The 71,798-nt window shown below is 43.0% G+C and overlaps 1 protein-coding gene across 2 annotated transcripts; it reads left to right on the forward strand.

Annotated features, from left to right (window-relative positions):
• Positions 1-18,144: 18,144 nt before the first annotated feature.
• Positions 18,145-54,084, forward strand: GCLC (glutamate-cysteine ligase catalytic subunit). 2 transcript variants are annotated; one of them, XM_050893405.1, is made up of 16 exons: positions 18,145-18,336; positions 32,416-32,528; positions 33,904-34,086; positions 36,911-37,024; positions 37,804-37,862; positions 37,953-38,089; positions 41,454-41,528; positions 42,423-42,539; positions 43,413-43,551; positions 44,092-44,204; positions 44,885-44,977; positions 45,711-45,815; positions 47,973-48,054; positions 48,151-48,254; positions 48,357-48,477; positions 52,294-54,084. In XM_050893405.1, exons 1-16 carry the CDS (start codon positions 18,187-18,189, stop codon positions 52,497-52,499), a joined length of 1,911 nt encoding a protein of 636 aa, XP_050749362.1. In that variant the 5' UTR covers positions 18,145-18,186; the 3' UTR covers positions 52,500-54,084. The 2 variants fall into 2 exon arrangements, with proteins under 2 accessions (XP_050749362.1, XP_050749363.1); XM_050893406.1 differs by lacking the exon at positions 36,911-37,024.
• Positions 54,085-71,798: the final 17,714 nt, after the last annotated feature.

Raw genomic sequence — 71,798 nt, forward strand, 5'->3', positions numbered from 1 at the left:
CCAAGTGACCTGCCACATTCCCAGGGGACCCCTCTGGTTTGAAGCATTGGTGAAAACTGGTGTGGGCCTATGAAATGTTGTTTCCAATGAATCTTCAGTTCCCTGTGAAAGATCAATCTTTCAGCAAATTCCCCTGGCTGGATCCGCAGGCACCCATTCCCCTGAGCCCCGGCCCGGTGGCCAGGGTTTCTGTTCGTGGAGGGATGAATGGGAGAGGGAAACCTTCAGTGATTCTCCAGCATCAGAGGGCCACAATGCTGAAGGAGCATCTTCTCAGTCGCAGGGAATTGGCCCACAGAAATCCAATTCAAGTTTCTGGGTCCACTGAGAGTTGCAGAAAACTGCTATTTTGTGGCTGTTAAGATTGGAGTATTAAGAATTTCAAGAAGTTTAAACAGAAAAAAATAGAAAAAATGAGTGCATTTCTTATATTGTGTTAGAAAGACATACAGTTCAATAAAATGAAGACTTTCTCCAATGTCTTTGGTATTGTTTCTTATTAGCCTCGTGAAGGTGTCAGCTTTCTTCTGCTGACACCATAGCAGAGTTGTGCAACGAGTCTGTCCCAGCGCCACGTGGCTGTAGGTGTTTCATGCTCAGTATATCGTGCAAATACAAAGTTATTGGTTTTCTAGCAAGTTTGCTCATGTGAAACGGGGCCAACAGAGGATGACTGGACAGAAATTATAGGGACCTTTCACATTATAGAAGGGCACATGGCACATGAGACACACCACAGCCTGAGACCAGGGACATTCAGCAAATGTAGAATCATGTTACAAACAAATTATGTTTTCAAATTTAATTACCCTGAATTTTTATTTTTTGGAGAGGACTGTTATTACATGGATAACAGTATACAGAGCTTTTTGCTCCATTATTTTAATTATGCTTCAAGTTGGTAGAGACTAAGCAACTTGACAAATTCTCATTCGCCCCTCTGCAAAATGAATTAGTAGATTTGGATTGTATCAGACCATGGCATGTGTAAGAGGCACCTCTGTGTGTGCTGCTCCTTGACATGGGCAGGAGAGACCCGGACAAGCCGCTCTCCCCCCGAGAGGGCTCCTGGGCCAGCCTGGCCTTGTGCTGGTGAACTCATGGGAAATGATGCTGCTCCACTCTGGCCTCCCCATGAATACTTTGAAGGCTGCTGCCTCCTCTGGCTATACAACCCCTTCTCCCCACAAACAGAAATGCACTTTGAAAAGAAAGTCGCCTGAGTTTAATTCCTGAAACTGTTTTTTCTCCTGAAACTATTGTGCAAGCTGTGCTACCTGGAAGTACCAAAATTCTGTTTACATCTGCATTTTCCACCTGAAGCTTTTGGAAATAATTTACAGTGCAGAGGATTAAAATAAACCAACTTGCTTGCCAGAAGAGAAAATATCAGTTGTCACAATTATCCCTTTTTCTGTTTTAGATTGTTTCCTACCACACTTGGTAGGAAAGTGGCAAAGTCAGTGGCAAATTTGATCTATCAATTCAAATGAAGAATGAAATTCATTTAGGAAGAACAGGTGCCATCTGGAAAACAAGCAGAGAGCGTAAAAAATAATTAAGGCTAAAGGTATTCATTTATTTGTATTCCAGAAGGCTGCCCTTTGGACTCTCCTGAAGATAATACATTAACATTAGGATGAAATGTTGGCATGCTGTCCAAACTTTTCACCTGATATTGAATTACAGATGCTGAATCACTGATCTTCTTTTTTATTAGCTCAGAGAAATAACGTGACATTGCTCAATGATAGAGACCAGCCTAAGTTTCACAAAGATATGAAATGGATGAATTTCCTCCCAAAAGAAGTCCATATCTTTCTGGCTTCATTTGGTGATATGTCAGCAGAAAACCAAAATGAAGTGATAAAAACGATCTGCTCATTTGTTTTCTTAAAGAAGATTTGATCCTTTTAGATGATTCCAAATAGCATCATATTGGGTCTCTGACTACCAAGGAATTGGAGACCTGATTTTCATAGCATTGCTGCCACATAGTGATATAGCTTACCATGATAAACATGCCATATTGGTTATATATAACCATAGTATGGCCAAACAACAACTACAAAGAAACGCATCCACAAATTTTAATTGTTTTCAACTCCAAGCGGTCTGAGACGGAAGCAGAAAGCTGAGATTTTAGGGGAGCACAAGAACAGCTATTTGGTTCAGATAGAATTAGTCAGGTTGCCAGAAGTAACCGGGAACATGGTCAGTATTCGCTAAAAGACAGCAGCCTATGGGATTGCTATGAAATTGTGGTGGTAAACTTTCAGAAGCAAAGATCCTACTGATGGGTCAGTAATTAAAGCACAGCCTGATCCAGGAGAGCTCCTCTATTTGGTCAGCACTTGCCAGAAAACAACTAAATATTTCTGTGGAATTTTGGCAATTACAATTACTTTTGGTACCATCCCTATAAATAATGAAGTTCCATTTCAAAGTTGCAGTTTCTACTTGTAGATCTCTTAGTATTTCAAAAGGATGAGAATATTTAAAATAGACTACGTCCTTAGTGCAGTCAAGCAAACATTTCCCCATCAACTAGGACAGTTTCTGTCTTCTGTTTCCTCTCTCAGGTTTAATTCTATTTTGGATTCTGCTACTGATCGGCTCTGTCTTGGAGAAGTCGGTGTGCAAGTGGGACAAGTTATCAAATGCAGAAATCTGAGATGCAGAAACTTGCTTCCTTCACAAATACAAGTGTAATATGCTATTGAATAGCAGCTATTATCTTTATTTTACAGTGGGGAAAACGAAGTGATATGCCTTAAGGAAAAAGAACATTTCAATGATAAAATCAGGACAGAAATCAACAATTTCTGACTGAGTTCTGTTTAGTGTTTTCTGACTGGTACCATACACAGAACTGGCAACAGCATTTACAGGAAAGAGTGTCCAGCAGTTCACATCAGAAGATCCTCATTTGACTTTGTGTCGTGGTTTAACCCCAGCCAGCAACTAAGCACCGAGCAGCCGCTCACTCACTCCTCCCCCCACTCCCAGTGGGATAGGGAGGAGAATCAAAAACAAGTAAAACTCGTGGGTTAAGAACAGTTTAATAATTGAAATAAAAAATAAAATATAATAATAATAACAATAATAATAGTAATGAAAAGGAAGATAACAAAAAGAGAGTGAAATATAACCCAAGAAAAGACAAGTGATGCACAATGTAATTGCCCACCACCTGCTGACTGATGCCCAGTCAGTCCCCGAGCAGTGATCCACTCCTCCCGGCCAACTCCTCCCAGTTTATATACTGGGCATGATGTCATATGGTATGGAATATTCCTTTGGCCAGTTTGGGTCAGCTGTCCTGGCTATGTCCCCTCCCAACTTCTTGTGCCCCTCCAGCCTTCTTGCTGGCTGGGCATGAGAAGCTAAAAAGTCCTTGACTTAGTATAAACACTACTTAGCAACAACTAAAAACATCAGTGTGTTATCAACATTATTGTCACACTAAATCCAAAACACTGCACTATACCAACTACTAGGAAGAAAATTAGCTCTATCTCAGCTGAAACCAGGACACTTTGCAAAACTTTCATACAGCTGAAAGTTTTCACCTTTGGTATTACTAAGAGTGCCCATTATTAGAAAATGTTGACAAAAATGGTTGTCATTGCTGCGAATAAGACAAGACATGAAATACACCTTCATTTTTTTGGATTCAGTCACTGTTGAGAACGTGACCAGGTGGGAAACATGCCATGTTTCCTAGGTTAACAAAACTACAGTTGATCCTTCGGGAAGCTCTTCAGTAGCTATGAATTTGATGGGGAATTTCCCATTTGGAGAGGTGGGGGTTGCGCTATATGAGAAACTCCTCAAATTCCAAGCACGCAACAAATGTAGGTTGGAAGTGCTCAGGAAACCCTGCTGCTCCAGTCTGTGGAGAAGGTTTCTGAACTCAGCAGGGTCTGACGGATGTGCCACCCCCACGCAGCACTGCTGCAGCTGCTCCGCCTGGGCCAGCTCTTGTGAAGGCTCCGAGGCAAGGATCAGCACAAGGAGCCAACGGACTGGCACAAGATACACACAGTTATCACAAAGAAATGATGGAATGCAAATAGCCAGACAGTTCTGTGGTCACTTCATCTCAGCTTCTTCTGGAGCTGGGAATAAACAGGTTTCTTTTATTAGCATATAATCTGTGAAAGGCAGTGGGAACACACGTGGCTTAGCATCCTTTTGGGACTGACTCCCTGGGGAGGACAGCCTATCTCTTAGTGCACAAGTTCAAAGGGCAGAGGTCAGTGCTGTGAACCAAAAACCTCTTAACTTGCTGATGAATGCATCAGCGTCAACATGCATGGTGTATACATAGAAGGTCTGCATTTTCACCTTCCCTTTTGTAAACCTAGGTTATTCACACACACACCCCCAGCAAAAATGGGCCTGCACTGAAAGAAAATTGTTATGGCAAAGTCAGTCCCTCTAATGCCACGAAATGCCAGAATTAAGCTTGCCTTTAATGTGGCATCCTGTTGTGTATATATTATGATACGCTTTTTTAATGATACAACTACATCATGCTCCTTTCAAGAGATCCCCGCTTCGTTCAGTACACAGGAACAGCTGAGATTTCTTAATGAGAATCTAGGCAGGATTTTTATTAGCACTGTCTTTCTGCACCCTCTTTTGTTTACTGAACTCATTCCCAGTACAGCTCTGAATAGAAAATTAAAAATGTAATATTTTATGTCATTATTCTGAAAGTTCAACTCAGCTGCAGCTGAGTGCTAAGACTCAGTAGTCCAAGAAAGGAAACTAAAAAATGCAGACTAAGTAAGCTGTGAAAACCTAGTTTTCAGGTCTTGTGTCCCCCAGGTTGTGTGACACAGCCATATCCAGCTGCATTCACTGGAGCGCTACTCCTACTCTCCTTGAAAGTTCCCCACTCAACCCTAAAAGCCAGCCACAGATTGCAGCAAAACTAGCAGAGACCTTTCAGAGAGCAGCGTGTTTTGGCCTAACCCCAGAAAATATACATCTTTTACTCTCGCTGGACACAGTTACACCAATGTCCTCAGGCTGACTGACTGACCGTAGGATGTTTGCACAGTACAGAATCCTACAGAATACAGAATACCTGAAGGTATCATAGGGAAATGTGAAGTTGAAAACCTGAAATTCCCTCTGATCTATCCCAGAATTGACGACTATATCCAATGCCTACATGCACGCACACAGAAGAATGGACTCCTCTCTTCAAAGGATCCTGAAGGTGGACAGATTGACCAAAAGTCACAGAATAAGGCAAAGCATCCATTCCTCCTGTTTCCCAGGAGGCAACATCAGTGATGCATTTGTGGCACCAGGAGCACTGGGCTGAGAGCTGCCTGTAAGGCAGTGGCAACTGCAACATGGGAGCCTCCACCTTCAGACTGCCAAGAGGTCCAATACACTACGCCAAAGAAAAAAAGCAACACAAATAGCTTGAAAAGAAGCTAAAGTGGAAACCCGTACTCCATTTAAAGGTTTCAGAGGAGAATCTGTTCAGGAAAACCAGCAAGTATGCTCTCTGTGTGGGTTAGCTCTTTCGCCCATGAATTCTCAACATACCAGCTCTAGGGGATCTTCAACAAAGATGCAGGTTTTCCTATGTAGATGCCCTCTTGAGTACTCTAGGATATCCCGCCCAGCCTCCAGCACCAATGCAGAGGGCATGGGAGGTCCAACAGTTCTTATGTTTTATCTGCAGCACTGTGTGGATGTCTTGGCTACCCTCGGTAGCTTATGTCCAGGCATCTGCCTTGCTCCCCAACAACTAGGGTTGTCAGTGTTTTGGCATGCATCGCCCATTTGCTGCCATACACCCAGTGCTCCCACATACCTGCCAGCTGCACCTGCCTGGCCAAAGCAGGGTGCCAAAGGCAACAGTGAGTCATTGCGATGTTCACCCCGAGACGCTGTTGCATGAGGAACACAAGTTGTTCTTGCTGTGGTTTGTTTTTAATGGGGCTGAAGCTGTACTTCCCACAGAGCTTAAGAAGTGGAAAAGAAAGCCTTAGATGACCTTTCAAGGGAGGATAGCTTGGGAGGTTCCTTTTGTTTTAAACTAACCTCAGCAGAAGAATGAGGAAACAGTCAGGTATGTGTTAAAATGAATGATGAATCCACACATCAGATAAGTGACCCAGTTTTGAAATAATATCGTACTTTATTATTTTAGATTGAAAAACAGGACTGTACAAAATTTAAGAGATTAAAACTGCTCCAACTGCAGCCAATGGAAATATTGTCTTTGACTTCAGTAGAAACAGAAAATGTCTTGAGTTAATCTGCAAAAACTTTGAAACACTGGAGTGATTACTAGTTGCTGCCAATCATTGGCTTTTCTCCTTTTCCTCTAACTGAATGATGTTAAATCTTTCACGGGCAGTACATTTCATTACCATTTACTTATTTGCTGTCTAGCCTCATAGTTTCTCTATAGATTTTTGGGAGGAAGATGAAAAGCTGATCTGTTTCCAGAACCTATGATAGGAAAAAACCCAGCTAAACACACAAACAAACAAAAAACGGAGAAAGAAAGCCTACCTAGGTCCTATGGAGATGACAAGAGAGATTGCTGTTATTTCGTGGAGGGAGCTGAGAGACGAGCTTACAAAATATGCAGATTTTATTGATCATCTTCCCTTAGAGCAAAGCCTCGTTGCTGCTGTCTCACTGGCTAATCTGTCATATTGCAGTCCCAGCTTTATCCACTTATATCCACCCTGTGAAAGACAAATCCATGAGACAAATAAAAATAACATGTATATGCAGCATGATGCTGAAGGTGGACTGTGCATGAACAGAACTTGGTCATTTGTTATTCAGGGGTAGTGGCACTTTACCACAAAGCAGATTAACCAGCTTGCCACTGCTATAAAGATCTTGATTCCTTTTCCTCCTCTTCCTTTCCCTAGACCTAGACCCAGTCACACAATCCTATCCCGTCCTTTGCATTAGCTTTGGTGCTCTTCGGTACATTCACGCTTCGAGTCAACTCCATATGCCATCACAAACGATTCACCTTTTTTCCAGTTTAATATTCTTCTCAATTCCAGTAAATTGAATTGGCTTGGTGCAGGGTCAGAAAACACAAGCCAGTGCATGTGAGGGGAGGAGGAGAGCAGGAAGAAGGGCACAGAGCCTCTTCCTTTATGTGGAAATGAGCTGTTAGACCATCTCAAGCCCAAACATGTAACTTCACCTGTGGCAGCTTCGCTGCAGACACTTTAATTCTTTGTTATGTGCCCCGTAGACTTGTCTTAATAGCCATCTGCAGCCTGTCAGTAATTATATAGCCTGGCTCAGAGGATTGAGCAATCACGTGATATATGGTGAACATCAAGAACTCCAAGAGAAAACTATCTTGGAGACCAGATATTAAATGTGTTTAGAGTAGCATCTACTGAGGTGTTTCCAAGGCACTTAACTATCCCTTGAGAGCTGTGCATGTCTTTCTAGTTGTAGCATCTTTGTCTTCGAGAACCTGGCCCTCACCTCCACACAACCCCCTTGGTCATTTAGGACCGTGTCTTGCTTTCTACAACACAGTCTGAGAAACAAGTGTGGTAACACCACCAAAGACCCTGCAGCCCATGGTCCATGGCTACTTCTTCCAACAGTGGTGTTTACGCAGTGTGTGGGAGCCATGGTGAGGCAGCAGCCGGCAAAGCTGTTCCCTCACAGAACATGGTTTCTGACAGGGAGAAAGCAGAGCTATCGAGCTCATATTCCACCCGTTCTTCAGGACCTGAAGCTCTATTCAGGAATACAAGCTGCCAAAGAATGATACAAGTGGGACGTAAAATTATTTGAATACCTGAACTACTCAATGGAAGGCCAACGTTTCCTTTTTTGACATAGTTGGTCTACTTGCAAACTGGCATTTCAGCTTCATTAGTATTTGCTGAGCTAGCTAACAGCGTGTTTTACTCTTGAGATGCCTGGAACATGCTTAGGCTTATTAATAAATTTAATCTTCTGTTACATATAGTAATAAACAGGTTCCTACTTGGGATTTTGAACAACTATTTAATTATTAAGTTAAAGCCTTTTCCTTGGTGGAGTGCCACAGAATTATACAGCGCTTATGAAAAGGAAGATTAGAGCAGACTGATGGAACTGGAGTCATGAGAAATTTGAGAAGAACAAAGGTTTCTCATGGGATAATCCGTATGACCAAAAACTGCACACATGCATACACTAAAAGGGAGGTTATAAGGTACTGTAATTCCCGTATCAAAGCCCCAGAAGAAAATAACTAGCATTAGACTGAATTATTTTGAGCATGGAGTCTTTTGGCTGTATCTGCTGCTCTTCCTTCTAGCTCTGCTGCTATACGACTAGAACAGCCTGCACTGAGCGAACCTTGCAGCCTTCTCTGCCCCTTTGCACCGTGCATGGATCCGTGTGGGGCACAAACCCCGCCAGCAACACTGCCTTGGCACTGCTACTCTACGACCCTAGTTTTGGAAAGAACCAGCTGGCAGCAGCTAATCCCACCGGCAAAACCTGGGAATCCTGGTGTCAGCGCCACGGAGCGTGGGAGCGCTGCGGGTTTGGCAGGCGGACGGTTGCTTTTTTACACAACTGTGCAAAGTACAGTTCTTGTGATAAACATTACAGTACCTTACAGGTTATTTGGGACAAGGGTTACATTTCCCCTAGTCTTATCTTGGTGCCTGATGCATTCTTTGGCAGAAATGGGGATTTGGACAAAGATTAAAGAAGATATAGATGTGAACAACTGGGTTACCACATGGAGGCTGTATTACTGTTACTGGCAGTATTAGCAAGGGTTAGAAATGTGAGGCATATAATCATTTACAGGCATAGGAGAGAAACCAGGCAGTTATTTTCTATAAACCTCAAGTACTAGAACAATGGAGCCTTGGGGGATTTAGTAATGCGAAACATGGTTTGGGTTCCAACTCTTACCTCACCTGCTCAGCTTTAACTATTTCTTCATACTTTAAGTAAAAATCTTCCTGAATGCCACACAAAAGGCATTTATATACTACAGAGCCTGAGCTGAAACAGGGAATATGAACAACTGAAGCGTGTATCTTTCACAAAGCAAGGTTATAAACACAGACTCGATTATATAGAGGTGTGGCACTATTTTAAAAGCTTTTTGCATATCTTTATTATTTTATGATCATGGCCTTAGTATCAGCTGTTGAATGGCCAGGAGAATATGGCTTGTCAACCCTCCCAAAGGAACCAGTCTGAGAAGGGGTGAGGACACAGTACACACTTCATCTACCTGCTCCTCCGACCTTCTGCACAAGGAGATCAGTAGGTCACCAGCGCTCTCCCGAGTCCCACGTCAGGGGTTTGCCAGGGAATATACAGCTTTGAGCAACGGGTCCCTCAGTAGTCCTGACCTTTTCAACAGTCCTCTTTGACCCAGTGCTCTCCCCTGCACTTCCCAGTCACTGGTGCTTCTGTCTTAAACTCCTTTCTGAGTTGCAGCACACCAAGGACGCAGTTTCATGAGCGCTTAAAGGCTGGCATAGGGCAGAGATGCCACTAACCCGTTCCTGGCTCCTGTTAGCTATGCAGATGCAAGCAGAGGGGACGGGAGAGAGCAGGACGAGAAACTCTGCCTGCCGAACCACTGCCCCATTCACTGCCTGGGGCTCCCTGCTGAAAGGGGGGCACGGCGGCAGGGCACAGCATGGAGGGAAGCTGTGTGCCCTGCCTCCGAGCACTCTGCATCCCGCAGGCTGCCTCTCCTCGCAGGCAGGCTTGTCACCCTCCACTGCTGGCATCCATGGTGGGCTGTCACTACTCTTTCTTACCCAGTAATTTTGTGGCAGACTTTATGGGAAACTGAGGCTCTTACTCTAAGATAACTGGATCAACCCCTGGAGCTGGGGTCCTACAGGTAAAGTAAGCAATAATCATTCTAGGTACTTAAATTAAGCGTCCTGGATCCCGCCCAAAGCAGCTTGATGTCTCTGCTCCTCAGTTTGTCTACCTGTACACTAGACCACTTGGCAGTTCCTCAGAGGTGCTATAAATAACATCAACGTATTCAAAAGTGCTATAACTCTAAGTACTAGGCCAACTTTTAAAATTGTATCAATTAGTTCACTTAGAGAAATTTCACGAGAGGCATTTTCAGTATCTTCTGTTTGACTTCTCTTTGAAATGGAGTCTCCAAAACATTTCTAACTTCCCTCTGGAAGAGACCCTGGGAGGTACTTGTCTGGTGGAAACACCTGGGAGGTATGAATGGTGGTAACAGTTACCTACAAAGAATATGTTATAGCAAATACTGAGTTTCTCTCTCAATGTTCTCCTTTTTCAAGGTTTCTTCTTACTATTTTGATTCGGCACTTATCTCTGTCTAAATCCTTTAGAAAATGACCAAACAAGCAATTTCATCAGAGACAAGGAGAATGCATTTTCAATAATCTTCAAGTTTTCAGTAGAATTTTATACTCCACATAAAGTAGATTATATACAATATACAGTATGAAGTAGATTAGATGAAAATACTTTGTAATTAAAGATTTGGAGATAAACTTGCAACTGAGGAAGGCAGAATTGATCTCTGAAGACTATTCAGCGTGTGATTACTAGTGGGCTCTTTTCTCCACTGCTGCTACTTAATGTGTCCTGTTCTTTCACTATATTCCTGAAAAAAAATACTTTGGTGTAATATTATGTCTGCAAATAGATTAGTCTCCACTAGCTATCAAAAGCCAGAGGAACTAAGGTATGGCACTCAATAGAAGTTTGAGATTGCTTTTCAATAGTTTTATAATGGCCATTGCTAAGTAGTACTATTATATAAAAGCCTGTAAGTTATTATTTTTCTTGCCATGTGAAGAGTGGGTTAGTCTTTAAGGAAAATGATGTCCTGGTTATTAGAAAAATACCAAAGGGTATTTGCTGACTGCCTCTGTCTTTCTAACTAGATGCAGTTCTTGAGACTAAGCTACTGTCTGGGACTTAGTACTTTGGAGAAAAATCAATAGAAGAAAATTTATGTGTAATCTTTTTGTGACCATCCCTGCTTCGAATTGACAAAAAGATTAAGTGTTCAAATCAGATCATTTTTGAGACTCTGGACTTACTTAGAGGCTTGGAAAGCTTTCACTATAGTTTTTGAAAAGCTCTTATCAAATCCTACTCTGCTATCTCATTTTCTTCCTGAAGGTTAGGTTGTTTCCTGCTGCTGTTTTATCTAACGTATAAACACCTGTAAGTACGGCCATTTAAAACCCAAGAGGATTATTCCCATTTGGTTCATTGTTACATGACCAAAAGCCTACAGAATGAGCCATCTTGTAAATATTGACTACTCCCACCAGGAATCAATCCACCATAACTTACACCGCAGTAACAATATTGAATGATGAAAGGAGACAGAACTGCAACACACAAAAAGCTGCCAGGCAATGAACAAATACAGAAAGGGGGGAAAAAACAGATCCTGTGTTGGGAAATTTGTGTTATTTCCAGCTTTGCAGATGTAATACTGTGGCAGTTTAGTATCTTGAGCTGGACCTGACCTGAATGCATGTGGGTATGGAAGAATCAGAGATTCATATTAGGTACCTACACACCTCTCAAGACGTCTGCTTTCTCTGGCAGGGAGACTACACTACATAAGGACACATCAAACTGCTCCCAGGATGGGAAAAGCTTGTGCCTCTAGGTTGCTGCCCGGCAGAGGAACATGCTTCCAAGTGGGACCATTGAGCCCAGGCCACGTGCCATGGCCCACCCCAAGGCAGGAGCACAGCACGGTGCTACGGCCCCTCTGCCCCTCGGTGGCCTGGGGTGTACCTGGCACAGCAGCTCACTGGCTCTGCTTTTATTTCCCAGTCTGGAGAACGCTTGGGGCTGAAAATTGGTGTTAAAACCAAGGTAAGAGCTGCTACTAATGCATCTTACTTAGGAGTTCTGCTTTTTTTCACTATGGATGAGTACTTTATTCTTAGCTGCTAAACTTCTTCAAATAAAAAAATATGCTACAGTTTGTGTATGGCAAGAAAGATGAATCAGTTGCTAAAGAGAAAAAAATTATTTATTTATTCTGCTTTTCAACTAACTTTTGAATGCTCCAACTAATATTCAACTAATATTTGGGGGTTTGTGGGTTGTTTTCAGGAGAAGTTGATGATAGAGTTAGGACTTTTTGGTGTACCCTGTTTCAGTGCAAGAAAAGTGCACAGACCTATACTCCTGCCTGTGGTGGGAATCCAAGTAACCAAGGAATTCAGTCGCTTTGTTAAGCTGCACACATGTCCAAATTCAGTCCTTACAATCCTTTGTAAAGCTTAGCTGTCAACAAAGTCCTTGGAAGGACTTTGCACACAGCCTGTTTCAGGTCGTGCTTCTATTGTTTCTCCTATCTTATGCCTAAAAAGGAATTTTACTGCTGATACTCATGATGAATGAAATGACGTGTTAAAGAAAACAACTTGGCATGCAGAGAGGATGAGAAGGTAGTCGGTCTTCTGCTTTGTTACTGAGCACCTGGCATTCTTTTATTTTATATTACGCAGTTGTCATTTACTAAGAAAAAAACAATTAGGTCAGCCTGTGGAAAAGAATATAAAGATAATCCTATAATATAGACTCTCTAGCTTAGAAGATGCTGGAAAGAAGATAAACTGGGAATTAATTTGCAAGTTCTTACTTTCTTTGGAAGTACTTTGTATCTTGTGGGCATCACCGAAGAAGAGCCTCTTTAGGAGAGATTAGGACACAGTGACAGGTAAATTGGTAGGAGAGGACATCTCCAAGGGAAGAGGTAGTGGCAGGAGAAAAAAGATGAACAGGATGCAACGGGCATTAGTCACCACGCTAGAATACTCTGAGAGGTAGCAGCTCAGCAATTTGCACACAGAATAACTTACACACTACAACCTCTGCTATTATTACCACCAGCAGCATTCACAACATGATTAGATATCCCAGAGTCAATCAAGGCACCATAATCATGTATTGTGCGCAGTCACAGCAAAAGAATATGTGGGCTACTAAGAAACTAGAAATTCAAGTTCTTTGCAGAAGGAACATGCTGATGCAGACCAAAGTGATGAAAAAATGTGATGCTTTTCACTTTTTACACAAATGCATGGAACTTTATAGACTGAAATGTGCAATTCATCCTTACTCAAGTAAGTAAAAAACTCCAACCCTCAAAACCAATTGTATGAATGAGAAATCCCACAAAAAACTCTAGAAATGCACCACTCAGACTCACGACAGAACTTAATCCTACTACAGTCATTTCCACACATCAGGTGACAGCAAGAAAAAGAAGTTTTAAAGCAACACTGAGAAGTCACAACAGTGACTTTCATACACTAATTAAGAAGTTAGCTTGGAGAGGAATCAGCATTATAACTTTGACTGGAATAAGTCTCTTAGTCTCTTCCTCACTGCAGAGCAGGAAGACCTTCACGTGAAGATCCTTCAGAAGATTCTTCACTTTAATCTTTTCAGTGTCGTGACTCCCCTCTCCCCCCAAACAGATTATTTAATCCAAGTTGCTAGTCAGCAAGACTTTGTGCATCAAGAAATAATTGCCTGAGCACAGATCTCTCCAGTGCCTCAGGAAATGCCTGGAGGCCTCCTCGCTCAAAAGGAAGCAGTTATTGCATCTGCTGCTCACCTGAGTCAATTATACTGGACACAGGTACACATCATAAATTATAGACTTGGAAGCATAAAAGTTTGATCAAAAAAAAGACAATGATCTTCTTTTCTACCAAACATACCATTCCAAAACTTTGAAAGTGGATTGTTCCATCTGAAGGCTTTTCCTTTTATTCAGAAAATAACACAATATTCAGCAATGTCAGCTCGACAATCACCTCAAACAACGCTGCTTTAAAAATTTTTGCAGATGATTCATGAAGAAAAACAAACCTTTCTTTCTTCCCTGTAATAACAGCCTCATCACAAGACATCTACTTTTTACTTATTACTTCTAATGACAGCCAGTAAAAGAAAGGATTCTGTAGGAGTGGTCTCACTCATGAGTGTACACATCTTTCATCTCTCCCAGCGGGTATATTCTCAAAGTGCCAAGCTACTCTATTTAGATTTAGTGGCAGCTGATTTGAATAGCTTTGCAGATACACAAAAGACGAAGTGAGTTATCCTCTGTGGAGGAAGGCAGGAACACGTGAACCTTAAGGGCAGCTCCCCACTGTTGCAGGTGCCATGTCATTTATTCTCCTCCCACCAACTTACTGTCTCCAACTTAAAAGTACATGGGCCTTTTTCCTCCACTATTCCAACTGTAAAGCATTTCCAGATCCCTACTGATCTTCATGTAAATTCTAACAGCTGATGGCTTTCTAATGGTTTTCAAGGCAAGGATCATGATTTTATAACTTCAGTACATCTTTATTTCTTAAAATATTTCTGTTTCCTAGCACAGACATTTCTGGGTGTTGTCATGCTGCATCAACACTATCGTAAACAAATAGCTGAATCTCGCCTGGAAACAATTTTTCCATCTCTGTAAAAAATAAATAATGTTTCCTCTTTACAACTTGATGCAGACAATTTGTGTTCCTTTTCATACAAGGCAAGGCTTCTCCATTAAGTTTCTGTTCTAAAATAGAGCAGGGAGAAGAACAAAAAAGAAAAGCTGGTATTTGGTTAACTGGACATACAATTTAATTAGAGCAATTATTCTAATTGCTTCAACTGAACACAAAGTTAAAAAAAACCCAAACAAACAAACAAAAAAAACCCCAACAGATTGGAAATGTACTGAAGCCACACTCCCCCGTCACATTTCCCAAATAAATGCTCATTTGCTCTGTGATCGGTGGATACTGCTTCAGAAATGGGGAATAGTCCCTACCTGGGACTGAAAAGCAGCTATTCAAGAGATAAGGAAATAATAAAGTGGCCTAGTTAGTTATAAAACAGATTTTGTTGGAGCAAAGGGAGGGTTTAAGGGGAATTTGCACTGAGTCTACCCTTACAAAAGTTCCGTGTTGCTAAGTTTAGGCAAAGGATGTTTTTCAGGAGGAGATATTTCTTCTCCACAAAATGCTTTCCTAGCAAACATATTTTTTTTCCCAAGTTGAATCCAGAATATTTTCCTTTGGACTGTCCAGAGAAACTAGTCAAGTCTTGGGGCTGAGGATATTGGTATGGAGCTAAACTAATAACATCGTCCAAAGTACTGCCTGTATGTTTAGAGAAGCTTTTTTTTCATATTAAGTGTACTGGAAGTAATTATACATGATACTAAGTGTACTGGAAATAATTATACAACATTATGCATGTAGGCAGATATTATACAAGGGTGGTTTGTCTTGAAGTCATATTTTATGTGATGCGCAAATGAACGCTTCTGCATGTGATGCTGTCAGCCTTAGAATGGCTTATACTCCTCCTCCATGCCACAGGCCCCTGCAAAGGAAAGAGACTATAGATAGCCTCGCACTGCCAGAACACATACATGACAACTGAAGGGAAAAAGGCTGCAGCTGAAGATGGTAAACACCTCATAAACAGAGCTGACTTGTCACGCTGTTATGCTAAAGATTACAATGTGAGAAAACAGAGTTTACATTTTTATCCATTTTACTGGTGCAGAAGGAAACTATCTTGGATTTCTGTTACAAACAACGTACAAGCTCTATAGCTGATAAGACTAAGCACACAGGACTGGAAACAGAGCAGATAATGGCAGTGAAATAACACAAAAATGAGCTGAGTTTAAATGTAGAGAAAGACAGACACTGAAAATGTGCTCTTGAATTTCAGGTCAAAGAGTAGCATTAGTGGTCAGCTGAAGAGTACGGACTGCATAATAGCAGCCTGCGTTATAATAAAGCTGATCTTAGTTTGGAAATGTTGTGCATGTTGCTGGAAATGTTTACAGTCAATTATACACAGCAGCACACTCAAAGCAGCTGGGATCGTACCAAATATCCAATTCTTTCAAAAACGTCTCTCAGCAACACAGTGCGCTCACTATCAGCCAAGTGAACTGGGAGCACAGATCCTAAATAACCCGGACAGGTTTGCCCAGATTCATAGTTAAGTTTGCTCTGATATAACGTTTGCTCCAAAACCAGGCTCAACTGCCCCAAGAGAAGGAAAGGAGCTAACACAGCTGGCAGAAAAGCCATTAGGTGCTACTTGGCCACATTTGTCACTGCTGGGGCTCCTCAGGTGCTCCAGCTTGAACTCAAAGCTGTAGAAAACCTAAGGCTGGGTGGCAGCGTGGTGGCACCAACATTGAATCTTGATCTTCTGGTGCAACTGTCCTCAAATATGCAAGGCGGTGCACGAAGTCTCTTTGTCCTCTCAGATCTGAAATAAAGTACAACTCGGCTTTCGCGTGAGGGATACGCCTCATCAGACTCCTGTTGCCAAGCGTGAGATTTTTTGACCTTCTGATTCTTCAACAATGAAGAAGGCTATGGGATTTTTTTAACTAAAAAAAAGATCGTTTTCTTCTCCCTCAAACTAACCGAACAGGCCTTCTCCAGATCTACAACAGTACCAACAACAGCATTGCTTTCAATTAGATCAGCCATTACAATTTCAGCTAAAACCATGAGTTTTAAAAAAGTCATGAGCCCCTAAAAACAGCACATTATAAATTAAATGTTTGTAATTTTAATTATAATGGTCACTGCTTGTTCTTGTTCTGTCAATGCTGCCCTTTGTGTACAAACTTAGGTCATTAAAAAAATAACTAAGATATAAAATATTTTACTTTTGACTGGTTTTACTTTAATATTTGTTATTTTCCACTAATGCATTTTAGATTTATTATTCTAATGTGTTGGGAGCTTGTCCTATCCTTGAGGCACCTCATACCCTAGAAGACAATTAGGCAGTTCTTGTTAGTGTAGTCATTCAGTTAATGAAATATCTAATAATACAGTTCATCCATTAGTGGGCTATACCACAATTTAAATATTCTGCTAATTGTCAAACCCTTAGCTATGCAATCCTACTGCATACCAGCCGTGGCTGTCCCCGAGGCCTACAAAGAAAGAGCTCTCTGAATGTAACGAAAACGAGGGTCCAGGCATAATGAATTTCAGCTTCTCAGAAGTGAGAGCCTTTCTCTTCATGTTAATGTTCAGTTCCTTCTTTTTGTCTCTTCATTTAGAAAACACTTTAAGTAGCACCGGCAGGCCTTCCTTCTATTTTGCATCAAACGTAAAATACACACCGTGACACGCCCCTGCTTCCTCTTTCCCGAAATGAATGCTGTGCCGATTCCCTCCAGGACAATTCACAGGTAACGAACTCATTTTTAACATCTTCATTAGCTGGGCCTTTTCTTGGCAGAGCAGGATGTGGGCTCTCCAGCCTGAGCAGACATGTCTCGGGGAGATGAGGTGTATCTCTCTGGCGTCTCACTCCACCCACTCGAAGCATCTCTAGGCACCTAATTTTTCTGAGATGTGTGCTCCGCTCTATAACAAATACACAACAGCTTTCAGTCCACCCTCCACGTTTTAGGACCTTTCAGTCAGGACCTTTATTTAGGCACTTTTAGTCACACCTGTGTCACACAAGGGTCCCTTTCCACCAGGAACACCAGCCCGGCCAGACCAACAAGCGTGACGCCAGCGGACGCCCCCTCCCGCCCCGGCCCACCCCTCCGCTCCCACATCCAGGGGCGCGGCGAGGGATGGCCCCGGGGCCCAGGAGGACATTTTCCCACCGCCATTTCAGCAGGCCTTCCGCAGGAAAGGGACGCCTCCGCCCCCGTGTTTGGGGCGTGCGCCGGTACGGTAACGGGGCACCGGCGCTCACACACTCTCACACTCTCACACACTCACACACACACACACACGGGCGCGCGCTAGCGGAGCCGCGGCTTCCCCGGCGCTTGCTTTTCCAGAGGCGCTTCCTTCCCCGCCAGCTCCCGGGCACGCCGTGAGCGCGGAAGGGAAGCCGCCGCCGGCGGCTGCCGCCGGGGCCGCCCCGCCGCCAGGCAGCGCCTCAGCCCGCCCGCAGCGAGCGCCCGCCGGGGGGCGGGGCCTGCCGGCGGAAAGTGCTGAGTCACGGCCTGACGCGCCGCCGCCGTCACGTGTGGCGCCGGGCTCGGCTGCCGCCGCTGCCGGGGCGCAGAGCGCAGCCCGCGCCGCGCAGGCTCCGCTCTCCTCCCCTTCCCTTCCGTTCCTTTCCCTTCCCGGCGCCGGCGCTCCGCTGCGGACCGGCATGGGGCTGCTGTCGCAGGGCTCGCCGCTGAGCTGGGAGGAGACGCGGCGGCACGCGGAGCACGTGCGGAAGCACGGCATCCTCCAGTTCCTCCACATCTACCGCGCCCTGCGCGACCGCCACAAGGACGTCCTCAAATGGGGCGACGAGGTGAGACCCCGGCGCGGCGCGGACAGGCACGGCCTGCCGCGGCCTCCACCACCCGGGCGCAGGTGCCGCGGCGGCGGGGTGGGCGCCGCGGCGGGCGCCGCTCCGGTGCGGCCCGGGCCCTGCCCGCCGCGGTGCCCGGCAGCGGGTTCGCCCGCGGTTGCTCGGCGAGAGGGGAAAGTTCAGGCTGCCCGGCGGGGCTTTGTTTCCCCCACGCACGCTGTCGGTCGCTCGCCGCCCGCGGTTGCGCAGCACGGTTGCCCCGCTGTTACCTTGTGATTTTCAAACGCTAGAACAACTTTCAGTGCTTCTGTCAGGCATCCGTAAATCCGCCTGAGCAGCCCCTCGGGAGGTGTATTCCCGGGAGCGGTGATGCCTGGCAGCACTTGCTCATTCCCGTGAGTTTATTTATTTTCTCTGGAGTGAGGTCTGGTTAAAGCATGTGTATGTCTAAACTCTAAGGTAGCGCCAGCTCAGCCTCAGGATCTGTTTTTGGGAGGGGAGCGAGGGAAGCAGGGACTGGAGGTGAGCAGGTGGGCTCAGCAGTGGAAACCTCGCCACGCACCAGGTCCCTCTGTGGTCCTGGCTTGCCCTTGTGGAAAGGGCCCACCAAGCCTTGCTTTACCCCAGAGTCTTCCAGGTGTCCGGCGCGAGTCAGCCTCCCTTTTGAACAAAGATGAGTAAGATCACTTGGGTCGTGAGTTGAACTTTGTTACAGGTGCTTTGTGCCCGAGGAGCGTAACTTTAACTGCAGGTCTTACGTGTGTTGCCATGCAAACCTGCACTGAATTGTGTCCTAGCCTGACAGGACTCTGCGAGGAGCAGAGTCTCCCTTCTGTATTGATCAGTAGGATTTCCCGAGAGTCCTGGCTTTCCCTGGAGACAGGGAGCAGCTTTGCATGTGCTGTGCTAGAAGCCATCCTTGATTGTGGTGTTGATGTGGTCCAGCGTTTTTTACTTGGCGATGTCTGTGATGTGACTGCAGGGAAGTTGGAAGAGCAGAGTAGGAAGCGAGCAATGTGGGGGCTTGGCCATTGCATCTCCGTCTCATGCTCCGTTTCCTTTCTGAACAGCAAAGGCATTTGTGAGAAAACTTTATCTAGGTGGTAACAGTAGTTGTTCACAGATGCTCTTTGCCAGAGGAAAATGCTGTTCCCCTTGTGCACCTTGAGAAACCTTGTCTCTTAAAGTCTGTTCTTTTAAGGAATTGCTGTCATACTTCACATAACTGAGCAAGGCAAGCATCGGGGCACAGGAGCTGCTTTCAAGAGGAGCGAGTGGGGCCTTGGCTGCTAAAATCAGTCCAGTGAAGGGAATGATGCTGCCAGCATGTATAGTCTACACCGCAGGGTTTTTGCAGCCAGAGTGGTGTGGACTCAGGAAATTTAAATATGTCTATACCTGTCTGACATCTCTGTGTTCTACATCTCTTATATGACTGAAGTTACGCTGACAGAAGAGCCTCACAAACAGTCTTAAGTTCAGGAATATAGACAGAGCAGAGTCTCCCTGTTGCTCTGAGACTTAGCTTGAGGGTCTTCTCATTAATCTTTAAGATGGGGTACTCGTTCTTCAATGAGTATTACATTTTAGTTGTCCTTGGTTTCTCAGGGTGAGATTTCACAAGATAGCTAAGGTTGATCCGCTAGCAAGGTGGTTCAGCTTCCCTCCCCTTGCTCCAGGCTCATGTTTCTCCTGCCTTCCTTGTGTTGTTACTGGCTACACGAGTTCAAGAAGTTAACCCAGCAGAAAACTCTTCTCCCATTCAGTTTTCTAGGGTGATTCGTCTCCTCAGCTGAGCTTCCACTGTTTCGCAAGTTCTGCATAATGTGAGGAAAGTAGCAGGAGTGCGTGGAGGAAAGGGGCAGGCAGAACCGGCCCCTGCAGCACCTGCAGCTAGTCACTTGGTAAGCTTGGCTGTATGGTGAGGCTGCGCCCCAGGAGCCTCGTTCTTCCTTTGGCCTGGGGACTGTACTGAAGAAAGTATTTATGCTTGGTAAATGATGGTGCGTTATGTTTGAGGAGATTCACAGTTTTCTTCTGTCATGCCCAGTGTGGCAAGAGGCAGAATTTTAAGAGTAGTATGATTACAGCCATGATTATGATAAGGAGGTGAGAGCCATATTTGAAATGCCTGTGAACATTCAGATAAGGTCAGGTAACCCGGTTCATGATCTCTCTCTGATTTTAGCAAATGATAGTAAACTCAGGTGTGGCAACTTATCTTTATTCTACTGTATTATGCAATTATTATTTTTTTTTTTACATAACACAGCATTTAGGAGTGTGTTAATGTACCAGATACTTGTTGCCAGTCTGCTCTTGTGCAAACACAAAAACATACCTGTCTCCATAACTTATTTCAGCTGTGCTGTAGATAGACTAGTGGGGAAAGCAGTAAATTTGTTTTCCGTTTTTTCCTCTCAAATACCTAGTTATTAGAAAGTGGCGCCACATTTATGTGCAGCTTAGATGAATCAACTAATTGGACAATTTTCATAAAAAGCCTTTTGTGCACTTTGACCTTCATGTATAAAGTCATAGCCTGAGGGTGTTTTATTGTTTTAAAAACCTCTTGAAGATGGAAATCAAGAATGAAGATGACAGCCCTCACATAATGTTAGAGATGAAATTGGAATAAACAAAATTATTTTTGTGTTTGAGAGATGTTTCTGAGACTGGCGAAAGATGTATTTTTTTACTTCATTTTTAAGGAATACTTCTGAGTTAAAAACAATTTTCTTAGCACATACTGAGTTTGTCTTTCAGGGCAGACGTGAATACTTTGAAGATTGTCCCCATCTAGGTGATGCCATTGTGAAAAAGAAATCCTGTGTTTGCTCGTGAGTATAGAACCAGCCTTTGCTTTGGATCTGTTTTCAACAGGACTCTGCTTCGCAGTGTGTGTTGTAAGACTCGTTATAGAGCTGTGGTGGTCCTTTGGGGTGCTTGTAATCTCCTAGGGACTCCATTCCCTGTTGTCCCAGGTAATGAAACTGTGGGGAATCGTCATATGCTTTCTGTTTCTTGGGTGCCAGACAAAAGTGTTGAGGCTAAGTGCTAATGGAGCAGGATGGTGGCATTTGTTTTGAAGGAAGCGAGGCAGCATCACAACTTGCATTGCAGGGTAGCAGTCCCTAGTGCTCCCATCCTCCCGAGTAAAAAGCTGGAAAGGTCAAAATGCTGGTTCTGCTACCTCTTGAAAAGTCAGCTGTCTTCTTGCTTGCAGGGTTAGTAGAACCAAGGGATTTACCAAACAGCTGTTGTCTCTTTTGGGGGCAGTTCTTTTTTACTCTGTTTTCCACAACTATGAAGTCTTTGCAATGGTTAAAAAAAAAAAAAAGGCCTACAAATGTGAGTGTAACAGAGAATAAGGCTTGCTTTAAAAAAAAAAATAAAAATCTTTCTACAGGTCTCTCTGAACCTGCATTTGCAGGTAAAGGTCCTTTGCATCTTAATCATCCTTCTGCCTCATTTAAAAGTGACGGTTGGCCTCCCTGTTTATGTTTGGCTTCTCCTGACTGTGGAAAATACAAAACACTAAACTGTCTCATTATCCCTCATCAAACCCCTCCTTATTATCCTTGCCTTAATGCCCACAAAAGTTGGGCAAAAATTAGATCTGCTGACGAGACCTCATCACGCTAACCAGTATGGTCTCACGATCTCCTTGTGTTTTCATCTTCCTCTCCCATCCAACAATGTATGCTTACCTTTGGGTTTGCAGAGTAGTGTTCATTAAGTTTATTTATTTTTTGTGCAGCAGATACAAAAACCTGCAACTTTCCACTACTGTTTTAAAACTCCAGTAGGGTTAATAGGTACTACATGAAACAGTTAGTTTGTGCAGCTTGGCAGGTATTAGTGGTACCAAAAGAATTTAAAGGGTTTGAGAGTAAGGCAAAGCCTATTCTGCTGCTTCCTAGCTTTTGTCCCAAAAAGCTCTCTTCTGTGCCAGTGCATTACCAGTCTCTTGTGCTGTTCAGTGCCTCTCATCTGCTGATTACATTCCTCTAGCTGATGGATGTTGCTTAAATTTCACTTTGCAGCTTAATACGGACACTCAGATCAGACAAGTGGAATGGCTGGCCCTTGGCTAGGCTCACTGCCATTGCTTTGTGCTGAGCCTGCACACAAGTGTACGAATTACGGCACTTTGCGCATAATTACGTGCACGTATGTATGCATGCATGCATGTAATGCTTGTCTTCTGTGATCTCTTTTGCTGCTAAATGGGACAGGTTGGTTGTTCTCCAGGCTGAACACCTGTCTGGACTGGGAAGAAACAATATAAGCACAAAGAGTTGGAAAAGGAAAATTGACGGGGACAAAGAAAGAATAAAGAGTAAGGAGGAGCTGCTTCGGCATAGGAAAATGTCAAGAAAGGCGTGGTGGAGGGAGATCCACTCAGAAAGAGGGGTGTAGAAAGCAAGCATGGGCAAAACATGACAGTTTTATTTGAAAGTATATGTGAATGAAATGGCAATCTAACTTGCCCAGCCTTGTTTAGTGAAATTGGACATAATGACCCTTTTGTTGTGTATGAGTCTTGTTCCTGTCAGTGTTGGGACATAGCACACAATAAGCATCTCCGGCTTTTAGACAGTTGTTTTCTTCATGGAAACTTGAGTGAAATTTGGAGGCCTTTAACATAGGTTTGATAATGAATTGTATGAGGCAGCATGAAAAATGCGCCACCACACTGCTTGCAAGTTGAAGTCTTCCTGACTTAATTCTGGGGGGGGGTTTCTGCATGTTATCTCTTTCTTGGTCTTTTTTTAACCTTCTTTTGGTTTTTCTTCTGTACTTCTGATTCATTCCTCTCCTTAGCCATTAGTTTTTTTAATGATACCTTGTAAATAAGTTAAATAAGAACCAAAATGAACATTTGCTGCTCAGCACTTCCTTGTGCAAGAAGCAAAGCAGCCCTTCTCAGATGCTGCGAGAGGCCAGAGGTTTCTTACCAGAATGTCCCAAAGGTGTTGCTTCTGCTTAGAAGATGCATGAGTCTCTTTAAAGCTTTCTTCTTTTTCCTAATGAAAGGCTGGGCTGTGAAAAGAGCTGCTTTTCCTTTTAAATGATTCTTGCCAGGGACCTAGCTATTGCATTAATGTCTTGCTGCAGTTTACAGCCTCTATGTTTTTGGTTTTTTTCAGGGCAGTAGCAATGTGTAAATGGTATGATCAGTGATGTTGCATTACAGTCTGCAGAACTTCAGACTGGTAAAATAATTGCTACATCTTAAGGAACTGGATTTGGGTTCAGGTGCACACAGTTTGAGGCTCCTGTTTGTCTGTCACCCATTTAAAACCAGGAACAAAGTCTAGGGGTTTTTTTTAACAATGGTGAATCTAGCTCACCAGCTGCGTAAAATAAGTACAGCTACTATGCCTAAAATACACAGATGAAGTTTTGGTCATCTCTTCACTAAAAGACAACAGTGAGGCTTGGTGAGAGGCACACGCGTGCACATGGAAATGTTCAAATAGAGATAAGAAAGGACTGTGACTGATAAAAGAAGCAGTAGGTTCAGAGAGCATCATGGTATATAGGAAAGGTAGTGTTCTTTTCTCATTTTACAAGAAATTTGGCAAACCTGGTGGAACAGAAAAGCAGCAGATGTCCTTTAAAGATAATTACTTACTTTACAAAGCCTAGATGTCCTGTGGAACAAGATGCCACATGATAGCTTTCAAGCTGAGACAGACATTTACATAGATGACAAGAATAGACAGTTTATTATGGTTTCTTTAAACTCCACGTGCTGCAAGATGTATGTCCCTCTATCCAAACCACTTAGATAATTGTCAAGTGACTCGTGGGGTTTCTTTAATGTTCATCTGAAACCTTCTAACTGGCTTTTTACTGTATATGTTGTAAATAAAACAGAATCACAAAAAATAGTTGTTGTATTTTCCTGGCTGTCAATAATAGATCATCTTTAAAAAAAATCAGCCAAGTCATTGTACAGACTCATCATCAATATTACGATGATCTTACATTCTCACTTTGTACAAACTGCTGCAATATACTGGTGTGCATAAATTGCTTTGTTTTAAAGCTTTTCCTGGGAATCTCGTGCTTGTAATAAAGCTAACGTAGCCTGAAGTCTTACAAATTGTTTTTTATATTTGAGCTCTTGTCATTTTAAGACAATCGCTTTTAGTCTCCCCCTCCCTCAGCAAAATTCCCTGAACAGAATGCATTTTTTAATTTCTTTCATGCAGAAATTCTTCATGATGGCCTCTAGCCAAATGCGGCATGTGTGGATGCATCTGAATGGGAGCTGTCTTAATCGATGTGCTCGCTCGCTTGCCACGTGGAGGGAAGCAGCACTCGTGAATGATTTGGTTATTTGTCACGTGTCTGCTTATTCATCCTTTCTCTCTGAGCTTCATTTGGCTAAATAAAGGGATAGTGGCATTATTTGTTTACAAATAGATTTAGTGCGTCCTTAATATGTTTTGTAGCTGCACCTGCTATTTATCATAGTGGCGTTTCTGGGGCAGGGTCCGAAGGTATGATGTTAATGCATCAGCTCACGCTGCTTGACAGCCTTGAGTGTATATATGCAACCTCTAAAATGAGTACACTAATGCACACAAATATAACTCCTTAAATCTTAACTTGAACAAGATAGGTGCCCTTGAAGAGTCTCCATGTTTATTCCTTCCCTGGATGCTTTGGCTGATGGCCGTGAAACTACGTTTTCTGCCTGGCTTTAATCCTTGTGTCAGGGAAAGCCTAAACTGAATTACATCTAAACCCTCTAGCTCTCAAAACGTGCATGATGTGTTAACCTCCCTGATGACTGATTATTTTGCTTCAGCTCCCTCTTGCTCAGTTCTTCCGTGGCCAGGTGATGAGATACACGTAGGTTGTAGTGCAGCACCACTGACCTATCTGTGAGCTTGGCCGCTGGATGCGTTGTGCATGTGACAGTGCAGGACTCGCTGTAGTTTATAGTGAGATGCTTTTTCAAAAGCTAATTTTGCAATTCATGGAAACCAGTTTGGAGGGTGGTTTTTTCCTAGACAAGCTGCAATTTGTCATAAATAGTGACCAGCCCCCATGGTTAGCATTGATTTCCTCCTTCCCAATCTCGGATCTTAATAAGAGAAGCTTAAATTGTGTGCTGTTTGTATATTTCTGATAAAGAAATACTCTGTTCAGTGAACTTCCTTCTGTGGATGTCAAGTGAATTGCTATGGTCTTGTCATGGGATTGTTGTCTATTGTAATTCCTCTTTTGCCACAGGACTTCCTCTTCTTGCTGTGCAGACGCCTTATTTTAGTTGACGGTATGAGAAAGGGTGAGTCGGAAGGATGAGTACAGGAAGGATTTTTGTTGTTGATGTTGCTTGTTTGGGGTTTTTTTTTTTTTTTCCTTCTTGCTTTCTGATGCAAGAGGCAACTTAGAACCTTGCAGCATCTTGTTTCACAGTTGAATAAATGGTCTTTTACTGGTCCATAAAAACATCTGTGTGGAATAGAAAGTATAGCTGTGCCAAAAAAACCTTGTTCTTGTCTGTTTTAAATCTAAAAATTCATAAGTTTCTTAAAGTTCTCTTTGCTGCAGAAATCTAAAATTAATGTTATCCTAGTCTTTTTTTTTTAAATAGTATTAGCCTTAGGTGTTACATAGTACAGCAGTCAAAGAAGAGACACTTTGTTCTCTAATGGGCCACATCTTATTCTTTAGAAGCACGCAAATGGTTATAACCTCTAGATTTTAGTTTTCAATAACCCAGCTTCCTGGTTTGTGGTATGTGCAGCACAGGATCTCTAGTCAAGTTGTATCACGTGCAGAAGAAAATCTGCAGCCCTGATGTCGGCAAGTGGGAGGGGGAACAGGCAGGAGCACTTAGCTGGGGCTGGCTGTGTTGACTGAGAGAGAGGCCCTGCATCCTCTTTGTTTTCTTTATCTATGGTCATCTTTAATGTGGTGTAGAAGTTCTTCATTTTTTGCTTATTGTCAATGTAATATAAAACATCAGTTGTGTTTTATTTTTAGGGCATGGTTTCTGCAAGTCAGTTTTGTATAGAGCTGGAGATGGTGCTTTATTTGTTGGATTGGCCACTTCCAATCTGCTTGATCAAAATCAAGCATTTTGGGAAATATATTTGAATCTTGGTTCTGCTGTTCGTGGTAGATTTTTGAAGTTATTTCTGTGTCAGAGAACACCCATGGTAATCTCATGAGTGTGGAAGTGCTCTGCCTTGTGCCAGCGTGCGGTTTGGGGACTTGCTGGCTAGAAACAGGGTAACCAGCCTCTATGGCACTTCCAGACTTGTTTTTCTCTGAAATTTGCTCCCTCAGGGCTTAGACTCGCCTTTGTGGGCCAGTAAACCTTTTATTAAATGTACATTACCAGCTAGTTATTATTGTGGCCCCATGTTTTATCACAGCAGTGGTGAGAAAATAACTGCGTTAAAAAAAATTCTTTAGTATTATGCTCTACATCCATCAGAAGTCTGTGTGCCTACGGAAAAAATCTGCTTTTTCCATCTTAACACTGAAAACTTGTGGCAGAGGTTCTTTAATGAACAGTCAGATTATTAAAACTTTGTTCTCCTGTAGACTGTCATTTTAATGATACATGATATTTTAATGATGCATTAACTGACCAATAAATGTATGGAGAGACTACTTTTTTTTTTGCCATAATGGAGCTTAATAACTAGTGAAAAGGGTTTTGTTTCTTTGATGCTCTTGAGAAGAAAGTTTACCTTGATTTTATTTTCTACTGTATACATAAATATATGAGGCTTACTGCATGAAAATACTTCTATTAAGTGTTGTAGTGGCTTTTGGTAATAATAAACAAAAGCCATGAAACCTCATTGGGTGTTTAGGGAAAATGTCTAATTTCTCTTAAAGCTCCAGGCCCGAGGGAAGGTATGTATGAAGAGACCACTAACAATTTTTCCAAGTACATGTGGCAGTAGCTGCCCAGTGGAAGGAGAAAGAAACCGTTGATAGGATTGTCCTTGAGGAACAGCAGTGGTCCATGAGTCACCTGTGATCAGGTTTTTTTAGAATCACAAATGGTTTGGGTTGGAAGGGACCTTTGAAGATCATCTAGTTCCAACCCCCCTGCCATGGGCAGGGACACCTTCCACTACATCAGGTTGCTCAAAGCCCCATCCAACCTGGCCTTGAACACTTCCAGGGAGGGGGCATCCACAGCTGAGATGGATGATCAAGAGTGTGGTAAAAGGCGAACGCAGGGAACTGTTTTTCACGGGTAGAGAGCGTGCAGACTGGCATTGCTTTCCTCTCAAAAAAGTTTCTCTTCAGATCATTCTTCTTAAACTATTTTCCTCTGTTATATAATCTTCTCAGCACCTTCTGAGCTTACCAAAGTCCAGAGTGTATGCTTACCTTAGTGTTTTCATATGCAGAAATACCTTGTGGCAAATACTTTGAATGTTAAAAGGATTTTAACATTAACTCTAGAGCAGAGGCTTTACTCTCAACTATTAGATAGGTTTTGTTCCCAGTGTACTTAGCATGATGGTGTTAAATTGAGTGTGCAAGGAGGGGTTTTGATCTTGGCAAGCAGACCACTGCCAAGGCAAGTATTTAGATGCTGATACTATGTGGTACGTGTGTCAACTTTGGTTCTCCTTGTTCCTTAGTATTGCTACTAAAGAGTCGCTTGACTGATATTTCTTCATTTTTAAGTAGTGTGCTTTATGCAGAAATAATATGTGTAATTGTGGTCAAATAACTCAGGCGTTCAGACATGCTTACCCATTTCCAGAGAGTGATCATCTTTCAGTTTGCCACTGGGCAAGTCCAGCACAACTGTTTGGCTTAATGCATGGAGAGTGGTTTGGCTCGTCCCCAGTTGAGGGGCTTCAAGGTCTCACTTGTGGTTGTATTTACAGAGGTGAAGTCAAAGAATTTTCAAAAGCCTGAAATTTCCTTGGTAGCCGACTGTGAGAAATAATCGTGACAAGTGAAGTAACACCGTTCTGGGTGCTGTCCTGCCGGCAAGCTAATGGTGCATACTCCTTTCCCAGAAGATATGACAGTGGAGCGGAGCTGGCATGGAAGTACTCTGTAGAAGCAGTACATTGCAAGTTGGTAGTTGAGAGGAAGGAAACCTGTAAAGAATAGTTTTTCTTTGTGTTGGCTCATGGGTAGATCTGTTATACTCAATTATTTGCTTTAACTGAGAATTTATTTGCTTTTTTTAATGCATTTAGGTTTGAACGATTTTTTTAGGCTTGCTCTGTGCCTGTGTGTGGATTTACAGCTTTTGCTTTGCCACCTGGCTAGCCAAACTGTTGTTCCTTCTCCTGGTAAGGTGCCACAGCACTTCTGCAAGCCAGACAGACCTGGGCTGGCCGGAGAGCTTCGTTCACTGAAGCAGTGCTGAGCGTGTCTGTCTGCAGGGAGAAGGTAGGAGGCTGCTTCTTGTCCTCTGCAGCCTTGCAGCACATGCAAACCTGTCGTGGTTTAACCCCAGTTGACAACTAAGTGCCACGCAGCCACTCGCTCACTCCCCCCCACCCAGTGGGATGTGGGAGAGAATCGAAAAAAAGTAAAACTCGTGGGTTGAGATAAAGACAGTTTAATAGGACAGAAAGGAATAAAATAGTGGTAATGATAATAACAGTAAAATGACAATTATAATACTAAAAGAATTAGACTATACAAAACAAGGGATGCACAATGCAATTGCTGACCACTTGCCGACTGATGCCCAGTCAGTTCCTGAGCAGCGATCTGCCCCTCCTGGCCAACTCCCCCCAGTTTATATACTGGGCATGATGTCATATGGTATAGATTATCCCTTTGGCCAGTTTGGATCAGTTGTCCTGGCGGTGTCCCCTCCCAGCTTCTTGTGCCCCTCCAGCCTTCTTGCTGGCTGGGCATGAGAAACTGAAAAATCCTTGACCTAGTATAAACACTACTTAGCAACAACTGAAAACATCAGGGTGTTATCAACGTTATTGTCACACTAAATCCAAAACACAGCACTATACCAGCTACTCAGAAGAAAATTAACTCTATCCTAGCCGAAACCAGGACATGGCTGGAGTATAGAGATGCGTAGGGTTTGCTGCAGGATGACGGCACTGGCTGGGCATGCGGGTCCGAAGTGGCCACCTTGCTTACCATGGCAGGGTGCGCTTTCCTAGCCAGCTCTTAGCAAGGCTGCTTGTCAGCCATCTGCATCAGTAATTTGACCTGATGTGTATTTTGCTGCTTGCTAGAAAGACTAGTTAAAATGAGGCAGAGAAGTGAACTCTGAAGAGCTTGGCAAAATGAAGAATTATGAATGTTGGGTGAAACCCTGCATATTTGGCTTTCGGACTCTTGAAGCTCTGCCAGGCATGTTGATGCTTTTAGCTTGGCTGCAATTCTCTGAACTTTATTGTGGATAGAAAACGTGAGAAGTCTGTGAATGATGAGCTGAAGTTAAATGTAAAAATGTGTGAACACTGAATTTGTTTCTCTCTTTCTAGCTGTAGGCTAAATCTTTTGATGAGCTTAAATTAAATTCTTTAAGGATGTCCATTGAGTCAGTCCCTCTGTTGGCAAGCTACCCTGTGGTTTACTTGGAATTGTTGGCAGCCATCTGAAGCTTTTTTTCCTTTTCTCATTAAAATTAATGGCAGATCTTCTGTGCGTTAAGACAGCTTTGAAGATTTAGTCAGTGTTTCCGGAGGCAAGAGTAGTAGTTGTTTCTAAAGCTAGATGCATAAATACAATATATTCGGTACTGCACTCAGATTATGAAACATTTTGATTTCTTTGGTTTTGCCTTCTTGGCTTAATGTTTCTTTACACTTTTGGCTTATTTTCTTTTGTGCAACTTGTAATACGATTTACAGAGAAGTGCAGCGTTCACACTACCAGCTCATTGCAGTTACAGTTGGAGATGGATTTTTAAGACAGGAGGCTAATCACAGTAACATACTCATGTAACAGTGGACAAATATTCAGCTTTGGTGTCTCTTGAAGGCAGCTGCGGTTCCTTTGCCCTCCTTTCTGCTACCCATCCATGCGGGCGTTGTGTGGGCGGTGTGGTGGGAGGCCAGGCGTGCAGTGGGCTTGATGCCCATTCACGCCGTCCATCTGTATGACTCGGAGAACTGTGCGCTTGCGTACCTCCTCTAGTTTAGGCTGGGTCTGAGTGAGGATGATGCTTTTCCAAAGCAGGAGGAGATGATGTTGATCATGGTAGGAAACTGGAAGGTGCGAGAGAAGTCCCTTTTTATTGCCAATAATCATGAGTCAGGTGTCACTGGAGAGACTGGTACTAGATAACAAGTAAATCAGTGCTGGAGTGCATTCTGGTTGACTATTGTCTGTAGTTATCTCAAGTAGATTATTGTGGCATAATACACACATACCACAAAATATACCACACAAAGAAATGCTGTCTTGCACAGAAACTCGAAATGATTATTTTTCTTCAGGGGATTAAAATTTAATCTTAAAAACATATAGAGAACATGTATAATTGCTGAATGAGTCCCTCCAGAGTTTGTGTCTAATCAGATTCTGTAGAATTACAAACACTCTTGGATAATGCTGCTTGTGATTTAATTGCAAATCCCAACGGAGGATTATATTCATTGTCATGGTAGCTAGAAATAACTCTTCCATGAACACTGAAGCAACCAAAGAACATGAAGCCCGCAAATCCACTTACAGTATGCTGGAAAACACTGCACAAGTTCCCTGTTTTGGCAAGCTGTTCTCCTATACACGTCAGACTTCTGTACTAAATAGAAGTTGCCACGAGTTAATATGCTGCAACTTTAACGTCAGCATCTTTTGTGAATCTAAACTCCTGGGGCTGGAGCAGTGGTGTTCGGTCAGTACCAGTGGATGCGGTTCTAGACAGTGTTGGAAAACAAAACTGAGGAGCATGGTGCAAAACCTCTGGCAAGTTCTAGCTGCGGAACTGCAGCCTGAATTTTTAACTACAGGTTGATGGAGTTGTGAAAAATCTCGGTGGCAGTGGTTTGAGAGCCTCCAACAAAAGGAACTGCATGTCACTGCTGGTCCAGCTGGGGGTTTTCAAAGCCAGTACCCATGTGATGCATTTCCATGTGTGACTTCTGCTTTTACGTGTGGCAGGGGGCACATCGCACTTGGGGGCTGTTTTGTCTTTCACACTTCCTAAACAGCACAAAGCATCCCCTGCCAAATAGGTGTCAGGAAATAGATTGTATCGGTAAGTATTGAAGGGCTGTAAGGTCCAGGCAGCGGTTAAGTTGCTATACTCAGTGGCGCTCTAAAAGTCCATATGGGAGCTTTGATAGCAAGTATGCATGGAGATTAGAAAGTTTAACATGAGGGTGTTCCAGGTTTGGCTGCTTTCAGATAATCTCTGTTAGGGAAACAGTATTCTCCACCGGTGTGTCACCGGGAGCGGGTGTGGGTCACAGGGGCGAGGGGGCAGAGGTCCTGGGGGTGAGGAACACTGCTGGGCAGGAGGGGAAGAAAAGGTGGCAGCAAAGCTGAATCAAGAATGGGTGGAAACCCGTGTGCTGTGCCAAGAGCTGGAGTGTGTTGATAGCAGGACTGATGCTGTCTGTAACAACCATCGGCTTTCCGTGGTGTAAATGAAGCTCTGTCGTGCTGGTCTTAAACAGCTCCAACAAGTGATGAGTGTAAATGGATGTCTTGTTTGTAGAATGCCTCTTATTTGGTTGGTTTTTTGTCAGCAGCAGAGACTGTAACTCATGGGATGACAGATGTTTGTGGTTAATAGCTTGTATAGGGTTTTAATTTTTTCGTCTGAAAAATAATGTGGAGACAAATACAAATTCCGGAACCTTTAAATATCCACAATTAGAAATGGAGGGGAAAAAATTCAAGGCCGATTTCAAGGAATTTCAATTCTTTATTCAAGATGAAATAAGCATGCAGCCCTCTTCTGCAGTATTGTTTACTGCATTCATAGTGATGGTTTTTAAGCTTCTATAGAGATAAAGTTAAGTTCAATCTGACATCCCTTTTTTTCACTTGATGCTTAAAATTATGTGTCAATGTGTTTGTGTGTGAACAAAATCTTACCATTTAATTGTTTATTTTGTTTTTATTATTTACAAGGTGGAATATATGTTAGTAAAATTTGACCATGAAAATAAGAAAGTGCGCTTGGTGCTCTGTGGTGAAGAAGTTCTTCAAACACTGCAAGACAAGGGGGAGAAGGTAAACCCCAAGTGAGTAGCTGTTTCCTGTTTCTTTTTTTTTTTTCCTCTCCTGTTACGGTACTGTACAGAATTTTGTAGACCTGGCTTAACTTTCAAGTCTGCTGTTGGTAAAACTGTAAGCCACAGATACCGATATTTTCAGATAAAGCTGCGGTGCAGGAAGTGAAAGATTTTGAGCACACTTGTAGGCAGTCCATGCACTTTTTGTGTTATGACTTGATAAAAAGGAGGATGTAACGGTGAGCCCACAGAAGCTGCAGTTTGGGCATTTGTTTTGTCTTGCTCTGGTTTTGTGTCTGTGTGTACACGGTAATCGTGTACTACACCTCCCCTGCCCCATAAAGCATAGTGTGTGTGCACTTGTCCCTGTAACCCTGACTGCAAGAGCAAGTGAGGGCTGCGTAGGGAAGCCTGTTGTCTGTAGGAGCGTTCTCCCATTTTTGGCAGAATTAGGAAGGTAGGTGTAAGGACAGCAGGGCGGTTCTTCCCCGTCCTCTCCCATGGAGTTTTCAGGAATAACTGGATCATATCCCTACTTCAACTAGCCAGAGAAGTGTGAATTGCCTTTTAATTGATGGGAGCAGGGAAATGAGACCAGAGACAGTGAAGTGCTTTGGCTGAAGAGAGCTAAAAGCAGGTCACAGCTTGCAGGAAGGTGGAGAAACTCTGCTGTTGCGATGAAAGGCTTTTGTGCCCTGGGCCTGTCCGCTTCTTTCTAGGTACCTTAACCCCATCTTCCAGTAAGGCTTCCCTGTCTGTATTCCTCAGTAGAGGGGCTATGGAAAGCCTGCAAGAAGGAATCCCTTTGCTTTTAGGCTCAGAACTGCTACTGCCAGAAAAACGGTAGCGGAGATGCGGCTCTGCCCCTGGTAGAGTGCGCTCCATAGAGACGGCATGGCTTCACAAGGGGGTGGGAGGGTATTACTTTTCAGGGGTGACTAGGTGCACTCAAAGTTCATTTTATTTCTTAATCTAATAAAGTGAAACAGGACCAGGTATTCACAGGCAGTAGAAAGAAGAAATTGAGCATAACTTTTGCCTTGCCTTGTACTGTGGAAGCAGTTGAATGTTTTGTGTTTTCCAGTTTCAGTTAAAAGCCCAAGAAACAAAGCTTGAGGCAGATACTAAAGATTGCAATTTGACATAGGTAGATCCTACTTACTGCACTATACAGCAACACCTCCTACTGCCAAACTGTGCCTTACTTTCTTTTCACTGACTCCCAGCGGTGAGGTACGTCGGAACGTACATTGTGTTACTCTCCCAGATAATCAGCTTTAGGAGATTTTTCTTGCAAGTTGCATTCATTTCTGAAATTCTCACAAATAATCCATCTTTTTTGAAGTTGTAGAAATATTTAAATGAGGCTATTCTTTTATTATAGCCACCCAACACTCTGGCGACCAGAATATGGAAGCTATATGATTGAAGGGACGCCTGGGCAGCCGTATGGGGGAACCATGTCTGAATTCAACACTGTGCAAGACAACATGAGGAAAAGACGGCAAGAGGCCGCTTCTGTGCTCAAAGAAAATGAGGCTGTTTGCACTGTGACATCATTTCCGAGGTGAGATGGTTGCTGACGTGTAATGCTGTGTTCGCTATTCTCCTTATATGCTTTTTCTTCTTATTGCATATAGCTAAACTGTACAATGAAACCGAGCAAAATAAGATTCAGTGAAAGTACTTTGACTTAATGTTCCGGTCATGTTTTCTAAAATTTTTATTGCAGCGAGACAAACAAATAAGCATATTTTATATTTTTAGGTTACTTCTAATCTGTGATGATTTTGTATTAGGAGAGAATACCTGAATATTCACAACATAAAATATTGTATGTAAAGTAGTTTGCCATCTTGAATTGATATGGCAAATCATATATAAAAGGTTTCTCTTTACCTATTTTGCAATGTTTGATCTTTATAAGTAGCAGTTTTGTAAAACATTGCTAACCTGATCTGTTTTTTAACACTACTTTTTCACTAAAGCACGTGCAAACTTCTTTTGGTGGCTTGGAGCACACAGTAGAACAGGAATGTGATTATCCTCACAAAACGAAGACTTAAAACTTCTATAATACTGTACTTACTGAATCTAGAAAGGAGTGCACCTCTCCTGGGTTCATAACACCCTTACAAAGGGTAGATTTCCTCCTTTTTATTGTTGTAAAGAGGCTCTTGAAGAAATGAAATTCAGGATGCACTTCATTACCTAGGAGAAACTGTACTTTGTGACCTTTCTTTCAATCATAATTCTAGGCAGGGATTTATTACGTTCATTCTAACTAGCCCGGTCAGTCAAATGAATTAAGATAGTTACGCTTAAAATAGTAAAAAAATTGCCCTGCAGTAGAAGAGAAGGAGCTGGCCTTACTGGCTAGTTTCTTGTATAGTACAGAATGCAATGGCCCTAAATTCTTGCTGAGAGCAGGAACAGTACAAAATGTGACTTAGCAGCGAAGTTCGGGTACCAAAATGCCTGTGTTATGCCCCATGAATGCTATTTGAAGAACGCTCTGTTGACAATATATGCTTCCTCTTTATGGGAGCTATACTAGATACCCTTAAAGTAATAAGAGCTTATTTAAAGTCCAATGGTTAAGTAGTTCTCAATGTGTTACAGAATTGGGATTTTTTTTGCCCTGCAACCTTACAAATAGACTACGTCATTCAATAAATTTTGTATACAAACATTTCAGACCCAGTTGTGCAAGGAATAAAGGGAGAGGAATTCTTCATCGCTTTGTAGATAGAGAGAAATACTTTTTACATCACTGTAGGAGCAATACATTGGACTTCAGTGAAAGCCAGTAAATAGTAAAATGTAGTTTCCTTATTATTTATGGATCATCCCAAACATAGTTTCATCCTTCAGAGATTGCTCTCCCTAGGCTATTTAGTTTCTTATTTCTGCCTTTTGCTGTCTTGCTATTCAAGTCTCTGTTGGTTTGACTGGAGTCTTGCTAGCGTATATTTCTGAGGTTTTGTGGGTTTGAGGTTTTTTGCTACGTTCTCTCTACAATAACATGTATATATGCCTGTGTGCGTCTGTGCATATGCATGTGTGTATAATAAATAAAATCTGTGCATCTGAAAAGACAAAAAAATTTGTTAGTGTGGACAGAAGAAAGGTAAAATAGGCTTATTCAAATTAAAATAACTCAGTTAAAAATGAACAAACCTGAAAATGCTTAAATATTAAAAAATTCTAGCTTAGAAGCTAAATGAGTATCCCTAGTTCTTAAATTTATGAGCCCTCGCTGCTGGACCAGAGAGCTCTTTTCCTTCTTGCGGACTGGAGTGATGCAGTTCACAATGTTGCACTTTTACCTAAGTGATGAAGTTGGGTTTAGATGTTGTAGGACAACTTGTATACTTAAACCAGGAAGAAGAAACCAATAGTGAAATACGTGTGGAGCATAAATAATATTTCCAGAAATGTGAGTGTTTCCTGGTATTTTGAGTAGCTTGCTTGTAGTTTTATCAGCTAACCCTTTTTTATACATCCAAATACTAGAACCTCTCAAGATAGCGCAATCTTTGTCCTTTATACTGTGCAGCATGGAGAAATTAATCGTCTGCAACTTTACCTCCAAATTCTCAAATGCTCCTCTGTCTCAGTTGTACTGAAAACCTACTTATTCTTGTTTCAGATGACTCTTAAACTTACAATGGAGGTTCCAAAGGGGAGGGTTGTGTTCTGATGTACTTGCATATCTCTCAGCATTTTACACCTAATAGCTGTAACTTTTCTTTCCTTATTACGTTTCTCTCATTTATGGGGTTTTTCAGAGTTCCAAAATCACAAACTGCTGTGAGACTTGGGATGTGTGTATCACTTGAAACTACCTCTAATTCTTAGAGTTGGTTAGGTACATCTTTTTAACAGGACAGGTTGTTGGGAGCAGAGCTAGATAAATAACTTCAGCAATCAACATTAACCTGTACCCTCTAGAGAAAGTGTTTTAAGGCACAGAATGCAACTGCATGTCAGTATTAATGACAGGTGCTAACATACTAAAATGTGTGTGTACTCTGCATAATACTGTGAAGTTTCCTGCTTCAGCCACTGAAAAGGTCCATATTTACTGTCCAATGATAGCGTAGCGGTTTAAAAAAAAAAAAGTAGTCTGTTTTAACCACCACGGAAGCTGGTTGTTGGCAACCGCTGACCTTTTAACAGCAGCTGTTTTAAGACCTCTTTCTGGCAATTCCACATGCGTAGGTAGCAGTCTTGAAAAGTGCTTCAGAAATACTCATGGTAGATGCAAGTTTTAAAAAAATCTCTTTTTATTCCTTTGTCTACTGGAATCCTAATCTCTGATGATCTGACTGTTTTAAAATCACAGTCTGTTTTCATTACAGCTTGGATCTCATTGTTGTGTTCCATAGGTTAGGGTGTCCTGGGTTTACGCTACCGGAATATAAGCCAACGCCAGTAGAAGGAGGAGCTTCAAAATCCCTCTTTTTTCCAGATGAAGCCATCAATAAACATCCTAGATTTAGGTAAGAGTATTTGGAGAGTGTGAATGAGAAGCTGAATATTTTTCTGTGCCTAAATATCATAGGCATACCTGCAACTTTACATTACTGGAATAGAGCGCTGTGTGGCGGGTTGCTGCAGATATCACAAGGACTTGGACAGAGATGGTTGTGATGACATGTATTGTCTGTCAAAGTGACTTAAGAAAGGAAACTGTTAAGTTCAAGTAACTTTATATAGTAGTTCACACCATTATAGAGCAAAAGGTGTTGATCATGCTACTGCAAAATTGTTTCCAGTTTGAAATCCCATGGCTAACTACTTCCATCACAGTTAATCCAGCTCTTGCTCAGGTATGTCACAGCAACGTCTCAGTGTACTCGGTAACTTGCCCTAGTTGCTCTGAAATGGAGCATGGTGTCAAACTGCTTGTACAGTCTGAGAGGGCGTTTTGTTGTAAGGTGAGACTTAGGACAATGAAAATCATTCTGTTTAAAAACTAAGCATACCTTTTCACTTGCTCTTGTATTCTTCAGGGCAGTAGCCTTTTACTTCTGCCTATTCTATCAGCATAGTACTGTGAAGTCCATCAAAATAAGACTGACTTTACTGAAGAAAAATTCAGTGTTGTATCTGTTATAGTCTATCTTAAACTAGGAAAAGAAGTGTCCTGAAGGAAAATGCTTAAAATAAATAGAAAGCTGACATGCTGAAACCCTGAGAATTGCTGAGAAACTAACTGAAAAAAAATTTGCATAAAGAGAAACTTTCAGATATTTCAGCAAACTTTTTTTTGTTGTAGTACACTGACCAGAAACATTCGGCACCGAAGAGGAGAGAAGGTTGTGATAAATGTACCAAGTGAGTAAATTCAATCTATCTTTTTTCTCTTTCAAAATAATTGTTCAATCTAATGCTCTGTGTTACTGAGTACCTGCATTTTCCACACAGTATTTAAAGATAAGAACACGCCATCACCATTTATCGAAACGTTTCCTAATGATGATGGAGAAGCAGCAAAGGCGGCTAAGCCAGACTATATATACATGGATGCTATGGGTTTTGGAATGGGAAACTGTTGTCTTCAGGTAAAATGCGTCTGCTTTCAATATGTTACTGCATGTTGTCTTCCCTAAACGCTTCCCTTTTTAAGACTTGCCTTACGTCTAATTTCTCTAGCTTAATTCACGGATGCATTTTCAGAGTGGCAAAAGGGGGAATAAAACAACAAATTTAATCTTATACTTGGTAATCTAGTCTTAAAATCCAGGTTTGTTTGCTTGCATTATGTTTCTTTTCTGCTAATATTCAACTGTAATTGGATGCCTTGCTGAAAGGGGTTTCTTGAACTGGTCAAACCCCATTTGATCAAGCACCTGCTCCTGGAACTCCAGCACTTATCAAGTGTGAAAGATCATCTTCCACTGTGGTCTTCTTTCAGGCACGACCAAAGGACATGGTGGGAATGAAAACTGAGCTGTCTTGTAGGAATGTGTGGGGTTTTTTGGGTATTAATTTTAGGTTTTTTCCCTCTTCCTCATTCTTAGAACAGCGAAAGCAAGAAGTGACAAGAAGTCATTTACAGTATCTTTAAAAATAAGTAGCTTTCTCCTTCTGTGTAACTTTATCTATGAACAGCATGAACTCCTGTATAAAATTTCTCATTCTTAAATACTTTTAGCTGTCTGCTAAGAAGTCGTCTTCTCACTGGTTGTACCATGAACCTGCCAAATCCACATGGGTAGCTGTCTTCTGTTTCTGCTTGCTGGGAGACATTTTTGGTTCTATTTTCTCCCATTAACACATGCCCACTTTTTATCATTTTCATCCACTTGCCTGAGTTACTACTATCTAACAATATCCTCTGTTTAAATCCAGGTGCTGTATCTTGGGACTGCTTTAATCCTTTCAATACCTGTTTGTTTTAAATGTTTCTCTGTCATAGTAACCTGATGCTAGGGGCTGATGCCTTAGGTAGTAGTGATGTATTTGACTGTTGATAAAATCTGCCTGTTGCCATCGCCGTCTTGGAAGCAGAGCTAGGAAGAGGCTAGTGTTAAGTCTCTAGGGGATTAAAGGAAATTCTCCAAGCTCTTGTTTCACAGCACTGCCAGAAATAACCCCATTCAAAGCATTTCCCTTTGAGAAACTGCAAAAGCCCTTGTCACTAAGGGTAAACTAAGGAGAATCTGATGTAGTAGTAAAGTGTATATAATGCTACGTGTTTTTACAAGGTGTTAAGTTTTGATGTGGTCTATTTTGTACCATCTCTCTCTTATTTAAGACCAATAAAAGAAATACAGCCTTACTGTTCAGTCATTGTATGAACTTGTTTAAAAATATTTTAAATTCCTTTTTACGGAGTACCATTTTACTATTTCCCATTCTTGTAATCAGTGGTCAAATTCGATAGTCTTGTTACCATCAAAGGGAGAATGAAAACAATGCTAGTAGGTGCTATATGCAGCTGCTTGTGTATCAACTGATAATTCTTGATAACCAACTAGAAGAAAACATGTATTCCCCACCTATTTTCTGTAAGGTAGTTTGCAGTGTGTGTACTTCCTTTTGTTTTTTCTCACTATGCACCAAGCGACAACTTGGTTTGATATATTTCCAAAGTTAAAAATAATGTCCTGATGAGCTTGGCTGGGGCAGCCCACAGTGATGGTGGCAAACCGTTGCGCTCCTGCCGCTTTTGAGGCTTCACGTCCCTGTGCCTGCTGAGCCTTGTGCTTGTGGCTGCTGCTTTCTGCGTTCCTTGCGATGCCTGCAGCCCTCCTCTGGAGAAGACTGCCATGCCCTTTTCCTCTGTAATGGGATGTTTCGTTAGAAACCGGGTCGAATCCCAGATTTAATGTGATTTGGAATAAACATAAAAGGGAAGGGGAGGTGGGTGTCACTGTGTCAGGTGAAAGAGTGTAGGTGTCCTGTCCCCCCAGCCCCTCCACCCCAAGGCAGGCTCCCTAGTGCTGGAAGTCCAAAATTAGCAATGAGAAATCTTACTTCTCTGCAAGAGAATTAAATAATCTTGTCTTTTCAAAGTGCATTTTGGATTTTTTTTTTCTGATAGCCACTTGAAGGATAGACACAGAAGAAGTATTTTCTCTACCACACACCCTTTTTCTAACTTGGGATATTTTAATGAATGTTGGCTGCAGATTTAAAAAGACAAACAAAACAAATGCAAACAAATCCCATATTCCTCCTACACACACACACACCCCACACACACACACACACGCACCCCCCCCCCCCCCACCCCCCCCAAAATCTGAGCCCACCAGTGAGCTCAGGAGTTTTGGGGATTTGGGGGGATTTTTTGCTTGGTTGGTTTTGGGTTTGGTTTTTTTTTTTTTTTTAAGGCTTACTTGGGGTTGGATTGGGCTTCAGTGGCAGACTGAGAAGAACCCGTATGTTATGTGGGACTCTAATTGTAATCCATGGAAGAGGAAAATCTGTGTTCAGCTGGCATTCTTCAGGACAACAAGCAGCGATGGTGACTTAGAGCTGAAGCCTGTTGTACAATGTTATGATAGTGGTACAGGGGTACACTCCCATCTGAGTTATCCTCTGATCGATGAATATGTAAACCGTGAAGAAGGAGAGAGAGGCTTTTAATCTGTTTAGCGTCTTTTAACAGTTCTGAGGTGATTGAACCCCCTCTGCATTTTTAAAATGCATAAAGTGTCAGTTTGGGAAGTCTGGAGGGTAAGGTCTGCTACCAGAAATGAGTCTCGTGTTTGATGCTGCTCTGAGCAAATTTCACCAAAAGTTGCAAAGAAGTTAAATTTTCCAGTGGCCTGTGTGTGGTGGGGCTTCCACATTATTAATGGCTTCTGCAAATAACATCTATTTTCCATCTTTTGCTGTGTCCTGGCCTCTAATACAGGCAAAACTGGACTTTTTTTTTTTTTTAATAAAAATTACAGTAGACATGAAGATATTTATTTTTCGCAGTTTTGCAGGATTAAACAAAGGCATCTTGAAATAGTCTTTAAAACAGGATTAGCTGTCACATAAAAGAAATGTTACATCTACAGTAATTTCTGACTGTTCTAAGTAGGTTCCTGGCTTATTTCCTGAAGGTGCATTACTGACCCATGTGTATTGTAGATGTTAACTCAGTTTTCTTTGGTTCTGGCAAGTGTTTGTATATTTAGCCTCACAGCCGAAGCCTTGTGGTCTGAAATCTTTTAATGAACATGGAAGTGGTGTGGAAAGAAGCTTGTGATATCACTGCTGCTGATAGATGGCGCAAAAGTTTGTCCAAGAATTGGGGGACGGGGGGAACCCACACAAATAACCCCACTCAAAACTAACCAAACAACCAACCCCTTAAAATTCTTGGTATTTGAATCATTTTATTATATCATTGATTCTAAATCTAGGAAGACTGTGCTTGCGGTATGATTATAGAAATTGTGATAGCAATTGTACTTCTTCCAACAGGTAACATTCCAGGCTTGCAGCATTTCTGAAGCAAGGTATCTCTATGATCAGCTAGCCACGATCTGTCCCATTGTGGTAAGTAATGGACTTCTATCACATCAGCTCTTCGTTGTGCGAAAGCCACTACATGTAAAAAAAAAAAAAAAAAAAAAATCTAAATTAAAAAAAAAACTTGAATGCTACTCACAAATTTGGTACTCTGGGAGAAGTGTCAATGTCTTGCTAGGTTGTCACGTGAGCAGTGTGATTTATTTAATGTCCAAATGACACCACAAAACAGATGATGTCTGTTTCTTCTCTACCCTCCTTCGCACATGCACAAGACTTGTTGAATAGTTCTAGAAATACGTTTGGGGCAGGTTTTCATGAAAACAAGACAAGCTCACTCCTTAAAACAGTTTTTAATTTTTCAGCTCTGGTCTGGTGTTACAGAGGGTTTCAGCTTAAGTTGCTTAAATCTGTCCCTTTTGTAAACATGTGGTCATAAACAGGTGTTTATAACAGGTGTTATAAAAATAAAGTATTGGTCTGGTCTAGGTGGTGAGCAGATCCTGCTCTGAGTGAGGTATGTTCCGGCTGTGTTGCTAAGGTGCTTGGCCAAACAAAAATTAAAAAAATGATTGCCAGGTGAACTTTTGGAGTTTGGAAGTGTGCGAGCAGAATACTTGCTGATTTGTCACAAAATTGCTTCTGCCTATATTGTCTTTATGTTCCTTAAATGCTGATCTGTAGAGGTAATAAATTTGGAGAGCATCAGATGCCACTTCAGTAATACTAACCCTTCACCTAGGCATTCTGGAGATAGCAGTTGGGAGATTTGTGGTTGTATGGGCTTTGGCCATAAGTTAAACTGAAGTATATACTTCAGTTACTTCTGGACCAGCAAGTTTCCCTTTCCAGTGGGGTTGTATTTTACTTTTGGTTCCTTGGCTTGTCCTTTGTTTTCATATCAGGCTGTTTTTATTTTAGATGGCGTTGAGTGCTGCATCTCCATTCTACAGAGGCTACGTGTCTGATATTGACTGTCGCTGGGGAGTAATCTCTGCATCTGTAGATGATCGAACGCGAGAAGAGAGGGGGCTAGAGGTAAGTAATGTTAGGTAGTAGATGTCTGTTTTTTTCAGGCAAAAAAGTTAAATCTCCTTTAGCATCGAATTCTGCTTGTGCTCATCAGAATCCCTAATGAGGGAACATGGCAGTCTTTGTGGTAAATATAGGAGAGGTGGTGTAAACATTCGCCTTGGTTGTACAGTTTACATTAGCAAATACATATTTTTAGTTAGGTATGGAATCCCAGTAGAACTCCACTCACTCCTCCACAGCTTGCTGAAAAGGTCCCCCTGTGATGAAACTTTCCAGTCTGCGCTTGAGCCCAAAAAGCAAAAATTGCTTTGGATTAAATAGCAGGTGCTGCTGAGTAATCCAGTAGTATAAACTTAGAACTACATGAAAAGAGCCAGTTGTCAGAACTTGAACTTAAGGAGTTTCTCTAAGCAGGAATTGGCATTCAAGGCACTTACAAAATTATAGAAAATTTTAAAATAATTTTAAAAAATCTACTTAAAATATTTCTTGAGCTACCCATTTTAAGAGCATCTCTAACAATGTGCGCATGGTGAAACTGTATTGGTATGTGTTGCAATAGGTATAATAATGCTTTCCAGCTACTTGCGGCAGTGGTATATTACCTCAGGAAAATGTTCCCACTTTTAGAGAATTCTAGTCAATGTGTGATGACTGGTTTTTTTCGCTCAGATACATACATTGCAAACAAAATAGTCATAATTCCAGGATCGCTTTCTAGTAAGCCTATTTAAGACTCATGCTTTGAATAATTTTAATTGAGGGTGTAGGATTTTCTAAACAGGATAATAATTCTCACATAACTGTCATTAGTGAGCAAAACTTAGGTAACATTGTTAACAAGCTGTTAAAATATTGTATTCTTAAATTATATAGCCACTGAAGAACAACCATTATAGAATCAGTAAATCCAGATATGATTCCATAGACAGTTATCTATCTGAATGTGGTGAGAAATACAATGACATTGATTTGACAATAGACAAAGATATCTACGAGCACCTAATAAAGGAAGGTAAGTGTTTGCTTCATTATGAGCAGGTTAAGAATTATGCTTGCAGTGTGTGGGGATATTTTATGTTTTCGTTCTTGTTTGTTTCAATCACTGTGCATCCCTCAGAGTGACTCCTACTCAGGAAGTATCTGTGTAGCGTGGTCTTGAGAGTTTTTTAAAAAGTATTTGTTTGTAACGGAAACTGTCCCTAATTCCAGCTTGAGAAGCTCAGTGTTTCATGCATTAATGTTTTATCTTTGTGGAGAGAGCAGAACTGCTTTAGGAAACATGGCAGAGAGGTGCATCAGAAAACAGGAAGAACGGCAGCCACACCAATATTCAGCTGCCATTTCCAAACAAGAACCTGTTTGGTTTGGCTTGGTTTTTTTTTTTTCCCCTCTTTAATCATTTCCTTCCTTCCCGAAGTCATCATTTAAACTTTAACAGGATGTGGTGGGTTGAGGTAGCATTGCAGAGTTGGATGTTTTAATTCTTGTAAAACGAATCGTTTCCTAGAGCCTGCTTTGCTATGTGTCAATTGTTTGAATTTTCATTTTGTAGGTATTGACCACCTTTTGGCACAGCATATTGCACACTTGTTCATTCGAGACCCATTGACTTTGTTTGAGGAGAAAATACATCTAGATGATGCAAATGAATCCGACCATTTTGAGGTTGTGTCTGATTTAGAGGAATTTAATAAATATATACATTGAATTGCTTATTCTTTATAGTACTGCTTAATTGGAGGATGGCTATATTAGCTAAGAATTTTTTTCCTGAATTTTTCACTTCAACTAGTTCTTTAGCGTATGACTTTGCAGTTATAAGCACATTTATTTCTTTGTTTTATAATTTATTTAGGAGAAGGTGGTGGCTTATGCTTTAAACCCAATAAAATATGAGGAACCCAAACTGTAGCTGTGTATATAAGTGTTATGGGGAACTGTCTATTTTTATGGCTTCCTGAAACCTGTTTTGCATGACATTTACATATAAATGTCTCTCTTATACAGCTTCATGAAATAATAGCTATGGTAATATTAGGTATTTTTAGTTTGGGATGCATCAACCCCTCATAAAAAAAAATGTCAGCTAAATCTCAGCACCCTAGTATCTTATACGTAATCCTCAAACAAAATAGCATGAGAAAGTGTAACATATTTGCTCTTAGGATGGGTAGTTATACTGTGGTTTTTAGGAAGTCACACCACTTAGTTTGAAAGCGCTTCTCTAACTTGATAGGCTGTTCCGGGGAAAATATTAGGACTCTAGTTATCTGCTTATTCTCTTTGATTGCATTATAGAATGATGCATATCTTGGTTGTGACAGATTATTTCATCTGATTTGCAGAATATTCAGTCTACAAACTGGCAGACAATGAGGTTTAAGCCACCTCCTCCAAATTCAGATATTGGATGGAGAGTGGAATTCAGACCTATGGAGGTAAGGAAGGCGTCAGTATGCACAGAAGCACATTTCCTTTTAAGTGGAGAAGTACCAGGCATTCTGCCATCCAGTATCAAACCCTTATTACTTATGCTGTGTTTTCTCCCCTCTGAATTGCTAGATGCAAGTGAAGTGGACAGCCGTGTTTCCCACAGTCCATGTCTGATTAATGTAGCTGACAGGAGAATCCACTGCAGCACAGCAAAGCATGCTAATGGATTTGGGGTGATGGGGAAAGGAATTAGGCTTGTATTAAAGCAACAGTAAACAAAGCCCCATTTAGCTTCTAGGGACTGTATTTCTCCAGTCCTTTTCCTGGTACTGAACAATTCCACTGTTATTGTTTTGTTTTTCACAAGTGCTTTTATTTTATAGCTGTCTATTTCTGAGCTCTCTGAATTTAATCTCTTTAAAGTGGAAATTTAAAAGCTATTATACATTTGTGATTACACAGAGAGCCTGAAGGTGCAGGTTATTAGGTAGTCTTTTGAAACACAAGTGTGTTTTGGCATTGCATTAAAGGGTTGAGTTTGTTGAAGTGTGTGCGTGCATTGTGCATTTGAAGTCACTGCTGATGATTCCAGCTCATGCATCACCATCTCTGCTAGTAGAGTGTATGAATACAAGTACCAACATGAACGTTCGAGTCAAATGTTTTAAACTCTCTTAGATATTTATCTACTTCCATGAGTGTGTTCCCACCAAAGTAATTTAATCTTTTCATGTCTAGGTCCAGTTAACAGACTTCGAAAACTCTGCATATGTTGTGTTCGTGGTATTGCTAACCAGAGTGATTCTGTCATATAAACTGGATTTTCTCATTCCTTTGTCCAAGGTAGGTGTGAAAGATCGGATCTGCTAGAGCTAAATGCAACGTATTTGCATCAAGTCTGATTTTTATCCTCTGCAAGCTAGGAACTAATATTTGTGTACTTACAGAACAGTCATTTTTATCTTTCAGTCAGTTTTCATCTGTATCAGTACTTCGAATCAATTTCAGTTCTACAGTATTAAACAAATATTTCACTGCTGTCTCATGGAATTAAGCTTATAGACAAATACTGTGGGAATTTCTGTGGTGCCTAACAGTGTCTGACTACTGCAGAAATGTTGAGAAATACCGTTGTCACAAGACTGTTTTGAGACTGAGAAAGGGCATGTTTCCACCATTTTGCATTTGGAGGAAGTAACCTGTGGAGGTCAAAATAAAAACTTCAGATATTTATTTTAACACGGCTGTTGCCTATGTCTCGTGTTCTTCTTCTCTATTTTGTTTTTATCTGGTGGAGAGGGAAAGGAGGAGTTCAGCATACATAGTGTTACACAGTATTTGAGTGAAAACAAATACTGCTGATTCTAGTCACAACTGTGACTTGTGTTTAGACAGAGCAGCCATGCAAAATGTGCTTTTTCCTTATTCTTGTCCTCGCAATTGTTGAACTGTTTTGGGTGAAACTGTCCTTGCATGTCTTCTTTCTTAGGCCAGAAAATGTCTTTTTAAATGGATAGTCCTGCAATGTTATAGGTAACTTTAAAAAAGGTCTTGTAGTGCAGAAGGCTTTTGACAGACTGTATACTAGAAAATACTGCCAGCGCTGGCTACAGCATAGCTGTAGTGTCCTGCGGCTTTTCTTAGTGTTTTTAATTAAAATGGAGAAAAATACTGAAGTTGTAAATTAACAGTAATCATACCGTACAGTTGGTATGATTTCTAAAAGGAGAAATTCTCTTCCTGATGTCACGGAGTTCAGACTTCATAAATAATGCAGCAATTTAGCACTTAAAGTGCATAATTACATTGTTACTTGGAATGTCTCAAAAGCGCAAAATTTTTAACTAATGAATACCAGTTAAGACTGAAAAAGAGATCAGGTGCTGAAAGAACCGGGGGCGGGGGGGGGGGGCATAAAATTAATTTAGCTTGCCAAACAATTTGGCAGGTAATGCAACAGAGAATTGCACAACCGTTGGTAAACCTGCCTCTTTCAAGTAAAATAATACCTGTTTATGGGGCTAATCTCACACTAATCTTTGCTATCTGATTGAGTGCGGTTGTACTCCTGTCAGCTATGACCGGCATTCTTTCAAACTTTCAAAACAGCCTGTTGTGTAAATAGGTTTCATAATATAAAATGAATTAAAACAGACTTTTGAAAACAAAGCTTTGAAAGGTAATAAGTAAGTGAAGATTTTGCATTGCCCTTAGTTAAAGGTCAAACAAAGAATTTGGCAAATCATATCCCTTCTTCTGAAGACAAGACAGTAAAGCTAATGTCTGAAAGCTGTGTGATGTTAATTCCTTGAGAACATACCGACCAAAGAACTTGGACAAAATCTTCCGTCCAGAAAGACAGAGCAATGCTTATGTCATGTGCAGAGTGTATGAGCAGTGCTTTGTAGTTTGTAGACTTTTTGAGAAGCCTGCAATTTAGAACTTCTTCACTAGCAGTCTGAGTTTAACTATCTAACAGATGTTTGGGTATGGAATAGATACGATTCCCATACAAAGTTACTAGAATTCTGTTTCTGAAAGTTTGTTTAATACAGTGATAACTTTTTTCTATTAGAAGACTTCAATAGTTTTGTTAATAAAAGCAGCAAACTATGGCTAGGGAAACGGCAATTTTCTTCTTCTGTACTCATTTAAATTGCATCTAAATATGCAAAGAAGTCTGCCAGATGGGATGCAACCTGTGAATCACAGCTGTTCCTGTGTTTTCATCCAAACTTAAAAGATTAGCATAGCATGTTCTAACATAATACCATTACCTCTTTTGCTGGAGACCTAATTTCATAGAACGTCATCTCTTTGTGGTTTTGCCTGGGACCCCTGAAGAATGAAATAAAACTTACCTCCACAGCTTGGCCTTGTGTGACGAAATAGTAAGAAACATATAGTAGATGTTTCAACTAATGAGACCAAAATGTGAGGGTTTGGGAGAATCCTAATTTTCTAAAATGTCACAAATCTCTGAAATACTTCTTTTGCCAGGTGGATGAAAACATGAAGATGGCCCAGAAAAGAGATGCTGTCCGGCAGGGAATGTTTTACTTCAGAAAAGATATTTGCAAAGGTATCACAGCAAGCAACCTGATTAACACTGTTGTGGATGTTTAGTGCATCTCTTGCCTTCTAACCGTTTCTTCCTTTCCCTTTGTCACCCATGAAGGTGGAAACGCTGTTGTGGATGGATGTGGCTCTGCACAGAACGGGACAGGCACCGACGCGGAAGAGTACACCTTAATGAGCATTGATACAATTATCAATGGGAAGGTCATAGCCTCTTCTACCTGGAACACACAACTTTCCCCTCCATTCTGCCCTCCTAGAAACCAGATCAAGTGTGTTTTATGCTGACTCTGTTCTCTTACACAGGAAGGAGTCTTTCCTGGTTTGATCCCAATTTTGAATTCTTATCTTGAAAACATGGAAGTGGATGTGGACACAAGGTGCACCATCCTAAACTACCTGAAACTAATAAAAAAGAGAGCATCTGGTATGTTTGACACTTTTGGACATTGATTTTCCTGGCATTTTTCTACTTAGTAGTTGGGCTGTTCTCTAGTTTTCAGTTGGGTAAAACTGGTGGCAGCTGTGGCTAGGTAAATGTTGAATCATAGGAGCAAAGGACTGGAGTGTGTTCTCTGGTTTAAATCTAGTCCTGCCTAATTCTGATTATAAATGTTTCGTGATCCATTTTAGAACTTAAATTAGGAGTAATTGATACACTACCCTCTAAGCTGTAATTGTAACTGTATCTCCAGTCCAAGATTTCTCTTTTCAGCACCACTTACTGCTGCTTTTGCCAGTGTATTGTCCAGTTTAGTAGTTTGCACATATACTAATCCCCTTTGCCTGTCACTTGAGTGTTGTAACAGTATGTGAGGCTGAGTCTGATAGCCTGGTGTTACTGGTGTGACTCCAAAGCGTGCTGCTCCAAAGCATTCATAAGTCTAAATTCTGGTATGCTAGTCTTTAGCTCCCTGATAAGAAAGCCCTTCTTGTAAGTAACAAAACTCCTTCAAGGCAGAGCAAACCAGGCTATTACCCTGTCTTCCCCATGTTGCAGTGTTTTCAAAGACAGGCGGTGTAATGACTCTTTATGCTCCTTTTTAAAATGCAGCAGTATAATGAGTAAAAGATGCAGGCTAAACTTTAATTCAGAACTGGGTGTGTAGCACAGTCTGCAGCAGCTTTATACCTTTCTATGTGCAAATCCCTTGTATGCCTGCCTTGCTGTAAATTTAGCTAGACAGTTAATTTTAGTGTCATAAGTCAAGACATCTTTTTTTTTTCCCTCTCCCCAATTTTAAACTAAAGTGTTGCATTCCTTTTTAATTCTTGAAAATTGCTGTAGAAGCTTCTAGGTAAAGACCTTTTTAAAGCTGAGGTGGAAATCAGGACTTTCTCTCGCCTGGTAATTCAGTACTTTAGCAGTACTTCAGAATGGTAACAATTTTTAATTAATTACAACTTTCACTGTAACTGTTCTTTCCTAAGGCTGCTTGTTTGTAGGAGGCTTCTGTCCCTCAGGTAACATAGACGGGGATTTGATGCTTGGCTTAACTGAGGGAGAAAAGAGAAACTGGGAGAAAGAAAATGTCTGAGGCGCATCAGCCCTCAAAATAGCAATGCTTTCAAAATATTCCATTGTTTGTTGTTGGGATTTTTCCCTTCAGAAAAATGCTGTTGAGAAAACAAGGAAAGCATTAAGTCTTACAGAGGGTTTTTTTCCCCAAGAGCTAGTGACATGGGCTCGACCCCCTGTGGCAGGTGTTCCCCTTCCAAAGAATAACTTTGTTACCTGGTGCGAAGTTGCAGGCATTGCAAAAGTCAGCTTGTGTATTTACACAGACCTAAAAGGTGTGAGAGTGAGGTAGAGTCTAGGGTTTATATCTTAACTTTGAACTGAAATGATTTTTAAATGATGCTTCTTAAAAACCAGAATTCACAAAATAAGAAGCATTAGGTATTGTATTACTGTGCCGTGATGTTTCTCAATTGTGAGCTTTGGATTATTCCAGTTTACTCTTAATCTTAAATCAAATGTTCCTGAACTGCAGCCTGTCTAGCATGAGACATGTCCACAAAGAGTGGCCATTTTTCAGATTTCTCTCCTCAAATGGTGAACAGAGAGCACTCGTGAGAGTTAAACACTGGCACCTTAGCTGCTGTGGCTTTAACCTTGCCCTGACGTGGTTCCTCTGTGCTTCAGTCGCATCTTCTCTTGCAGCACAGCTAGGTATTGTCCTCACTGGTCTCCGTCTAGCTGGTGTGTAACTGCCACCACTCGGTGAGACTACAGATTTGCTACGCGGGCAGCAGCTGCTGACCACCACCAGATATTAATGGAAGCAGTGTTAAGGTAGCAGCATCGAGTGATCCTTGTCCTGGCGTGCTCTCCCGGTTCCTGGCTGTCTGCAGAGTAGGCATTTTCTCAGCCGAAGGTGGTGCAGTAATCATGATGCTTGATGACTGTTCACAAACGTTATTTCCATGATCGTTGCCTTATCCTTCTTGAAGCAGTTACACTTTTGGTCCCCATAAAGTCATACAATAAGAAATGCCACAATTTTATTATATGCTCTTTGAAAAATGTAATTCCTGTAGGTTTGCATGCTTAAATGCTCTTCCCGGTTATTTCATGATACGCCTTCTAGTTCCTGTGTTGTAGGGTAATGTTTCTCTACTCAGTTCTCATCAACATTCATAATTTTGCAAACTTCTCAAGTATATTGTTGCTTCTGAACTTGCGATTCCCTTTGTCTTGTCTCTCCTCGCTGGGAAGTTGTCTCACACCTTTTGTCAGCCTGTGGTGCCTTTTCCCAGTCCTCCTATGTTCTTTGAGAGCTGCACGCTGTGTTCATGATGAAGGTGCTGCGGATTTATACCAGTACAAAGGATGGGGAGTAATTGGGCTGCCTGACCACAAGGTGTCTGTGTTGGCGTGAGCTGGGCTGCTCTCCCGGCTCCTCCTGCTCTGATAGCCTGCAGCGGCTTTTAGTCCAAAAATGTGTGTGTCTCTATGCTCCACTCCATTTCCTGGCCCACCGATTTTTCTTGCAAGCCCCCTGCTTCTCATTGGTTTGAGAAAGTTTTCGTGCGAGTTTTTAGTGCCTTCAATAAATAATGCTTCTTGGGTATTTTTTTTCTGCCCTCTTTTTATGCAGAAGGGTAAGCTCTGGCCTCATTTCTTTAAAACATGACTTCTGGGTTTTGAGGGACATTTTTATTTCTAATAACCTTTTTTATTCTGCTTTTCTTTCCTGTACTTTTCGCAATTTTTCTGACTTGTGTTCATGTACCTCTGTTCAAAACCACTGATAGGATATCTTCAGTCTTGGATGCTTTTTACTTCTTATTTGTGTGTTCTTCCTTGCTTTCCTGAATTTGATTCCTCTTGCTTTTTAATAATATTCTTAAACCAGAGATTTCTGTAGTGAAAGCCCTTGGCTCTTTCCACTCTTACAAGGAAGCTGAGGTTCCAGTAGCAACGGAAGTTTTGCTAGGCTGTTCGAGCATCCCATCAGCCTGCCTTAATGTCTTAGTAACAGAGTTACCTTAAACTTGTGCTTGTTGAGGTTTGCTTGCGTATGCTGCATTCAGAAGCGAGATTCAATAGCCTAAACACTGGTGTCCAGTTGGCCTCCAGCTGCTACTTTATGAGGATGCAGGTCTCCTGCAAGTGTTGTGCACCATATGGTGACCCTGTATAGAAGTGTCAGGGGCCCTCAAGCACCTGCCGACTGCCCCATGGTCACCTGTACCCTGCATAGTGAAGCGGAGGCAGTGTGTACAAGCCAGGAGTTGGTGTAATCAGGAACCTGCCTATTTTTTTGCTAGGGGAGCTGCCAGAGAGAGGAAGAATAATAAGTCAAGGCAGACAGAGCAAAGCTAGCAGCTGAGTTGGATGGATCAACTGCAAAATTATTTTATATATACATAGTTGTTGTAGAGGCGTCTGTTGGTTTGTCTCGGCCAGATTCTCTGCTAAATGACATGTTTAAGACCTCTTGCTATACAATCTGTTGGTAACACCTGTTCCAGTAGCTACTTCTCTCTGCACTCTCATTACAACATCTGAAAGTTTAAAGATCACACCAGATGAGTGGGTTTTAGATTATCAGCGCTAGGTCAGCTTAGTTATGCCTGCAGTTTAGCCATATTTAAAAAAAAAAAATACGTATAGGAATGGGTTTCTCATGAAAGCATGGACTATTTGTTAACTGTGTATATAATGCATAGAACTTCAGGTGTCATACTGCTAAATTAGATGTATAAACTGTGAAATTTGACTTCCTCTTGCCCACAGGAGAATTAATGACAGTTGCTCGATGGATGAGGGAATTTATCGCACAGCATCCAGACTACAAGCAAGATAGCGTGATAACTGATGAAATGAATTATAGCCTTATTTGGAAATGCAACCAAATCGCACAAGGCCAGGCAGAGTGTCCTGAACTATTGGGGGTAGGGTTTAACAAGAAACAAAGTGGAAACAAAACTGGCTCTTTGTAATGAATGAATGTTTCTTAAATAATAGAAAGTTTAAGCCTTTCAGCAAAGCACTAGCAAAGATACTGTGAATCTGGTACAGTTTCATGGTATGAAGACCAAAACAGGGATACTGCACTATAAAATGGGCCAATCTGCCTAAATATTCGTTTAAGGCATCCTAAGATGGGCATATTCTTATTGTTAAGGTTTATACAATGTACATGTAAATAGTAAAATATTTTTATGATTAACATCAATGTATTTTAATAACATTGTATCTAAAGTTATTGTGAATTAGCTTGTAACTTTTTTATGCTTATTCTGGAAAGAAAAATCGTCCTGAACAGCTTTGTAAATGTAATGGTACTTGTATATTATATGCATTCCAGTTACTGAATGTTTACTGTAATTTTTTAACCTGGAATGTGCTAAGTAATCTACCTTATTGTGTAAGAAAAAAAAAGAAAAATCTTCTGGACCTACCTGAATCACGGATACTTCTTCCTTCCATTTGGGTTTTGAAAGTATATAAGAACAGACAAATGCATGTGCATCCTATTTGTCAATCTTTACAGCAGTTTCTCAGTTTCCACAAGACCTGCATCCACTCATGAACTGTAAAACTTGGAGGAACAGATCTGTCTTTATTCAGATAACCTGCCTGTCTCTTCGTAACTGTAGTCTTAGGAAAGGACCATCATATGTAAGCTGCATTTCCTGGGGAAAAAAAAAAAAAAAAATTAAGATGCATCTTCTCCCAGATGCATCATTATTTTTTTTCGCATCTGAAATGAATTTGTATGCTGTCGTGGTTCAGAAATTTGACTGATGATTTAACAAAAAAGCAGTAATGGGGGAGAGGTGGTGAAAGAGAGGAGGATGCAAGAGCTGAACATAAAGCTCTCTTTACAAGGAACCAGACAGAATTGCCCTGCACTGTGGCACTCCGTAACTGCTGTTTCTCCCACGTTGCTGCTGTTCCCACAGTCAGCCATGACTGCAGCACAAAATCGAGGACCTCTCCATTCTTCCTAAAGATTTTCTCATTTGTCATTCATTATTATAAATATTTTTGGCAGCATGTTTATTTCCTATAAGGTACTTTATGTAGATAGCTAATGTACCTACATAGCTGTAGGTATGGGCAACTTAATCCCCTCTAGAAAATAGTTATAAAGAAATCATGGAATGCACTAATCCTTTGAACTGGGAGCCAGTGCTGGGAGTGACTGTAAAGTATTTAAAACTTAGCCATTGCAACTGTAAATAAAGCAAACTTCAGAGGCCTTTTTATTTAGCTTCTTAACTGACTTCTAGAATTGAATTGCGTTATGGGTAGATTATGCAAAGCTTAATACAAGCATATATAAATACCTAAGGTGTAATGATTTTTTTTAAAAAGAACTAATGGAGAAACTGCAATGAAGAGGTGCACTAAGAAGCAGCTTTTATGTACTGACATTAGACTTTGTTCTGTGTTCACAGGTGTGCTTTAGAGAATAAAAAGAGTGCTTTTTTTCTGTGGTGGTGAATTTGTTTTAATCAAGATGTAGGCATATGCTAATTTAGTTTCTGTAATAAGGAAATAAAAATAAAATTTGCAGTATGTGTTGGTCACTTGCATGACTTGAACCCACATTTTCAGATTCAAAAAAGGAAGAGTTGTGTACCCGGCAAGTATAGCTCATCTTACCCAGACTCACTTTGCTCACAGTGAAACTTCTCAGGACTAACGGCAAATGGTCTGCCCTTCCTGCAACAGAGAAGTCCTTGTCATTGTCATGGTAGCATCTGTCTGATTGCACAGCATCAGCTGCTATGCTTGGAAGACCCCTAAAAAAAGCTAGAATGCTTTCACTGCTTGTACTGCATCAACATGTGTCCTTTTTCCCTTTCAATTGACATTAAATCACCCTTCTGGCCTAGTAGGTGGCTACTGTCCTGTAAGCGAGAGCAAATTTTGTCATGATGCCTAAAAGCTATGGCTGGAAGTTTCCCTCATGAGTTCTTGTATGCGTGTTTTCTGAAAGGATAGGAAAGATCAAACAAAGCCGCTGCTTGTTTGTTGAGGTGTCCATGGTTGCGGTATCTAAGCAGCGTACATTCATAGATGAAGAGTTAAGGTATGTGCTCCAGCCTGTTCTCGATTGGTGTGGCATGGTGAAGGCTCTCACAGGGCAAACCAGACTTGCTGCAGGGAGTGGCAAGCTTTGCCACTACTTTTGAATATACCTTAAGGGTGGCTGTGTGGTATCTGCACCCACTCCGAGGTGGAGAAGCAAGCCCTAGGCCAAGCTTCAACCTCTGGCTGACCTTTTGCAGAGAGCATGAGAAACTCCCTTGGGCTATGAATTCAGGATTTTTGGTCCTGCAGTCGTGAAGTGCTTCCATGGAAATAATGATCTTTCCAACAGCCACATGAGCAAAGGGAGGGGAAGAAGCACCAAGCACCTGAGGTGAAACGTGATTGATTCCTTGTCCAAAGACCTTAGTAATGCACCAGTTATGGCACTGCCCATGATGGCTAATGTTGGCCCCAGTTCAATCCCAGTAATTTGCTTGGTGCCTTCCACTCGGTTTTCAGCTAGAAGGCCCTGTTGTGATTTCCAGAGGTGTCAATGCTATAAACAATACTCTGATGCCCAGTTTTCTCAAGAGTCAAACTACTTGAGTACAAGTGTCTTTATTTCTGGATTATTTTAGCTATGCCTTTATCATGGCCTAAATTTTCAAAATGTGTCTCCTTTTGTGTGTGCACAGAGCTGTGTAAGCAGTTTGCCTTTCTGGGAGTGGTGCAGCAAGAGCTTCGTACAATCCGTTGGTCCTGCAAAAGCAACCTGACCTCTGCAAAACAAGCATCGTGCAGCTTGTAGAAGCTGCATTGAAAAATGACCTAATCTTCTGTTTGCAGTCATTTTGTTTAATATCTTTAGTGGATTAGATTTGGTGTGCTGATGTGGTTTTGCAGCAAATTTGAGAGAGACCTCCTGCTACACGGGAAGCTGGTCACAGGAGCGGTGACAGCTGAGATTATTTCAGCAGCTATCTGGATGCTGTGAGCTGGGTTTCAGCAGGAAAGGATTGCTGTAATCCCTTCCCAAGAGCCAGGCCCATCCTTCAAACTGCCTGTTAAAGATAAACAGAGCAACATGTGTGCATGGAAAAATATGCTAATAAGGATGTTCCCTACTCCAGGAGAGCAGATGAGGGGACAGAAATGCAATAGTTCCCCTTGCTGCAGTGGGTATCAGAAGATGGCTGTTGACTGTAATGCTGAGCAGCGCGAGAACCCGTAATTTACAGAATAGAAACAAGAATGTGCAATTTGAGCATTATAGCAGAAACCCTGGGTGTCTTGAAGTCTGAAAGACCTGATGGCTCGTTGGTACTTTCTTGAAGCGGCTTTGGAGAGAGACACAAACAACATTTGTAAATGGTGAACTTTGCGATGAGCGTACTTGTACCCTGATGGAGGAGGGGGACAGTGCGGCTCCTGGGGTGGGCAGGTGGCAGAGTAGGAAGTTTTGTGACTCTATCATGTGAGCTAAACCAAACCTATCCGCACAGCAGTCAGTCTTGCTGTAACCTCTTCGTTGTGCCCCTTAACCGAAGGGCACCAGAGTACATGCAATTGAGAGTGCTTTACAGGAATGAGGTCTAGTTGAAATTAAAGGATAGCTGATGCAGAGTGTCTCCTACCTGTAACTCTGAACCACTAACACTGAAAGGAGTCAAGGGCCCCAGTTTTATTGCTGAGCACGATGCCATATGGTATGGGGCATGCCTTGAGTCCCCTGGGGTCACCTGTCCCGGCTGTGTCCCCTCCCGACCTCTTGCCCACCCCCAGCCTGCTCGATAGGGGACAGAGTGGGAAACAGCGACGGGCCTGATGCTCTGCAAGCACTGCTCAGCAACAGCCGCAGCCCCGGTGTGTTGTCAACACTGTTTTGGCCACAAGTGCAAAGCACAGCACTGCGCGGGCTGCTGCGAGGAAAGGGAAGGCCGTCCCAGCCAGCGGCAGTCCACTGCAGCCAGGTTACTTCACAGTTCCCTCATCTGTCCTCCTGCAGCCTGCACAGCGTCACTGTGAGTAAGAAGATGCGATATTGGGTTTCCCCCCTCTGACTACGTGTGCTTAATATTTTCTCTATCAGGATTGTCGTGGTTTAACCCCAGTCAGCAGCCAAGCACCACGCAGCCGCTCCCTCACTCCCCCCTGCCCCCCCCTTGCTCCCAGTGGGATGGGGAGGAGAATCGGGAAAGAAGGTAGAACTCTTGGGTTGAGATAAGAACAGTTTAATAACTAAAGTAAAATATAATACTAACAATAATAATAATGAAATATAATAATAATAATAGTAATGAAAAGGAATATAACAAAAAAAAAGGGGGGGGGAACAACCCAGTGATGCACTATGCAATTGCTCACCACCCGCTGACCGATGCCCGAGCAGCGATCCGCCCCTCCTGGCCAACTCCCCCCAGTTTCTATACTGGGCATGACGTTCCATGGTATGGAATACCCCTTTGGCTAGTTCAGGTCAGCTGCCCCAGCTCTGCTCCCTCCCAGCTTCTTGCACACCTGCTTGCTGGCAGAGCATGGGAAACTGAAAAGTCCTTGACTTAAGATAAGCGCTACTTAGCAACAACTAAAACATCAGAGTGTTATCAACATCATTCTCACACTAAATCCAAAACACAGCACTGTACCAGCTACTAAGAAGAGAGTTAACTCTGTCCCAGCTGAAACCGGGACAAGGATTCACTGATCTGCAAATTAAGAATTGAATTGGGGCGTCCTCGGCATACAGAAGATGAGGTGGGAGTGGGTGCTGGCAGCCCCGGGTGTATCCCCCTGGGACAGCCATGTCCTGTGTTCCCCGCTCCTCGGGTGAGGGGAAGGTGGCGCTTAGCCTTTTATGTAAAACATCATATAATCAAAATATTGTACTGACACAAAATAAGCAAAACACCCCACAGCATCATGAGATAGCAAAGTGCTTTCCAAATTTTACAGAAGAAATCAGGAAGGAGGAAGGGGCAATGAAGCAAAGGGAAATAAAATGGCTTGTTTAAGGCTATGCAGTACCAAATAAGTGAAAATCCCTCTGCAAACCCTCCTGAAAATCTTGTCCTTTCCGGAAATGTACTGGAACCACGGGCTGACACTGGCAGAGGTGGTGCAAGGACTTGGTGCTGGATGGGACCAGCTTTGGAGGGCCACAAGGAGAGCCATGGCTGCTTAAAGCCGAGACAGAGCTAGAGCTCCAGGGGCTGCAGATGGCAAATTTAGGGCAGTAATCCCCAATAAGAGCACCCAACCTCCAGATTTCTCTGGTTTTGATCCAGCCTGTTCTCACGCTTCATGCAGTGCTCCCCATACATAGGTTTAACTGCAACAGGAATTTCCATTGCTTTTTCCCATCACTTCATTTAGGAAAAAATCGAAGCGTTAACTGTATTTTCTTTTGAAGGCCGCAACAATTGCTGTGTGTACTGGGTAAAACAACTCGGTGAATCTCAAATCCTTGTGATTGCCACAGCGTTACATTTACTGACTGCTGTGGGCCGGTATCGAGATCTCCCCAGGTTTTGGCGTGGGGGTGCTTGCCCTTGGTGCCTCTCAGCGGCGGTTCCTGCGGCCATTGAGCAAAGCCCTGGAGATGGCAGCAGCAGAGCTCGTAACTCTTCCTGCCGCTGGTGCTAACACCCATGGAACTCTGCTCTACTGTGCTCTTCCCCAGAGTCTTGAAGTTTAATGTGAATTATGATGTTTGTATTAAAAGCAAGCTGCAGTGTCCCAAGCTTCTGGTCCCAGACCTTCCTCCTTTTCTGCTACATACAGTTGCATGCAATATAATGCACTGCTGTGCCTCAGTGAACTTATTTCCCCTCCTCTCAGGGGCAATTTCTTGGTTTCTTGAAGGTGGCAACTATATTTCAAATTTATCCCTGGGGTCCTTCTGAGCTTGAGGGGAACAGCAGCAGGAATGCCAGTAGAGCTCCAATAAACTTCTGTAGGTACTAGGAAGCCAGGGACCCCCCAACCCATGGGCTTGTAGCTAGCAGCACTCTGCAGAGCCTAGTAAAAAAGACATTTGAAGCTAGTATTTAAAGTGAGAACAGCATATATAATAACTGTTTGTGGTGGGTTGACCCTGGCTGGATGCCAGGTGCCTACCAAAGCCGCTCTATCACTCCCCTCCTCAGCTGGACAGGGGAGAGAAAATATAACGAAAGGTTCATGAGTTGCGATAAGGACAGGGAGAGCAAAACAGACTTGACTTGGGGAAAATTAATTTAATTTATCACCAATCAAATCAAAGTAGGATAACGAGAAATAAAAACTAAATCTTAAAACACCTTCCCCCCACCCCTCCCTTCTTCCCAGGCTTAACTTTACTCCCAAATTCTCTACCTCCTCCCTGCCCAGCGGCGCAGGGGGACGGGGAATGGGGGTTTGGGTCAGTCCATCACACGTTGTTTCTGCCGCTCCTTCCTCCTCAGGGGGAGGACTCCTCACACTCTTCCCCTGCTCCAGCGTGGGGTCCCTCCCACGGGAGACAGTCCTCCACGAACTTCTCCAATGTGAGTTCTTCCCACAGGCTGCAGTTCTTCACGAACTGCTCCAGTGTGGGTCCCTTCCACGGAGTGCAGTCCTTCAGGAACAGACTGCTCCAGCGTGGGTCCCCCGCGGGGTCACAAGTCCTGCCAGCAAACCTGCTCCAGCGTGGGCTCCTCTCTCCATGGGGCCACAGGTCCTGCCAGGAGCCTGCTCCAGCGCGGGCTTCCCACGGGGTCACAGCCTCCTTTGGGCATCCACCTGCTCTGGTGTGGGGTCCTCCACGGGCTGCAGGTGGATATCTGCTCCGGCGCCTGGAGCACCTCCTCCCCCTCCTTCTTCCCTGACCTTGGTGTCTGCAGAGTTGTTTCTCTCACATCTTCTCACTCCTCTCTCCAGCTGCTGTTGCTGTTGTGCAGCAACTTTTCGCCCTTCTTAAATATGCTATCCCAGAGGTGCTACCACCGTTGCTGATGGGCTCGGCCTTGGCCAGCAGCGGGTCTGTCTTGGAGCCGGCTGGCATGGGCTCTATTGGACATGGGGGAAGCTTCTAGCAGCTTCTCACAGAAACCACCCCTGCAGACCCCCCACTACCAAAACCTTGCCATGCAAACCCAATACACTGTTCCCCGGCATAAGATTCTCCTAGAAAGGAGAATCTCCTTCTTATAAGATTCTCCTGGAAAGGTGAAATCAGGAAGGCTTTGCAGGCGTCAGGGCTCTCTGTCCATTCCCTGTCAGGTAGGAGGATTCACTCTGTAAAGCAATGGGAGAAGTAAATGCAAGTTTCTACTGCTTGCTCAGCTGTAGGTCCGAGACATGCTTTCCTCCCACCGCTTTGCCTGCAGCCCAAATTAAAGAGGCGGCTGCAGTGCAGCTAACGGCGCTGCTCAGGCAGGAGTGCCCCGTCGGTGAGCACATTTCCAGACAGAAGCCCACCTGGTTTCTGGTAGGACTTTATCAAAGTTGAGAGATGCGATATTTATTGTGACCGTATTGGCAAATTATAATGGAAATTGTTTCCTGAAAATGCCCCTGATTTATTTTATTTACACCCTCCCAAATCAGCTAGGGGAGTGTAAAAGCTGTAAGGTGGGTAGCCCTAAAGGTGAACCTTGCACAGCTGCAGGCAGCACTGCTGAGCCACACTCCACTTTTGGGTGTTTCTGGGTCCTCCTCACTGAGATACCACCGTCCTGAACAGAAATAACATGGTCTCGACTAGCACTGTACTTCGCTGGAGCCGCTGGCAGGTTACAAGCGTTGGCAGCAGGCCCACCGAGCGCCCTGCGGCTGGGGGGGATTCCTGCTGCCTGCACCGCTCGCCCTGCCATCCCTGCTGCAAGGGCTTGGAGATGGGAGTGACATCTCGTCTCCCTTTAAACAATGCAATGTCTTTCCAGAAGAAAAGTGGAACTGTCCATAAATGCTGGCTACGAGTTGAACAACTTGGTGAAATCCTATGGCTTATGTTAAGCAAGAAATGGCTATAAAGTCTTTTCTAAGTCTAGCTTAGAAAACAGTCTAACAGTCTAACTGTTAATTTAGCCCTTGAATTTAGTTAAGTATCTCAAAGATATTCCAAAAACTACCCCTGTTACATGACCTAAAGGGACACACGTAATCCTGCTGGCAGTGAGAAGGTAAAAATTACCCCAGTGAAGCAAAGTGAGGGTAATACCCAGAGACACGTGCTCAAAAATCACAAATGAAAGTGTTAGTGAATGGTGGCTCCTCGTCATTGACTTCCAAGAGTTTGTGTTCTGGCTGGAAAAATGCTCGTTTATAAAATATTTAAGCAACAACAACTGTTCTTACTCTGGAGAAGGTCCAAGCTCCTATTAAATGCAATTAGATCAAAAGAAAGCAGTTTTTAATGAGGATGACGGTACAGATTTTGATGAAGGCATCTTTAAGAGTGCCTTGCTACCTGACTACAGCCAGTCTGTGTGGAAGCGAGGAGTCGCTTTGTGTATGTTGTTCTGGCAGGTCATGTTCAGAAGAAGAGGCTGGGGGCAGCGGGGAAGAAAGCATAAAGGAGTGAAGCCTATTACCGTCGAGTTTCTGAAACGTCCCACTTTCTCCCCACTCTTTGATTTGCGCTGGGGAAGCAGCTGTGCCAAGATGACCTCAAGCTCTCCAACATTTTTCAGTTAAGTTTATTCTTTCCCTTCAACCATTTACTAGGTTGGACTATATGCCTTCCCGTCTGTTCCCATCCGTGCATGCACAGGCAGTGCTGGACATCTAATCCCTGCCACCTTACTCACAACATGGGCATTCAGAGGCCAAGAACTTGCAGTATTTTTTTTGGCTGTGTAAGGGACTGGGACTCCTTGCCCAGAGACCATCACACAGCTGCCTAAGGAAAAACAGGAAAGCCTTCCAGAAAAAAAATCTCTCCATCAAGGGGAAGCAAGGCTCGGCATCACCCACATTTCATGCCCTTCACCCCACCCTGCAGCGTTCCTCTGCGTTACTCATCCCTCTGGCATCAGCTACAGAGCGTTTAAATAGCAACAGGACAGAGGATCGCCAGGGATGTTACCGGAGGGAGGCCAAGCCAGCAGCCGGCTCTCTAGAGCCCCCCTGATTTTGGTGAGCAGGAGTTGTGGCTGTGTAGTACTTTGTCTCAGACATAAACTGGACTACTGAGCACAAACCACTTCTGCCTGTAATTTCTCACCCCAGCAGGGTGAACTAGAGCAATGCAATATAAACTCCGATGCGATCCCTGAGCTGTGACAGTGTTAACATTGCCAGCAAAGCGAAATAACCCCAGCACAGAGAGTGGAAAACCAGCCAGGGTCCTCGCTCATGGCGCAGGCAGGGATGAGGTCAGGAAAAGCTCATTGCTAAGCCCAGGGCCAGCCCTAGGTGGCCTCCTAAGTTAAAAGGCAACACAGTGAGCTGGAGAGAGAAAATAACTGTTCTCTGGGGAATAAAGAGAAAAAGGAGCCAGAGCCACAGCGGTATTTCAGGTCCAAATCCTCTGTGGATTTTGGCCCAAGTTTCTACTCATGGGCTTTAGCTCCAGCCCGTGCAACCAGTGCAAACCTCTTCACGTCCTGGTGTCCCGGTGGGGTTGCTCAGCAGAGCAGCTACGGAGACTTTGCAGCCCTCGCCTGCTGCTTTCCCCTGGGGAAAGGATGGAGGGGAGCTGAGGCCGGCGGTGGGGCTGCCCGGGGACACCCCAGCCAGGAGCCCTCCGGGCAGACATGCTGTGTAAATGTTCTACAAGCAGGACAGACCCAGTGTGTGTTTTTAAAGGGTGTGCTGTAGCACAGGCTGGAAAATAGGCCAGCCTGTCCCTTTCAGATATTCAGTTCAGCTGCACAATTGTACTGCTGAGAGCGAAATTGCCACTGTCTGAATTAAAACGTGTAACATCCAAGCGCTTCTGGACATGACACATCCTGAACAGCCATGTGAGGTGAAGAGAATTCCCCTTTCAAATGCAGTTGGGTAGGTCTTGCTCTTAAAATAATGACTTCTAGACAACAAACTTCACTCACTTTTAAAAAAATCATCTGGGCCTCCTCAGAGAATGGTGCAGAATAACGTATTTCAGATTTTTGTCTTTTCCCCTTTACTTACGGTGCAGCCTGACTGGCACAAATCCCACTGCTTCTGCTGGGTGAGGGATGGGGCCATTTCCAGAGGTGCATGTGAAAAGCAGAGCTCCAGAAGGGAGTGTCCACGTGTTCCTGGAAACTCATTCTGACTTTCTGCTTCCCAGTCATCCCAGCACATGTGGTGTCATCAGTATCTGCCCATTCCCACTCAGGCCACAAGGGTTCAAAGACTGGCCAGGAGGCGAGAGGGCAGCTCTGCAGCCCGCTGCGGTCCCTCCGGCTGTGACTCCGGCTTCCAGCAACGTGGTGTGTTTGGCCTTGCCATGAGCTGATAAAATGTGATGCTTGCCCTGAATCCAAACCCAGCGCTAGGACAAGACGTTATTTCTCATCCTACCTTGGAAAAGCAAAATCCATGCAACAGAAAGGAAACTCTGAAGATTCAAACTGTGCAACAAAAGTATCCAGGGAAAAGCTCTGCAGGCTGCTGTGTTTCTTGCTGGCTGCCTTCTGTGTTGTATGTTTGTACAAAGCTCTTTAATGGTTTTCAAGATATACCAGGGCAAGCTGTTCTCTGGGGGAGAGGAACGCTTCCTCCAGGACCGTGCTGTCCAGAGGGGATGATCTGCCAGGCGCATCACTGGCCAGGACATCAGCGGAGCTGGTTTCTGTTTCCAGCTCTGCTTGCAGCCTGAAAGGGAGGTTTTATCTCTGTTTTGTCCTAATGCAGCCAACAGAGTTTTGTAGTGTGAAAACTTTGGTGCCAAACACGTTTGCTGTTGCAATGACATGCTACAACACCGCACAGTTAGATCCTGCTGTTGACATATGGCAACCAGAGGCACAATGCTGGTCTAGAAGAGCCCGCGGGATGATGTGGTGTGGTGAGTCTGATGCTCTAATTGCAATTAAAGTGAAAAGCATTATGATCAATTTTATCATCAAACTGCTCTGTCTTTACAACATTTCCTTGGCCATGCCGAGAGTTTGAGAGAGATGACATAGTGACAGCCTTGCACACCCATTTCCTATCTTTTATCATGAACAAACACAGAGCATGTATAAACTTGGTCTGTACTAGCTACTTCCTTGTAAACAGCTTTTACTAGTGGAGCCCACTGGCAGTAAGGACTCGAAATCAGCCAGATTTGTGTTTACCTGATACCTACCATGAAAAGACACCTGTGGGCTGTGTCCTGGGACACCACAGGTGGCATGTGCCTCCCAGGGAACATTACGGACAGCGCTGAAATCACTAAATACTAGTGCTGTGTCTTCATGGCATACCTCCTGTTGGAGATCAGCTGCTATGACAGGCCCTACAACAGGAGCTGGTGATTTAGCAGCTACTTTCAAAAGCTCTTTCAATGGGGTAGGAAACACTGACATAACACCAAGTTCCCCGTTTTGTGACCTGCCTGATGATTTCTGTGGGGATAGGAATGGGAAAAAAAATCTGAATTCACATGTACCCAGCAAATCCCAGCTGCTCTGTCCTAGTGCTCCCATGAGCTCTGTCTGCTCCAAGAAGCAAAGGTAAACCTAGTCGAGAGGAACTGCAAAGATGGTTTCCAGGGAAAAAGACTAGTTTCATCATTATTTCCCTCTTTGCCAGCCTTACCTTCTCCTTCAGGACCCCCCCGCCCCATCTCCTTCTCTCTCCCAGGTAGGACATCTCCATGGTTGAGTCTTATGTCCAACTGCTTCTTTTGCTCCTGCGTAAGCTCTGCCTCCTGATTTTACCCTGCCTGCCTGCCTCGCAGGAAGGCAGCTGCCTGCCCCTCTGCAGCTGCATGCCAGCAACCCTGCACCCTAAGGATGCAAAGTGGGAGGCTGTGCCTGCTTCCCACTGCCCAAGTGGTGGAAGAGACAGAAAAACCTGTGGAGACAGGCACAGGCATGAGCCACCCAACAGTCCTCTTAAAATGCCTCATTACGTGTCATTATGAAGGAATACTCTGCAAGGCTTAGGCAGCCTGGACATGGGGACTGAGTGCCCGAGCTACAAGCTTGTGTGTGGCTTTTTTATCCACAGTTAACCAAAAAAAAAGGAAGAAGGAAAAGAGGGAGATGCTGAAGAGCTCCAGTTTGGCCAAGCTCAGCTTATCTGGCAGCTAATCTCAAAGAAACAAGCTGAGATTTCAGTGTGGGCAGAAGAAGGCAGGTCTGGCATAGAGAGTGAGCTGTAAATTGTCTGCAAGGAGACAGGCAAATGAAATTCCGCTTTTATCCAGAGACAGGAGAACAGACAGCAGAAAGAGAGACCTGCAGGCCATGTAGGAGAGGTGAGAAGATGAGGAGAACCCACCAAAGGCAACCTGATAAAGTGAGGAGGTAGTTAGAAGGAAACCCAAGAGTGGGCAGAACAGGAGAAAGCCAAGGAAGATGAGATAGTGGGGAGAGTTCGTCAGTGTCTGTGAAGCCTGATGGTCCAAGGGAGATAAGGCTGGTGTATAATGTGGGATGGAAGGCCTTTTTGTTTGCAAAATTTTATCTTTAAAAGAAAATTTAAAAAAAAAAAAAAGAAAAGCTCCTCTAATTTTGAGCCACTCCTTCCAACTTAGACATCCTCAAATGATTGCCAAGGAATGCTTTCATATTCTTACCTCGTTAGCTTGGCACGTAGCGAGGCAGGCAGGAACTCCTCTGCGTCTGGCTACCGTGGAACCGGTTTTGGACATGCAACTGGCAACTCTTTTCCAGAAATCCTAGCAATTCCTTCTTCCCAAGAAAAGCTGAGGTTTCCACCCTCCCTCTGCTTCTTTCTGTGTGACAGATAGAAACTGTAAAGGAATGAAGCATTTCTGGGGTAAAATGGTACTTTTCCAGGGAGACTGGGCTGCTGGCCTCAGTCGAAACATCAGGACTTGGCGCTGAGGCGAGGGAGCGTCTCGCAGGTGAGGCTGGAAAGCAGCTGGGTCCAACACAACCAATGCAGCACTGTGATGATGGCTGTGTCCTGCAGCCATGGGACGGTGGCTGAAGCTTTATGTTGCTTATGGCAGTGATCCTAACATGAACTTAGGCTTTTGCAGGCTTACAGCAATTTTTTATCTAGATCGGGAGTGATAAAAGTCCATTTATGTCGACATTTTTTTCCAAGATGGGTGGAGGCATCAGACCCTTGCTCATTTGTTGTCTTCTACAAGGGTCTGAGCTCCAGACCTCTCTCACATTTGACCTCCAAGTTTCCCAGGCATCTCAGCACATACCTCTCCAGACAGAGGGCAGCACCAAGAGACCTGTGTAGGTCCAGTCACTGCCCAAACCAGCAATGCCCAAGTCCCAGAGGGACTCAGTTTGGAAGGTAAGCAACAGGCAATGGCAATCCACAAATTGCAATAGTGGCCACTTTCTTTTTTTCAAGAAGGGCTTAGCAGACAAAGATGTTGTCTCAAAGTTCATATCAGAACCTTGTGGTTAGGGCACCTCTCAGAAAGTGGTAGGTCAGACACTCTGCTGCCTCAGAGGGTTCAAATATACATAATCTCCACACAGAGTACCTAAATCAATTCCTTAACATATTTTTAAAGGGTCTCTGGAAAGGATGGAAATTCTCCATCCTCTTTATTAGGCTTTGCTACCACAGAGAACAAAACAGAAGATATTTTTAAACCTCTCTATAAATCTGCAATGTACTGACATCTTCATTACTGTGCAGTGTTCCTCCTGCCTAATCTCAAAAAGCATAAAACAGAGCGAGAGATGGCCAAGGCCAAAGGGGATTTTCAGAAAAACAGAAGGTCTTTCATAACAAGGGAGACAAAGTAAGTTAGAACTTGTTCTCTTGGAAAATAGGCAGCTGGGGGGGTAACATGATAAGGGTACATAAAATTAAATCATCTAAGTAAATTGTGGAACTGATCACTGCAAGATGTTATGGAGGCCAAAATATGGAAGGGTTCAGCAGGTGATTAGCCAAATTAATGGAAAAGATGTAGCTACAGTAGTTAGATAGTGGCATCATCATCATTGTCATTACTGTTATTGTTATTATCTGGCTTAATATTCAGCGTTCTGGTTGCCGTGGTTTGGGTGCCATCTCTGTCCAAGGAAATCCCCAAACCACAGGCTGCTGGAACGTGGGAAATATGTCAAGGAAGGATCATTTTGTACTGGCTGTTTCTCGTGTTCTTTCCCTAAGCATCCACATCTGCCAAGGAGAAAACATTGGCTCTCTGGTCTGACTGAGTTACGTTCTTACACAATGTTAATTGAGAAGAGGGCATAGGAGAAAGAAAGAACTGCAGCCTAGCAGGTAGGCGTTGGGTTAGGAGTCCTGGGTTTTGGGAGCTGGATCAGTATTCAAGCAGTCACTAGTGGTGTACAGAAAAAGAGAATATGGACCACTCAGACCTCTCCCTAGCAGGTAAACTCCCAATCACCAGGCCTACACATGCCCTCCTCTGGTGGGAGCCTTGACCATGCCTGGTGGCTCCTCCTGTGGGGTGGTTGTTAGTGGCTGAGCACGCCACTTAGTGAGTTAAATTCTTCAGAATTAAAGTCCTCAGCTTTCTGGGTGAGCCCTTCAAACACAACAGCGTTGCACAGAAGACAACTAGACCAGCTGCAGCCATGTTGCCATGTTCCTTGACAGAAGGGTGAAGCCTGCCCAGCCCTCTCAGCATTCATGCAGCACAGGCAGGTGCTTTGTCTCCTGCGAGGACTCAGGGCTCTCATGGGGCTACCTCTCTTACAGCCTTGACTAAGCAGGATGTAAGGAAAACCCCAGTGTTTCCTTTTGACTTTGCTATACAGCAGCATTTTCAACTGTTTTGCTCCATGCTCCTGCTCTAGGTGAACTCAGTCATTCATACCCTTCTCCCTAACTACTCAAGTAATGTATTAATCTCCTCTAGTTGCTCTTTGTCATGCCCAGACTACCTTCCTGATCTTGTCTTATAAGCTGAATAATGGGTACAGCCCACATCTTGGGCAACACTGCTCTAATAGTCTGTTAACATTAACTAGCCCCTTTGATAGAAGTACTGGTTGCTTTGAGCCATGGAGATACCTAACCCTACCCATGAGGTGAAAAAAGAGTTTGGGGCTCATATACAGTCCTAGGAAAGCAAACAGTCCTGGCTGGCCATACATGCTCAGAAAACATACGGTTAGCTTATTCCCTGCATGGTCCTAGCCCGAGCTGACCTGCACTCTGCAGGCACGGCCCAAGAGTTACACAGGCAGGCAGGATGCGGCCACACTGCTCAGAGGGGAGAGAGTTTAGCAGTATGGACGTGCGTTGCACTGGCCTCAAGGTGAGTCAGCCTCCTTGGTCTGTTTCATTTACTAGTACAGATGTAGCATATGTACCTCCCACCAACTTCCACTGGCGAGAACAGGCTATATCTATAAATTAGACATAATGGCATCTAACTTTCACGTACCCGAATCTTTTCTTGGTTTTGCCACCAGACTCTCTACAGAACTAGAGGAATGTTATGCCTTTGTGGTTACATCCAGCAGTACTTGATGGCACATCACATACTATACAGGACCCAAGGAGCCCTTCACAGATGAGGACGCTGGTCAAGTACTGCAGCTCCAGGCAATGGCAAAGCTTCAGAAATTTATGATTCAACCTTGTGAAAATCAAGCAGCATTTGAATCTCATATAACAAATGTTCTTTTTACACACTGTCTTCAAGTCCAACTTTTTGTAAAACATCTGAAAAGCTACATCCAGACTTTATGTCTGAAATAGCAAACAGATGTTCTCATGCATGGAGAGGGTCTAATATCACTGCCTGTTCCCTGTAGTGTGAGCAGGAACTGATTTGCTTTTCTGATAAAAGAAAGTGCAGTTCAAACACATAGCAATTTAGAAATTACAGAACAGAAGCATGTAACAGTTGAGGTCGAAAGGGACCTCTGGAGATCATTTAGTCCAAACCCCCTTCTCAAGGCAGGGACAGCTAGAACAGGCCACCCAGGACCATGTCCCGATGGCTTTTGAATATCTCCAAAGATGGAGACTCCACAATCTCTCCAGGCAACCTGTGCCAGTGTTTGACCTCCCTCACAGTAAAAAAAAGTGTTTTCTTATTTCAGACAGAATTTCCTGTGTTTCAGTTTGTGCCCATTGCCTCTCATCCTGCCAGTGGGCACCACTGAGAAGAGGCTCTGCCTTCTTCGTACCCTCCCATCAGGTATTTATACCCACCGACAAGATTCCCCCTGAGCTTTCTCTTCTCCAGTCTGAACAGTCCCAGGTCTCTCCGCCTCTCCTCATACGACAGTTGGTCCTGTCCCTTAATCATCTCTCAGACACTTTATAGGACCCCCTCCAGTAAGTTCATACCTTTCTTGTACAGTGGAGCCCAGCACTAGACACAGCACTCCAGGTGTGGCCTCACCGGTGCTGAGCAGAGGGGAAGGGTCACTTCCCTCAACCTGCTGACAACGCTTTGCCTAATGCAGCCCAGGATACGATCAGCCGCTTTTGCCATGAGGGAGAATTGCTGGCTCATGGTCAACTTGTCCACCAGGACACCCAGGGCCTTTTTCTGCAAAGCTGCTTTCCAGCTGGTTGGCACCTAGTCTGTACTGGAGCATGGGGTTATTCCTCCCCAGGTGCAGGACTTTGTATTTTTCTTTACTGAGCTTCATGAGATTCCTCTCTGCCCATTTCTCCAGCCTGTCCAGGTCCCTCTGAATGGCAGTACAACCATCCAGCGCATCAGCCACTCCTCCCAGTTTTGTATCATTGGCAAACTTGCTGAGGGATCACTCTGTCCCATCATCCAAGTTATTAACGAAGATGTTAAGTAATATTGACCTTAGTATCAACCTCTGGGTACACCCCTAGTGACTGGCCTCCAGATGGACTTTGTGCCACTGATCACAACCCTTTGAGCCTGGCAATTCAGCCAGTTTTCAGTTCACCTCACTGTCCAATTATCAAGCCCACACTTCTCTGCTTGTCTATGAGGATGTTATGGGAGACAGTGCTGAAAGCCTAGCTAATGTCAAGATAAAAAACATACACTCATCCACCAAGCCACTCATCTCATCATAGAAGGCTATGAGGTTGGTTAAGCACAATTTCCCCTTCATAAATCCATGATGACTGCTCCCGATCACTGTGATCACGTGAGGCTTTTTCCAGTTATCTGAAGCAGACCTCATCTACTACTTATTCCCGATTCAATGATCTGTACAAGATACCCACAACAACGTAACCCAAGTTGGTCTGTCCACTAGTACAAAATGAATGATCATTCAGCTTCGTGCGGGTTTCCAGCTTAGTCCAATGGTTAATGACTGAGTTGTGGCAGAGACACACATGAATAGAGGAGGAAAAGAGCAGAAAATGATGTCTCATGGTTGGTGTACAGGGTGATGTTGCTTTTTGAGATTAGGCAGCCAGAACACTGCTCTGTGTGATGGAGCATCATAGGTCTGCTCTGAATATCTCAGACTAAAAAGTTTTAACGCAAAGCAGTACGGGATCTTCTCCAAGCGAAAGTTTTGTTGGAGCCTAAATACTGCATCAGGAAGTTTGCACAGGAGGTAAGGAGCATGTCCTGATGTTCAGAAGGTGGATACCATGGGTGTCCCTCCTCCGTGTCTCCCTGCTCCTCTGTTTCTGGGTGTACCCAGGGCCCATGCAGAAACCCAGCACCTTTGGAAAGCTGCAGGGCTGCGAGCAGTTCACACCTTTTACCTCTGGTACCAACCTCCAGCCAGGGGTAAGGCTGCAGCTGGCAGCAGAAAAGCAGATCTTCCTTCCTCTGAAGGCCTGAGATGGAAAGAGTGGTGGAAAGGAGGAACAGAGAGAGAGGGAGGAGCACAGAGGAGAGGAGAAAGGACAGAAAACAAAGAAGTTTTAATAGGAGTTCTCATACTTCCTCAAATTTGCACCAACAAACCTGATTGTATCCATGAATGTTTTGCGGGACCTTTACCTGTGTCAGATGACAGATAGGTAGTCACATTAACAATTTGGTTTTAGCTGATTCAGAACAGAGCATACGTATCTCCTTATATGCCCACTTTGTGAGGAGTGATGCCCTCATATCCTCCCTCTTACTGATGCCTGTTTTCAACTTCCAGCTTGGTGCCCTTTTCCTAGACCATTTGCAGTACTTGGAGAAACCCCCCTGATCTTCTAAGCACAAACGCATGTCCCCTCTTCCTTCACACGGATTTCCAGTGCAAGGCACGCTTCCAATGCTACTGACTTCATGGTTTGCTCCTCAACTTCTACTGGCCATATGGCATTTGTCTAAAAAAGATCGCACCTCAAAGCAGAGATGTGTTACCTGTGAAGACTGTGCAGAGCCTGTGCAGTACCATTGCCTGATGGTAACGGACATCCAGAGCATTTTATATCAAAACAAAGTAGGCAGCCAAATTTTGGTTCTCTCACCTGTGTTGCTATAGATGTGGAGTTACAGCACTGAGGTTACCTCAGCATTACACCGACAATAAGGGACAGCAGAAAGTCATCCAGCAGGAGGATTTTGCAACTGGAATGGGTAAACAGATTATCTTTTGTTGTTCTTACCTGGTTATCCTTTCACTGGTAATGTTATATAACCTACACCTGCACTCACGGTTTGTTTAAACATATAAAGGCAATATCCTTAAAGTCCTTTGCAAATACACTGAATGTATTTTGAGAAAAATTTTGTTTAACATTTTTTATAAGAGGAAGGCAGACCAGGAGTACAGCATGTTTGCCTGCTGCCCAGTCCTTTCCACTAGAGCAGATATTAGCATCAAATGGGGAGAGAGAGAAAGCTGTTTATGAGGAGCATTTTCCCCTTTTGAATGTTGCAGTTGAATTGTGCATTTTACAGGAACAGGGAAAGTAACACAAAAGTCACAGAAAGATTAGTTTTGATCAAAGCTTCATCCTTTACAAAATCCAGAAGGTACAGTAGGTGACTTTGCTGCATTTAGACCTTGTCCTTAATTGTCCCTTTTGCACGAAGTGTAAGAGAATGGCATATAATTTCAAATTACTGCAACAGAAGACAGTGGTTATTGCACTACTGATACATGTACTTACATACATCTTTCTGGCAAGGTAAAATAGCCTGCAGTGTATCTACATTTTAAAGGCTTTTCCCACTGCCAGAGGACACAAGAGTGTAATTAGGTTGCAAAGTGCTTTAAGTGGTTTCTCTTAAATTATTCTCATCTTTTGGTAGTTAAGATTAGCAAACAATTTAA

Source organism: Gymnogyps californianus, chromosome 3 (genome assembly GCF_018139145.2).
Source record: "Gymnogyps californianus isolate 813 chromosome 3, ASM1813914v2, whole genome shotgun sequence".
In the NCBI taxonomy this organism is placed as follows: domain Eukaryota; kingdom Metazoa; phylum Chordata; class Aves; order Accipitriformes; family Cathartidae; genus Gymnogyps; species Gymnogyps californianus.

Excerpts from the sequence above, each read along its gene's own strand:
- GCLC (XM_050893405.1), top strand. The coding sequence starts at position 18,187 with ATGGGGCTGCTGTCGCAGGGCTCGCCGCTGAGCTGGGAGGAGACGCGG. Across the intron at positions 37,025-37,803 it reads AATAAACATCCTAGATTTAG|TACACTGACCAGAAACATTC; the intron begins GTAAGAGTATTT and ends TTTTTGTTGTAG. Across the intron at positions 41,529-42,422 it reads CCACGATCTGTCCCATTGTG|ATGGCGTTGAGTGCTGCATC; the intron begins GTAAGTAATGGA and ends TTTTTATTTTAG.